Source organism: Apodemus sylvaticus, chromosome 4, assembly GCF_947179515.1.
Source record: "Apodemus sylvaticus chromosome 4, mApoSyl1.1, whole genome shotgun sequence".
In the NCBI taxonomy this organism is placed as follows: domain Eukaryota; kingdom Metazoa; phylum Chordata; class Mammalia; order Rodentia; family Muridae; genus Apodemus; species Apodemus sylvaticus.
In genome coordinates, this window is record NC_067475.1 from 103,879,790 (window position 1) to 103,940,744 (window position 60,955).

Here is a 60,955-nt window from a genome sequence, read left to right on the forward strand (position 1 = left end):
AGATTATAGATACAGAAACTGACAGCATAAGTTCTGTCTAGAAACTTGGTTAATGTTTGACATTTAGTCCTGGCTCTCAGGGAAGAGTAGACACTTAGCATCAAAGACAAAGATAGGGAAGAAGTAATTTCACTCCTACAAAGGAAAGAGTAAATGGGGCAACTTGACAAGCTAGTGAGGAGAACATCCACTTAAATGAAGTTAGCTTCCTAACTCTTTCTGGCAAGCTGATCAGCTTTCCATGATTAAATAGGATCCTTTGTGACATGTGGTACAATATTTTCTAGCTTTTGACACAGCTGAAATGAGATGTTATATGTATATTGGATCACATAATATTGACTACAAGAAAATCCTCAATAATATTTTAAATGTATTAAAAATTAGTGTTAAAAACAAAAAAAATTAAATTTATTCAAACTACTAAAAATTGGAGGACATGAAATGGAAATCAAGAAACAAGGTTCTTGCTTCCCAAATAGACAGGCTCTAATTTAAGATCCATCAGGCTGGATTATAGGATTTGTATACGTACACTCAAGGAGACTTCCTAGAGTGTGTGAATACTCAGAGATGGTATACACAGAGACATGTGCATAAACACACACACACACACACACACACACACACACACACAGAGAGAGAGAGAGAGAGAGAGAGAGAGAGAGAGAGAGAGAGAGAGTCCTGAAAATCAAACCTAAGTGTATCACAAGAAGTAAGCTGGACTAAACTATTAAAGAGAGACAAGAAGGGAAGAACATTTCAACTCAACTCATCATTGAGAAAAGGCAAATGTCTGCACATGCACTTTTATTCCCTGGCTTTCTTTGCTAATTTTCACATCATGGTAAGGTAGGCATTTACAAGGTACTACAATGTTTATATTGGTTCTGAATTTTACACAGCATTATTTTAAAATTACAAAAATAGAAGAGAAACAAAAGTTAGAACTGACATTTACTTTTTTTTTAAAGATTTATTTATTTATTATATGTAAGTACACTGTAGCTGTCTTCAGACACACCAGAAGAGGGTGTCAGATCTCATTTACGGATGGTTGTGAGCCACAATGTGGTTGCTGGGATTTGAACTCAGGCCCTTAGGAAGAACAGTCAGTGTCCTTAACCGCTGAGCCATCTCACCAGCCCCTGACATTTACTTTTTACATAGGTTTGTTAACTTGCAAGGTCCTGAGTAAGTCCTGAGATAAATGAATATTTTTAACATGACCAAGACCATGTTGAGGATGCCAAGACCTTGGACCCGTGGGACAATAGCCAAAGCAATTGCCAGGCTCCAAAGAAATGAGAACAATTTCTCAGGAGGCCATATATGTATATTTATGGAAAATTAATCTGTGTGTGCAGAGCCTGGCACCTGCAGCTTCCACCTTGCACATGCTTATAGCATGAGACAGTTCACTAAAAGAAATTTCTTATAAGACTAGATTCCCCCAAACCATGTTATAGCTAGTAATCATACTGCCACCCCAGGTTACAAGGTAGTGGTGGAGGACTAAACCTGACTTCAGCTTCACTGTATATACATGTATCTGTGTATCTACCTTTTCTTCCTTGTCTCACAAAGTGTTCCAAGATCCAGGTCATGAAGGACAACACATGCCAGCCAAACTTTTTATATTCAATACCCAACTGAAGAAATATGCTATTAATATTCAAACAAGAGGGAACCACAAAATTTCTCCTGATTACAGAGGTTCCTTAGAAAATGTACCATGATACATAAAGGATATGTATGAGGTAGTCAGTTACTTAATTGTACAGGGACAAAGCCCTTCCATTTATGTACCAGTTGTTACCTAAAATACTATATGTCAAAATTCTTCCTTTACTTTAAAAAATATTCTCCCAAAATTTCAGAGAACTTTTTTATTGGCTGAAATCTTTCCTATATTCATCTCATATAGACCCAAAAAAGCAAAGGAACAGGCAATGCTAAGTCAAGAGACAATGGCCATGTGTGGGCCAGCTGTGTCTCCAGGACCAAATACCATAAAGTCTCATTAAATCATTAACTTTCTTTTTACACACAGAGTAGTCACAGATTTTATGTTTAAAATTCTTTCTATAAATGTTGAAAATTAATACTAGAAGAAAGATTTTTTCTTTTTTTTCTTTTTTTATTCGATATATTTTTATTTACATTTCAAATGATTTCCCCTTTCTAGACCCCCACTCTCCGAAAGTCCCATCAGCCCCCTTCCCTCCCCCTGTTTTCCCACCCAACCTTTCCCATTTCCCTGTTCTGGTTTTGCCCTATACTGCTTCACTGAGTCTTTCCAGAACAAGAGGCCTCTCCTCTGTTCTTCTTGTACCTCATTTGATGTGTGGATTATGTTTTGGGTATTCCAGTTTTCTAGGTTAATATCCACTTATTAGTGAGTGCATACCATGATTCATCTTTTGAGTCTGGGTTACCCCACTTAGTATGATGTTCTTCAGCTCCATGCATTTGCATAAGAATTTCATGAATTCATTGTTTCTATTGGCTGAATAGTACTCCATTGTGTATATACACCACATTTTTTGCATCCACTCTTCCGTTCAGAGATACCTGGGTTCTTTCCAGCTTCTGGCAATTATAAATAGGGCTGCTATGAACATAGTGGAACATGTATCCTTATTACATGCTGGGGAATCTTCTGGGTATATGCCAAGGAGTGGTATAGCAGGATCTAGAAGGAACATTATTAACCTCTAGGGAAGTAGTAATTTATGTATATAAATGCAATCAAAGTCCAATCTTAACATTCATTATTTAAACTGAAAACTCTTGAAGGATAAAGAAATTATGCTTCTGATGGACATCAACATGTTTCAAACCAGCTTTTCATGGAGATCTTTCTCACACACAGTTTAAATGAGTGAAACAGTTGAAGAAAATAATAACAGAGTGCAGGTTGAATTAGTATGACTATCAGACCAATGTTATTCCTGTACAAAAACTCCCCTACATTGGATTTCTATCTGAAGAGGAGTATTTGGTTGAAGGTAGCCATGTCATAACATTGTTTCATTTAACATACACATTGAGGGAACATAAGCATGACTTTGAGATAGACTTTGAAGTATAGGGATAACTTTTTAGTAAAGGCAAATGCAGCTATGCTCTTTAACATAAATTTAATGCTGACACCCTGGACTGCAACAGAATTGGAGCCTGAAAAGTTGAAGCAATGGAGCAACTATGGGAATGGGTATTTGAGCCTTCTAGACTCAGAAATATTTTTGAATGCTTTGTGGCTGTGCATGACACACATGTTAGAAGTCACATCTTGAACACAGACAAGAAACCTGTTTCTCCTACAGTAAATATATACAACCCCTAAAGAAAAATTGGACAGGAAATATTGACCAGAATGTCTACCCTCAGGTTAGAAATTCCTTCTGAAGTATGGAGAAGAAGGTCCTGATCCTGGAAAGGATTGATCTAGCATTGGAGGGGAATATAAAGACAGAGTAAAAAAAAAGGAGGGAGGTAATAGGAGAATAGATGGAGAGAAGAAGGGTTATGGGACATATGGGGAGGGGGGATCCGGGAAAGGGGAAATCATTTGTAATGTAAACAAAGAATATAGAAAATAAAAATATCAATAAAAAAAAAGAAATTCCTTCTGAGCCTTAGATATGTATCATCTAGCAATTTCTGGTCATGTATTCCCCTGTAATGAAGATAAGGAATGCCATTACAGATCCAGCTATCAATTCATGTACTTTAAACTCACAGATGATCACTGATGTTTATCTCCATACATATTTTGTGTGTGGTGTTGGGACTTACTACCTATCATTCTTTTTAAATTCATGCTATTCAATAGAACATTTTATTGCATATTACCTTCTTCCCAGTAATTTTATTTTTTATTTATTTTTATTCTTACCATCGAAGTGATCAGTTTGGGATAAAAACTGCATCTGAAGACAGACAAAATGATTAATATACCAGAGATCCTAATATTATATGTGCAATAGCTCAAGCACTGCTAAAGGGTGAACTAGGAGTACACACGTACCATCTTCCAACATGTAAAAACACGAGAAAGTCCTTGAAAAGCTGTGGAAGGAACTGTCCATATTGTGTTGTCTTCAGAGCATTTAGAAGGAAGTCATTCCCTTGAATTCTGACAACACCCAAGCCTTTCTGTGTTCAGCTGCTTTATTCCTTAGCTTCTTTCACTGCCATTACTCATTTATTGCTTTAAAAACAATATATCCTTAGGAACACTAAACATTGGATTACAAATACTTTTAAAGAATTTCCTTTTGTACTTGATTAACTTGGCAATAGCGTACAGATCATTTGCATACATACTTTTTAAGGAAAGATCAGAAGCCTTTATTTCCAGCCCTCAGAAGTAGAAGGATCTCTGTGAGTTTGTATACTAAAACCCTGTCTTTAAATGAGAGAGAGAGAGAGAGAGAGAGAGAGAGAGAGAGAGAGAGAGAGAGAGAGAGAGAGAGAGAGAGAGAGAAGGAGAGAGAGGGGAGGGGAGGGGAGGGGAGGAGAGGGGAGGGGAGGGGAGGGGAGGAGAGGAGAGGAGAGGAGAGGAGAGGAGAGGAGAGGAGAGGAGAGGAGAGGAGAGGAGAGGAGAGAAGAGAAGAGAAGAGAAGAGAAGAGAAGAGAAGAGAAGAGAATAAAGGGAAAAGAAAAGAAGAGAAGGGAAAAGAAGAAAAGAGAAGAGAAGAGAAGAGAAGAGAAGAGAAGAGAAGAGAAGAGAAGAGAAGAGAAAAGAAAAGAAAAGAAAAGAAAAGAAAAGAAAAGAAAAGAGAGAGTGTTTAAAACAAGTCCGAGCCACAGAGTGAGTTCCTGGACAGCCAGGGCTACACAGAGAAACCTTGTCTTAAAAGACCAAATCAAACAAAAAAACAAAATATAAAGAGAAAAGCCAAAGTAATAAAAGAGTTTGATTGGCAATTGTTTCCTTGAGACATGTATGATGATCCCGGCTTTAGAATTTCCAGGTTATTTCAGGCCCTATACTCACATTTTAGTTCGCCTGCCATTCATCGCTGCCTTACTGTTTGCCACGTTAAAAACCTTTCTATTTACTTTCTATCTACTTCCTCTGTTATGGGTCTGAAAACATAAGTATAAATCAGCTCCATTGTATTAAGGCCAAAGTGCTAGCTGGGCTGTTTCCTAGAAGCTCTTAGGAGTCACTTCTTTGGCTTAACTTAGTGACTGGAACCCCACAACCTGACCAGTCCTGCTCATTTTTGTTTCCTCCTGTGAAGCAGCCCTCTCTGCTACTCCCTATAAAGACACCTGTGAAGATATCACTGGACCCTCAAAAATGATCACGGCACTGTTTCTCTACTGTCTTCCATCCCCAGCAGCTCTTACAATTTTTGTGCCTCATTGTCCACATACTTCCCAAGTCCCTAAGGAGAAGGATTTCATGGAAACATCCCACTTAGGACTGAGTGTTCCAAAGTCTCTCATTTTCTGCATATTGTCCAGTTGTGGGTCACTGACTGACTTCCCATGAACTTTCAGGAAGAATTAATCCATGGATGAGACATTAATCTATGGGTATAGTAGAGTCTCATTAACCAACCAGTACCCCCAGAGCTCTCAGGGACTAAACCACCAACCAAAAAGTACACATAGGCTCCAGGTACATATGTAGCAGAGGATGAGCTTGTTGGAGATCAAAGGGAGGAGAGGCTCTTGGTCCGGAAAAGGCTCGATGCCCTAGTATAGGGGAGTGCCAGGACAGGGACTTGGGAGTGGGTGGGTTGGTGAGCAGGGGAAGGGGGAATGGGATACAATGTTTTCAGAGGGGAAAAACAGGAAAGGGGATAACATTTGAAATGTAAATAAAGAAAATATCTAATAAAAAAAAAAGAAAGAAATCCTTTACACCTACTTTCCGTTAGCAAAATAGTTGATTTTTCCCCTATGTAGTCTCAGGTTCTTGACCACACAAGCAGTGTCAGGATTGGTCCCACTACACAAAATAAACACTAAATACCACCATAGAGAGCTTGATTGCTGTACTGGATAGGCCTGGTGCTGTTTGTATGTTGATGCTAATTCCGGTCTCCTTGCTCTCCTCAGAGGGGCTGCAGACAAGGAGTGAGTCCTACTCAGGTGACTTCTTGTGAACCACTCCCCTAAAGAATAAAGGGTGAGTAGGTGGGACTTCCGGTTTCAGTGGAGAATCTGCCAGGATTTGTTACCGGAGGATTTAGATATAATAAGGCTTACAAGATTAGGATTTTAGTTGCTGCACCCATCAATTGAATTACTATTGTTTCTGAACTAAGTTTGTGTTGTGTTTTCCTTCACATGGTGGCTCTTCCCAGTTCAAGAGAGAATGCCCCAGTGGCAAAGCATGGGTTTGCCTGAGGTGTACCACAAAGACCTTGGGGGATTTGAAGCATGGTGTTGGCATGGTAGCGACCAGCCAGTGGGAACTTAGTCAATTGGGTGGAGACATTTTGGGAGCTCCGAGCCAAAGAGCCTCCATGAGATAAGAATAGATTGGCCATTGTCCACCAGTGCATGGCTGGCCAAGCCCCACAGGGCAGAGAGGTTGCCAGTGCCTGGCAATAGTGAGGGAAACTTGAAGGGCATTTTTAAATGTTTCCTGCAACAGGTTACTCCCAAAATGTTTGGGACACTGTTGCACTAGAATATCATTCAGGTAGGTCACAATTGTAGATAGAAGTGTTTGTAACTGGATTGGTGTTTACCTTTTCCCCCTGGTTAGTGTGCAGAGTACATTCTAGTACCAGTAAGAATAAAGGCTCTAGTTAGGCGCCAGCCTGACTTTTTAGTATTCAATAAGATATGTATGACCTACATGACTTTCAGCCTTAGAGTGGGTACTGAATTTCTAGGAAAAGAATGACTTAGGCATTGGCATTTGAAACAAAGAAACAGAAATGGACTATAAGAGGAGGTGAGGGTGTCTTACAGAAAAGAGGAAAGATGATCCACTGCCAGATTAGCCAAAGGCTCCATTCACTCTACCATACCCTATTGTCCTGTTCTAGTTTGCTTCGTTATTGTAGTAGTAAACACTATGACAAAGAGCAAATGAAAGAAAAGGGTTTATTTGGCCTACATGTTACAGGTCATCACTGAGATAAGCCAATAGCAATATGAAGATACAGAATGAATCAGAGACCACAGGGAATGCACCTTACTGGCTTGCTCTCCCTGAATTGCTCAGCTACCTACCTTAATCATCCCACATGCCCCTGTATAAGGATGGCCTCTTCCATGGCGGGATTGGCTCTCCTATATTAACCATCAAGATATAGCCACAAGACAACCCGATGAAGGCAATTGCTCAGTTGAAATTCCCTCCTCTCAGGTGACTGTAATTTATGTCAAGTTAGCAAAACTAATCCAGGATACACACTGTCTGTGGTGACCATCATTCTTTTACTGTAAGTATTCCACTGAATGAATCTCCTCCCTTGCTTTTAAAAGAAAGAGTTTCTTTCACTGTAAGGTCTCATCATGATGTCTCAAGTATGACATTCACCCTGTGTACTGTTCTTTCCCCCTCAAGGCCTGTTTTGTCTCCCCATGACACAAGACCCACTGTCAATAAGGAAGTGTATTTCTAAAGGGCAAATTCATGTTACCTATATTTTGAAACAACCCAATGCCATATCCTCTTTTCTAGCAATGTCAATCCAGGCAAACAGTCATGTTCTACTGTCAAATCAAATGAAAAGCTGCCTCTAAAAGGAAGTACCATGGCGAAAAACAAAGCCTGAAAGAACATTGTTTTGCAGACTATGGAGTGACTTACATCAGAGGGAAACCTGATCTCAACATCTTCCTAAGCAAAAAGAGCACCCAGGAATCATGAAACTAATGCAATGTCGGTTTCCCTACTGATTCAGAGAGTTCTGCATAGGAAACAAGATGATGATTACTGTGTCCATGCATACACTGTCATGACACTAGCATTACTTGTCATTCAAACATTAGCTGGGATTCAAACTGTTCAAAAACCTGAAGAAAGATGTTGGGAAATATAATATGATAAGCTGTGGGTGGCCAAAGGCTATGATCCACTGTGAGTTCACCATGGTGAATATGGGGCCCTGTCTTCTCAAAATCCGCAACAGAGATTGCGAGCAGTATACATGGGTTATGTGGTTTCGCTAAATTGAAACAACCTTTGAATATTCTATATCTGTGTTGACAAGAGTATGGTAGGCTCAGGTGTTGTCCTTGCTTACAAGCAAGGACATGTCTGAACAGAATCTCTCCCTATTCCTAGAGGACAGCCAGACTATTGCCAGTGTCCTTAGAGATCTGCAAGGATGAAACACAGCAAGGGCCAATGGAAGAGCATACAGTCACATCTCAGACTCAGCAGGCTATGAGTGTTCACATAAAATTAAACACCATGGGTACTTGTATCAATATCCATATGGCATCATTTGCCTGAGTCAGGGATTCTGAAACCTAAGTTCAAAATACTTTGAGAGAAACAATCTCATCTTGATAGGCAGGAAAGCAAGTTTCCTACTGCTAACTCTTGCAGCATTCATGGTTGTATGGCATTGAGTTTGACTCTGGAAAATATGTACCCTCAGCCAGAGAATTTATGGCACTCAAGGTTAAAAAATGGTAGAGTTCTGGGATCATAAGAGAGGAAGTGAGAGCCAACTAGTGAACAGACTTGAGCTAGAATCTAAGCTCCCAGACTTCACTCGTGTCCTTTCTTTTTATGGAACTAAAAGAGGACATGGGCTGTTGTGTCCCTTTCCTGGCTTGCATTTAATATGAGAATATATATCTGCTCATTTATGAAAAGAAAGCCAAGAGTCACCTGAGGTGCTGTGCTTGGAAATGAGACATTGAACTCCCATAGGTATGCATTTCACAAGACCCCTTCTAGTGAAACTACGGACATGGCCTTTTGCTACCTTTGCTTCATCTTTGTTGACTTCTATGGCATATGAAGGATGCAATCACTGTGCCTCTGATAGAAACAGACCAGTATTCTGAGGGGTCCCAAACTGGATAACAAATGCTTCTGCATAAATCAGAAGCCTCCTCGATTTGCATCTAATTCATTATGTGAGAAAGACTAAGGCATGAGGATACCATTTTAAAGTATAAAATACTAGTTTTAAAATAACAATACAAATTAAAATAATATGTTACAATAATTTTATGGTCTCTATAACACCATTTCCTGCGAGGATTAGGACAAGTCACTGTGGGTGATAAACATAATTTGCCAAGAGGTATCCTTGGCAACCAAATAGTAATTATCTCAAACGAGCTGCCCTCTGGGAGGAAAGGGAAGCCTAGTTTGAGTGAAGCATCATTCCGAGGCTTTCTGGAAAGGCTGTGGACTAAGCTCAGAAGCTCAGTAGGGATTCTGATGCTATTAGCACTGAGGAGTGGTTCATAACCAGTGAGACATTTTATTAGATAAAGCCAAACTCTGGATAGCATGTGTGGAAAGAGCCCCGAGAATTATACTGTTCACTGAGACTGGTCAGCAACACCTTGAAAATATAAGGTAGATGATAAGAGGCACACACACTTTGGAAAATGAAGTGCAATGGCACTTGGTCAAGGCAGGAGGGTCACTGCAGGGTGACTTATGGAGGTGGAGCCACCCGTAGGGAAATGAGCTTGGGCTCTTAGTTCACCAGTGAGTTAGAAATAAGATCCTTTCTTTGGAGTCAGGGGAGATGGACAATGCTTAACCAACAGCTAAGGAATCATAATGAGGATGAGGTAGAAGTTGTCAATGTGCATCATAGCAAGATATAGCCAGGGTGACTGATGAAAAACATATGCACGTTGGGAGTTACAGTTACAAAAGTACGTGTGAAAGAATTGTTTTTAAAATGAGAAGGGATTTTTTTTCCATAGTCCTGGCTGTCCTGGAACTCACTATGTAGACCAGGCTGGCCTCAAACTCAGAAATCCACCTGCCTCTGCCTCCAAGGTGCTGGGATTAAAGGCATGTGCCACCACTGCCCTGCAAGAAGGGACTTCTTTTAGTAGTATATATTTATTCGTTATAGAAGTAGAAACCACGACTAGACTATAGCTGATTCCAAATTCCCTTTGTAGTGCTTTTAGTTTATTAAAAATTTTAATATTATAAGTAAAATTTATACAACAATGTTGTTTTAGATATCTACTACTTCCTTAAAATGTTCTTGGAAGCAAAACCATGTCATCAAATGTTCCACACATTTTCCATGATCCAGAAACTTGTGCCGAATTTTATTCTGGCTACATTCTATGAACTTCATTCTAAGGATGGGAAGGGGAATGTTTGAGAATGAGTCATGAGGGATGAGACTGGGAATCATGCTAGGTTAATTTGGAAATAAGAAATTTGTCTCTGAGGCCTAGCAAGCAAGGGACCAGAAATGGCTGCAGATGTGGCTTCATAGTGCAGTGCCCACCTGGAATGCACAAAGTTCTAGGAATATATAGGATTTTTCTAATGTAGTTTAGTCATTGTTTGGTTAATGTGGCACAGAAACTGTGTGACTGTCTTACCAATATACTAATAAAAATGGTAGAACACAGACTTCAGGTGAAGCTTTCTATTCCCATTCTTACAGTTTTTCATTCAGGTGTTTCTGTACCTGGAAGACAGAGCTTGGCCTGCTGTTGCTTCTTTTGATATTTTACAAGAAGCATGATACCTTTCCTCTTCTTTGGGTAAAGAAGACCACAGAGTTGACTGAAGCAATCCTTGATAAACCTGACAATGCCAAACAAGAGGGGACAGTTTCTGCAACTTAAAATAACTTTCAAACTGAATTCTGTGATTCTGTTGTCATTTATTGCTGCGAAGCATATGGCATATCCAGGTGTCTCTTCTCAGATGACTGCTCAGCTCCTATTCCAGATCCATAAATTGCAACTGATTGTGACATCTGTGTCTACAACGTGAAATTATTTAGCCAGAAGTAGAGAGCTGATCACTGGGTTAGGCACATACACACTCTAACTCTCCATCAAGGTGCTTCCTTAAAACCCGTGTCACTTCAACACCTTTTTTCCTCAAACTCACCATATTAAAATGGCTAGCAGAAACAAGTGCTTGATTCTGGGATTAACTGTATTTTTGTGGGTTGAGTTACACGCTCAATATGAAGACCAGAATGTGACATGCAGGTTGCTGCGCAAGTTTAATTTGACTGGCTATGTAGAAGCTGAAAACCATTCTATGGTTATTGGAGGACTATTTCCTATTCACACTAGAACAATCCCAACAAATAACTCAGACGAGGAACCAGTATCAGCCATGTGTGAGGGGTAAGTATTTGAGAAATCTTTTTTTTTCTTTTTTCACATTAATCTGGGTAGCCTGAAAAGAGTAGTTAGCATGGAGCCTGGATTCCAGTTCAAGTTCTTCAAATCTGGCTTTGTCTGAGTTTGTCAAAGTTTATAGAGGAAGAGGCTTTCTGTGGTTGGTTGTCAGAGAGTTTCTCCTAAGAGGGTTCTCTGTTGAGCACCAGTAGCTTAAGCTGTGTCTTGACGCTGAACATATAAAACCAGGGGTTGCACACCTCATCTGCAGAAGAGAATCTCCACGTGCAGAAGACCTCTGTGGGTGTGTGCGAGCACTGAGGTTTGAGAAGCACAGGTGCTGCACAGTGTGCTGCAGCTTTACACACTCAAGTTCAAGTGTGCAGTCTGGGAGCGCTGCTTTGTGTCTGAGGAGATGTTCCTGATAGGATGCTGACCTGCAGGAAAAGTTCTATCCATACTGCTGTCTCCTGCAAGACATCATATTAAAAATAATGGAATTTCTAATACTCAAATACAGCAATCTTTTGTGAGAAAAATAAAATTGGTATAGAATACATATCTGTTAATATATGTATTTTATATATACAGAGAGAGATGTGTAGGGAGTTTACATATGAAAAGAATGACAGAAATTAAAGGAAAACAAAACTATCACCCACAATTCAACTCCCATCACAAAGCATTCATTTTTATTTTTTATATCCCATTTTGGGTCTTTTGGAAATAAATTTATGACTGTGTATGTGGTATATAATAGTACTGTGGGAAACTTAATAAAAACCAATGAATGAAGAAAATTCTCCCCAATACTCACTTATTTACATTGAAATGTTTTCCTTAACAATCTTCAAGGAGCCCCCGTCTCTTCTATGCAGTTTTCATAATAGTAAGATGCCTACTGCCATTTCAGTGCCTGTTCTAGCCACACTATTGTACCATTTATCTGGCTAAAATATTGTAATAATAGAAAATATTCCCACACAGCTTATAATTCAGTTTGGGGCAGATAGCTTTTTCCTTTGAGAAGAACAAATTAATTCTTTGCCTATTTTAAATGTGGAGTTACAGGTTCAAAGCAGATGGGTATTTTTTTTCTAGCTCTTGAAATGAAATTTTATCTTACTTTAAAAGATACTGCTGCACAATTTACAAGTGTACAATGTCATCAGTGTGAACTTGGAAACTAAGTAACAGGATGGTAAAGCCTTTTGTGTTCTAGTCTCTTCTGTTATCGGCTTTTCCTTAATTGTGTTACCATCCACCATCTGTTGTCATAAATACTTATCTCTTCAGTCCTTGAACATTTCTCTAGTTGTAGGGACTTTCTCTAGCTGCGCTAACTTCCCATCAGCTGTCTGTCTGCAGCCCCATCCCAGTCTTTCTGTTATCCTGCAAGCCTGGGTGGAACTGTTATAGTCTAAGCTGCATGCTCTTTGAATTTCATTGCTCACACAGTGTTCCCATCACTGTCCTCTTTAAAATCACATTGCTTGATTGCTTTTCTTTTTCCTTACATAGATCAACATTTTTTGATAAGGAAATTGAAAACAAAGTCGGGCTGTGGTGGCGCATGCCTTTAATCCTAGAACTTGGGAGGCAGAGGCAGGCAGATTTCTGATTTGGAGGCCAGCCTGGTTCCAGGACAGTCAGGGCTACACAGAGAAATCCTGTCTAGAAAAAAAATTGAAAATGGGACCTGTTTTACTGTATGTATACTATATAACACCAGAGAAACTCAAAAGCTGCATATTAAATGAAATCAAAACTAAACCAAAGCAAAAAATTAAATAAACTGATCTGGTGAGATGGCTCACTTAGTAAAGATCTTGTCTTGCAAGAAAGAGACCTAAGTCAGAGGTCCTAGACCCACACAACAAAGTTCAGCGTGGTGGTAATCTGCTACCCAAGTGCTCAGTAAGCAGGATAGGAAGACCAACCAGTAGGACTTCCTGGCAGGCTGGGTGGGCTAGCCGAGTGCAGATCCAGGATCAATAGGGAACCCAGTCTCTAACAATAAGGTGGAGAGTGACTGAGGACTTGCCATTGACATTTCTACACACATAACAGAATGTGCACTCACACATACATGATGGAAAATTCCAAATTGTGAATAGAGATACTTACATTTAGGTCTTGGATGTAAAATACTTATTAAAAGGATGGTCTAAAATTAAATAGTACAGCTAGATACTGTTGATAACAAGAGAACACTTACTTAAATAACTGCTTTGCACAAATTTTGTTGAAGTATGGTCAGGATTCGGGAGGAAAAGAGGACTAGAACAGGAGGTTTGGGCGTTGTTTCATGTAGAGGGCCCTGAAAACAATATCATGATGGACTACAGAGGAAATATGTCCCTTTTTAATGGGTGCAGAAAAGATAAGAGGCTCACATTTACATTTTTACATGAGAATGGCAGGAAGAAAGCTTCAGTTAAAGGTCTCTCCACAGTAAGATGCATGCAGTAATTGAAGCACGGGATACAGAAATTTACATGCTGACTCTAATAGCATCTTCCATAAGTACTTGATGTATTAAAGTTCTTTTTATTGTCATAACAAATATTCAGTGGAAAATAAGAATGAGAGAAGAATAATATCCCTAAGGACCTCCAATGAAGTGAGAAAGCCAGTTCTAATCGATACTTAGGTGTGTTTGGTGAAGAGAATTGTGACTAGAAGAACAATTTTGGAAAGAAATGATCAGACATTTCAAAATATTTTAGCATACAAGAGACATATAGGTTAAGAAAATGTAAACCAGTCACTTATTTTTTTTTATTCGGTATATTTTTTATTTACATTTCAAATGATTTCCCCTTTCCTGGCTCCCCACTCCTGAAAGTCCCATAAGCCCTCTTCCCTCCCCCTGTTCTCCCATCCACCCCTTCCCACTTCCCTCTTCTGGTTTTGCTTTATACTGCTACACTGAGTCTTTCCAGAACCAGGGGCCTGGTTCCCCTCATTCTGGAAAAGCTTCCTCTTTTCCTAACCCCCTTGGTGGCCAATGGCTCACAAATGCTTTTCCTTTCCAGGTTTAATTTCCGGGGTTTCCGCTGGATGAAAACCATGATCCACACCATCAAGGAGATTAATGAGAGGAAGGATATTTTGCCCAACCATACTCTGGGCTATCAGATCTTCGACACCTGTTTCTCTGTCTCCAAAGCAATGGAGAATGCTTTAGCATTTCTTACAGGACAGGAAGAAACCAAGCCCAATTTTAGAAACAGCACTGGAAAATATCTAGTAGGAATTATTGGCTCAGGAGGCTCATCCTTGTCAGTTGCTGCTGCGAGAATTCTGGGGTTGTATTACATGCCTCAGGTAACTTGGAATAGTGTGCTATGTACTTAGAAAAATGTACAAACACTGTGCCAGGAGGGGTGGCACCGGCCTTTAGTTACTAAACTTTGGAGGTGGAGGCAGGTAAATCTCTGACTTCTAGGTCAGCCTGGTCTACAAAGAGAGTTCCAAGACAGTCGGGGCTGTTATACACAGAAACTCTGGAGTGGGGGGGGGGGTGCAGGAAGGGAGAGGGGGAGGGAAAGGGAGAGAGAAAGGAGGGAGGGAGGGAGGGAAGGACAGAAAGAACAGGAAAAAAAGGAGAGAGAAAAATGCAAACCGCATGTAGAAATTATTGCAAATAACAGTATGGTCCAGAGAGGATGAATTTACCTACAGAGACAACATGAAATGGGGCCAGCTTGTCCCAGTTGCTCTGTTCCACCAAACTCAAGTAGTGCACACAATGGCCTATTTACAGTGACTTGTGATCTCCTGGCACATTATGCTTTCATTGATTGACCGGTGGTGTAGTGATGAGGACATTAACATCCCACTAGCCACCGTGCTTCCTGCACTGTAGAGGTCATCCATAAATACCTGGTGATTGACTGGTGGCTGGAATAAGGCACAGGTTTTTCTCTGGGTCTCTGATGATACTTGTGAGTCATGAGCAAAATCATCACACTGACATGCTGAAATGGGCCTAGGAATTTCACATTAGCTAACTTAATAGGTTATTTTAAACCTAAAGGTAGTGCCATATTTCAATACAAGAATAAGTAATTGCAATACAAGAACTACAGGAAAATAAAGGGATCTCTAATTACTTCAAAGACAGTGTCATTAAAGGGTCAGGATGCATTGATACGAATGATGAAAAGGTTATTGGTAATACTGACGTCATGGCAGTATTTCACTCACAGCTCCTTCCTCTGTCCTCCTCTCTCTCCTCTTATTTTTCTTCCTTCTTTCATCTTTCATTCTTTCTTTCTCTCTTTCCCTTACTTTCTTTCCTTTTCTCTTGTGATACTCAAGATAAAATCCAGGAGCTTTAAAAAAAAAAAAAAAACTACTGCATTAATGACCCAAAACCCAGCCCAACATACTATTTAATTTAAAGGCAGGTGAGTTGGCATATATGTTAGTGATGGGCTCCATGTACCTCATCCAATCTGCACCTGCTATGAGTTCTATCTTCCCATGAACTCAAATGAACTGAAGCTCAACCTAGGACTTCTAGATACATTTTTCCATAGTTTTTAGTAAATATGGGAAAATTCTTAAATCTTCTATTTAATGCATTTATATTAAAATCAAAACACACAACTTATCATTATTTTTAATTTTCTTGTGGGGTAAACAAAAACTCAGAAGGTATAAGTAATAAGATTTTATATGATAAATAATTCGCCAAACCTCAGAAATCTGATATCATTTCTTCTTAAAGGGATTCCTTTCCTACACAATACATTCCATGGTTCTGCTGTTTGTGTGATTAGAAAGGAGAATAAAAACATTAGCCAGTGGAATAAGAACAGGAAAAGGGACAGAGGAAAAGACAACAGAGAAATAATGCAGTATTCATGAAGGACTAAGTTAGAGTTAAAGAGTTATAGACCATCACACTGGAAGCCATGCTTTAGTATGTGAGATTGGACTGGAAAGAGAGTAACATGTTTTGTGGTGGGGGATTCAAGTCAACAAATAGAGGGTACACTACAGCAAAGATACATGAAAGAATGCCACTAATACTCGCTTACCTGATCTCCATGCCTAGGACTCCCTAAATGCTAAGTACAAAGGAGGACTTCTAAGCAAGAGAGGAATACGTGCTTTTCATTTATCTGCCTATGTACTTTAAAAAGAAAGTTTCTGGTAGCCTTGTAGAAGAATAGTGCTTAGGCTTCTGGTTGTAGTAGTCCTTTCTATCATCTCTCTCTCTCAAGTCAAGTTTTAGGACACACATAGTCAGGAGTCCTAACAGTAGGAAACTAAAAGAGTGAAGGAAGAACAGAATGGGAGTAAGGGAGCAGAGGTGACACCAGTAGAACACATGGGAAACAGATTAGGGATACTGAACAGATTGAGACTTGGACTCAGTCTATCATCTCTGCATGAGATGCTAAAGCTGATGAAGAAACTGGATATCCTCATTCAGGAGAGTCAGCAATATCCAGGAGGATAAAGGAAAATGTAAGTTACCTTCCTGACACTGCTGTGGTGCTGTCTCACCCATGAAAAGTAGTGATATCCAGTGCAATCTTTACAATTGGCATCCCTGATCCAACAAGTAGAAACACCAGTAGAAAGTCATTGTCTACAGAAAGGGCAAAGAAAGGATTATCAACTCCCACCCTCTCAATATTCTAAAGATATCATTTATTGTTGGCTCCTGCTTCCTAGTAACTATAAATAATTTTTTATTTTAGGTGGGCTATATTTCTTCCTGTGCAATTCTTAGTGACAAGTTCCAGTTTCCATCTTTTTATCGCACAATACCTAGTGATAAGATCCAGTCTGAGGCCATGGTAAATCTTATCAAGCACTTTGGTTGGGTCTGGGTAGGTGCTATTGCAGCTGATGATGATTATGGAAAATATGGAGTAAAATCCTTTAGGGAAAAAATGGAGACTGCCAACCTCTGTGTTGCTTTCTCTGAAACCATTCCAAAAGTCTACTCCTATGAGAAAATGCAAAAAGCTATTAAAGCAATAAAGAGTTCTACTGCCAAAGTCATTGTGCTTTTTACAACTGACATTGACCTCAGCCCCTTTGTGCTGGAAGTGATTCATCATAACATAACTGACAGGACATGGATAGCCAGCGAAGCCTGGATTACCTCAGCTCTCATTGCAAAGCCTGAGTATTTTCCCTATTTTGGTGGAACTATTGGATTTGCAATACCTAGAAGTGTTATACCAGGATTAAAAGAATTTCTTTATGATGTACACCCTACTAAGAATCCAAATGATACCTTGATGATTGAATTCTGGCAAACTGCTTTTAACTGTACCTGGCCCAACAGCAGCGTGCCTTACAATGTGGACCACAGAGTGAATATGACTGGTAAAGAAGACAGGTTGTACGACATGTCTGATCAGCTCTGCACTGGAGAGGAGAAGCTGGAAGATCTGAAAAATACCTATCTGGATACATCTCAGCTAAGAATCACAAACAATGTCAAACAAGCTGTGTATCTTATGGCTTATGCCCTGGATCGTTTAAGTACTTGTGACTTATTGGAAGAATATAGGAATACCACAGCATGTTCACATATACCTGACTTTGAACCCAGGGAGGTACGTTATTTGACCCTATGGTATAGCATGAGGTAAAAAAGGTTGGCTGACAGGTATATACCATTGAAACTGGTGATTTGCTTCCTTATGATTTTATAACATCAAAGTTTGTCTGGATGACTTAATTGTTCATTTTACATCCTCATTTGTTACCAAATTACTAGGTTTTCTGTCAGTAATAACAAACCTGTCACAAACGGAAAAAAAAAAGATGCCTTTTACAAAATATGCTGTTTTTATCACAGAAATGAAACATAAAAGTATCTACGAGTTAAGCATGAGGTAGTAACTCTGGTTCCTTCCTTTGGTCTGTTCCCCATATACAATATGCAACTTGTTATCTAAGGTAACTATTTGGGTTTCAAATATATCATGTTCATTTTAGGAAAAGATCTGTATGTCCCTCCAGGTTAGGATAAGTTCTGTATATTATATACAATTTTCCTTACACTCCAGAACTTATTTCTTAACGATTGGTCATATCTATCTTGAAGGAAAGACTAGAGGATGATTTCTTCATACAATATAGTAGGAGCCACACAAAAGGATAGATGTCAAAGGGTAAAGATTATAGGGGTTATCTGGGACATTCACATCCACTGTGCCTGTCCTTAATCTGATATAAAATGATTCATGTTGGTACCCAGTAGCCTGAGTGGTCTCATCCACAATTTCCTGCTTGTTACTTTTCACACACCCCCTCTTATAAGAAATATAGAACTTAAAGCATCCCTGCTTTGGTCCTTTGATACCCCACAGGAGGTTCACTTAACATCGCTAATGTGTTACTTCTTCCTTGCCTATCATTATCCATTTCCTCTAATATAACAACCTGTCATACCGGAGGCCACATTGGCTGGGACACTTGCATTTTCACTTCACTTTCATATTCAGGTTGACCCATATAACATTCAGCGCTGGCTGTTCTTAGTAGCCAGACAACACTCTTCATTCTGTTACCCCACCCCCTTACGACACATTCTCTGACAATTCCTTTTCTCTTTTTACTGTCTTCTTATCCTTGATACTTTGTTTTAAAGTTTTATTTTATTTTATGTTACTTAATATGTATGAGAGTTTCCCTGTGTGCCTTTTTTGTATACCATAAGCATGACTATACTGACAGTGATCTGAAGAGGCAGCTCAGATCCCCTGGAACTAGCGATATAGATGGTTGGGAAGCAATACCTCGGGTGCTTAGATTCAAACCTGAATCCTCTGCAAGAGCAACAAATGTTCTTACTCAATGACCCACTCCTCCAGTATCATTAATACTTTTTTTTTCTTTTTTTTTCTTTTTTTCTTTTTTTTTCTTGATATATTTCTTTTAATTTTTTTTATTCGATATATTTTTATTTACATTTCCAATGGTTTCCCCTTTTCTAGCCCCCCACTCCCTGAAAGCCCCATAAGCCCCCTTCTCTTCCCCTGTTTTCCCACCCACCCCTTCCCACCTCCCCGTTCTGGTTTTGCCCTATACTGCTTCAGTGAGTCTTTCCAGAACAAGGGGCCACTCCTCCTTTCTTCTTGTACCTCATTTGATGTGTGGATTATGTTTTGGGTATTGCACTTTTCTAGGTTAATATCCACTTATTAGTGAGTGCATACCATGATTCATCTTTTGAGTCTGGGTTATCTCACTTAGTATGATGTTCTCCAGCTCCATCCATTTGCCTAAGAATTTCATGAATTCATTGTTTCTAATGGCTGAATAGTACTCCATTGTGTAGATATACCACATTTTTTGCATCCACTCTTCTGTTGAGGGATACCTGGATTCTTTCCAGCTTCTGGCAATTATAAATAGGGCTGCTATGAACATAGTGGAACATGTATCCTTATTACATGCTGGGGAATCTTTTGGATATATGCCCAGGAGTGGTATAGCAGGATCTTCTGGAAGTGAGGTGCCCAGTTTTCAGAGGAACCGCCAGACTGATTTCCAGAGTGGTTGTACCAATTTGCAACCCCACCAGCAGTGGAGGAGTGTTCCTCTTTCTCCACATCCTTGCCAACACCTACTGTCTCCTGAATTTTTAATCTTAGCCATTCTGACTGGTGGAAGGTGAAATCTCAGGGTTGTTTTGATTTGCATTTCCCTAATGACTAATGAAGTTGAGCATTTTTTAAGATGTTTCTCCGCCATCCGGAGTTCTTTAGGAGAGAATTCTTTGTTTAACTCTGTACCCCATTTTTGGGGGTTGTTTGGTTTTCTGGAGTCTAACTTCTTGAGTTCTTTATATATATTGGATATTAGCCCTCTATCTGATGTAGGATTGGTGAAGATCTTTTCCCAATTTGTTGGTTAGCGATTTGTCCTTTTGATGGTGTCCTTTGCCTTACAGAAACTTTGTAATTTTATGAGGTCCCATTTGTCAATTCTTGATCTTAGAGCATAAGCTATTGGTGTTCTGTTCAGAAACTTTCTCCCTGTACCGATGTCCTCAAGGGTCTTTCCCAGTTTCTTCTCTATTAGCTTCAGAGTGTCTGGCTTTATGTGGAGGTCCTTGATCCATTTGGATTTGAGCTTAATACAAGGAGACAAGGATGGATCAGTTCGCATTCGTCTGCATGCTGACCTCCAGTTGAACCAGCACCATTTGTTGAAAAGGCTATCCTTTTTCAATTGGATGTTTTCAGCCTCTTTGTCGAGGATCAAGTGGCCATAGGTGTGTGGGTTCATTTCTGGATCTTCAGTCCTGTTCCATTGATCTGCCTGCCTGTCACTGTACCAATACCATGCAGTTTTTAACACTATTGCTCTGTAGTATTGCTTGAGATCAGGGATACTGACTCCCCCAGAATTTCTTTTGTTGCTGAGAACAGTTTTAGCTATCCTGGGTTTTTTGTTATTCCAGATGAATTTGAGAATTGCTCTTTCTAACTCTGAGAAGAACTGAGTTGGGATTTTGATGGGTATTGCTTTGAATCTGTATATTGCTTTTGGCAAAATGGCCATTTTAACTATATTGATCCTGCCAATCCATGAGCATGGGAGGTTTTCCCATTTTTTGAGGTCTTCTTCCATTTCCTTCTTCAGAGTCTTGAAGTTCTTGTCATACAGATATTTCACATGTTTGGTAAGAGTCACCCCAAGGTACTTTATACTGTTTGTGGCTATTGTGAAGGGGGTCATTCCCCTAATTTCTTTCTCAGCCTGCTTATCCTTTGAGTATAGGAAGGCCACTGATTTGCTTGAGTTGATTTTATAACCTGCCACTTTGCTGAAGTTGTTTATCAGCTGTAGGAGTTCTCTACAGCTTCTCTAGAGGAGTTTTTTGGGTCACTTAAGTAGACTATCATGTCATCTGCAAATAATGATAGTTTGACTTCTTCCTTTCCAATTTGTATCCCTTTGACCTCCTTATGTTGTCGAATTGCCTGAGCTAGTACCTCAAGTACAATATTGAAAAGATAAGGAGAAAGGGGGCAGCCCTGTCTAATCCCTGATTTTAGTGGGATTGCTTCAAGTTTCTCTCCATTTAGTTTGATGATGGCTACCAGTTTGCTGTATATTGCTTTTACTATGTTTATGTATGGGCCTTGAATTCCTGTTCTTTCCAAGAATTTAAGCATAAAAGGATGCTGAATTTTGTCAAATGCTTTTTCAGCATCCAATGAAATGACCATGTGGTTTTTTTCTTTGAGTTTATTTATGTAGTGGATTGCATTGATGGATTTCTGTGTATTGAACCAACCCTGCATCCCTGGGATAAAGCCTACTTGATCATGGTGGATGATCGTTTTCATGTGTTCTTGGATTTGGTTGGCAAGAATTTTATTGAGTATTTTTGCATCGATGTTCATAAGGGAGATTGGTCTTCAGTTTTCTTTATTGTTGGATATTTGTGTGGTTTTGGTAGCAGCGTAATTGTGGCTTCATAGAAGGAATTGGGTAGTGTTCCTTCTGTTTCTATTTTGTAGAATTGTTTGAAGAGTATTGGTGTTAGTTCTTCTTTGAAGATCTGATAGATTTCTGCACTGAAACCATCAGGTCCTGTGCTGTGTTGGAAGACTTTCTATGACTCCTTCTATTTTTTTAGGGGTTATGGGACTGTTTAGATGATCTACTTGGTCCTGATTTAATTTTGGTATTTGGTATCTGTCAAGGAAATTGTCCATTTCCTCCAGATTCTCCAGTTGTATTGAGTATAGACTCTTGTAGTAGGATCTGATGATTTTTTGGATTTCCTCAGTTTCTGTTGTTATATCCCCCTTTTCATTTCTAAGTTTGTTAATTTGGATACTTTCTCTGTGCCCTTTGGTCAGTCTGGCTAAGGGTTTATCTGTCTTGTTGATTTTCTCAAAGAACCAGCTCCTGGATTCGTTGATTCTTTGTACGGTTCTCTTTGTTTCCAATTGATCGATTTCAGCCCTGAGTTTGATGATTTCCTGTCTTCTACTCCTCCTGGGTGAATTGGCTTCTTTTTGTTCCAGGACTTTCAGGTAGGTCGTTAAACTGCTAGTGTATGCTATCTCCATTTTCTTTTTGGAGGAACTCAGGGCTATGAGTTTTCCTCTTAGCACTGCTTTCATTGTGTCCCAAAGATTTGGGTATGTTGTGCCTTCATTTTCATTAAATTCTAAAAAGTCTCTGATTTCTTTATTTATTTCTTCTTTGGCCAAGGTGTCATTGAGTAGAGTATTGTTCAGCCTCTATGTTGTTGTGGGCTTTCTGTTGTTTTGTTGCTATTGAAAACCACTCTTACTCCATAGGGATCTGATAAGAGGCATGGGATTAGTTCAATCTTCTTATATTTGCTGAGGTCTGCCTTGTGTCCAATTATATGGTTGATTTTGGAGAAGGCACCATGAGGTGCTGAGAAAAAGGTATATTCTTTTGCTTTAGGGTGAAATGTTCTATAAATATCAGTCAAATCCAATTGGTCCAAAGCTTCAATTAGTTTTACTGTGTCCCTGTTTAGTTTCTGTTTTCCTGATCGGTCCATTGAGGAGAGTGGAGTGTTGAAGTCCCCCACAATTATTGTGTTAGGTGCAATGTGTGCTTTGAGCTTTAGTAAAATTTCTTTTACGAATGAGGGTGCCCTTGCATTTGCCACATAGATGTTCAGAATTGAAAGTTCTTCTTGGTGGATTTTTCCTTCAACCAGCAAGAAGTGTCCTTCTGTGTCTCTTTTGATAACTTTAGGTTGAAAGTTAATTTTATTTGATATTAGAATGGCTACTCCTGCTCATTTCCCGTGACCATTGACTTGTAAGATTGTCTTCCAGCCTTTTACTCTAAGGTAGTATTTATTTTTGACACTGAGGTGTGTCTCCTGTATGCAGCAAATTGTAGGATCCATTTTCCTTATCCAGTCTGTTAGTCTATGTCTTTTTATTGGGGAATTGAGACCATTGATGTTAAGAGATATTAAGGAATAGTTATTATTACTTCCTGTCATTTTTGATGTTCTTTTTATATTTGAGTGGTTATCTTCTTTTGGGTTTGATGAAGGAAAGTAACTATCTTGCTTTTTCCAGGGTGTAGTTTACCTCCTTGTATTGGAGTTTTCCTCCTATTATTCTTTGCAGAGCTGGGTTTGTGGAAAGATATTGTGTAAATTTGGTTTTGTCATGGAATATCTTGGTTTCTCCATCTATGGTGAATGAGAGTTTTGCTGGGTATAGTAGTCTTGGCTGACATTTGTGTTCTCTTAGAGTCTGCATGAGATCTGCCCAGGATCTTCTAGCTTTCATGGTCTCTGGTGAGAAGTCTGATGTGATTCTGATAGGTCTTCCTTTATATGTTACTTGGCCTTTTTCTCTTACTGCCTTTAATATTCTTTCTTTGTTTAGTGCATTTGGGGTTTTGAATATTATGTGACGGGAGGTATTTCTGCTCAGGTCCAGTGTGTTTGGAGTTCTGTAGGCTTCTTGTATATTCATAGGCATCTCTCTCTTTTAGTTGGGAAAGTTTTCTTCCATAATTTTGTTGAAGATATTTGCTGGCCCTTTCCATTGTAAATCTTCACTCTCATCTATACCTATAATCCTTAGGTTTGGTCTTCTCATTGTATCCTCGATTTCCTGGATGTTCTGGGATACAAGCTTTTTGCATTTTGCATTTTCTTTGAATGTTGAGTCAATTGTTTCTATGGTGTCTTCAGCATCTGAGATTCTTTCTTCCATCTCTTGTATTCTGTTGTTTATATTTGCATCTATGGCCCCTGATTTATTCTCAAGGTTTTCTATCTCCAAAGTTGTCTCCCTTTGTGATTTCTTAGTTGTTTCTACTTCTGTTTTTAGATCCGGGATGGTTTTGCTCAGTTCCATCATTTGTTTGTTTGTGTTTTCCTGTAATTCTTTAAGAGATTTTTGTGTTTCGTCTTTCATGACTTCTGCCTGTTGACGCAAGTTCTCCTGCATTTCTTTAAGTTTTTTTGCCTTTCTTCTTTATTGGCTTCTATCTCTTGGGCCTTATTCTCCTGCATTTTTTTAAGTGATTTTTGTGTTTCCATTATACGGGTTTCTAGCTTATTCATGTTCCCCTATATTTCTTTAAGAGATTCATTTATGTCCTTTTTGTGTTCTTTTAGCAGCATCATGACCAGTGATTTTAAATCCATATCTTGTTTCTCTGGTGTATTGGCATAACCAGTACTTGCTGATGTTGGAGAGTTTGGTTCAGATGCTGCCATATTGCCTAGATTTCTGCTAGTAGAGTTCCTGCGTTTGCACTTTGCCATCTTGTTCTCTGGAGCTAGTTGGTCTTGTCTCTGGCTGGTGTTTCAGCCTCCTGAGAGGCTCTAGGGCTGTTTCTGCAATACTGGATGGCAGGGTTTCCCCTGTTGCAGATTGCTGATGTGCTGTCCTCCTCTTGGGTGCCCTTGCAGCCCTAGTGTGCTTTGCCCCAGATTGTGTCTGTGAACCAAATGGTGCCTGTTTGCTCCTTCGTGCCTGTTTGCTCCTTCAGGGAGTGCTGAGGGGTGTATGCTGTGGGAACCTTTCCTGTGTGTTGATCACTCTGCTGGCCAGCGGAACTCCCAACCAGGTTGGTGCCCACAAAGCTAGCCTCGCTGTTCAGGCCCTGAGTCTAGGCAAAAGCCTGGCAGGCCAAAGTCCGAGCAAAGTTCCCCTCAGCTGTGAGTGTTAATTGGGTCTGTCAGGTGGCCAGGATGGCAGGGTGCGTGCGCTCCCTGAGAGTGCTGGGAGAGTCTGCTGGGCTAACAACCTCCTGGCCAGGTCGGCACACAGATGGCCCACCGAGCAGCCCAGGGCCTGGGGGCAGTCCAGGGCCTGACCATCTTAGACCCCAGCCATGTCAGCCTCGGGCTAGCCTGTTAGCCGGTTTTGCCTGCTAGGACTCTCTGTAGGCAGAATGGCAGCGGCGCCCGCACACACGCGCAAGCGCTGGCCCAGGCAAACAACCTCCTGGCTGGATTTGCACACCGGTGGCCCCCTGACCAGCCCAGGGACTGGGTGCAGGCCAATGCCCGTCGGGCTTAGACCCCCTCAATGTTGGTCTCGGGTTGTATTTGCGTACCTCAGTCTGTCTGATCTCTCTGGCGTTCGAGAACCAAAATGGAGGCCAGTCTCTTGTAACTGACTGGTGGGAGGCAGAGTTCTGATGTGGCTTCTGCGTGGTGAAAGGCGCCGTAAACCCTCCGCTGCTTGCAGCCCGGCTGGCCAGCGATGGCCAGTGGTCGTGGGCACAGGGTCTGCCTGGACCCTGTCAGCTTGGTTCCACTGCTGATGGCCCTTCCTCTGGACCAGCCGCTGCTGCCTACTCTCCTTAATACTTTTAATCAGCACTGGTCAGGTATTTTTAGACTAATTTTGAATTTAGGTTTGTCTAATTTTTATTATGATAATAATAATTATACATTATTTGCTGATGATATTGTATCTGTTCCTAGATTTATTTTCTTTTATGCATATAAATGTTTTGTCTACAAGTACTTATTTGGGTCATATGCATGCCTGGTACCTATGGAGATCAGAAAGGGGCATTAAATCCTCTGAAAGTAGTTATAGGTAATTATGAATTTCCATGTTGGTCCTGGGTATCAAATCTTATCATCTATAAAATCAGGAAGTGATATATATATAGGATAGATGTCAAAGGGTAAAGATTATAGGGGTTATCTGGGACATTCACATCCACTGTGTAGATGTGAGGATATATATATCCTCAGAAAGTCTCATCTCATATTTTCTCATCAGAAAGTATTATGTTTCCCTACAGAACTAATAATTATCCTGTAATAGTCACTCATGTCTTCTATCCACTCTTTGCCACCACTCATGTGACTCATGACTTCTTCCTAGCTGAGACATTATTGCTGTGGATTCAAAGCTGATTTCAACTACATTGTGAGTTCCAGGCCCACCAGAGATACAGGGTAAAGCCTTCTCTCAAAACTCAAAACAAAATGAGAACATTAATTATCCTTCTAGACAATATTGTGCAGCTGTAAAACCATCTTGCTTTCATTAGACTTTGCCCTCCAATTTTAGCAACCACTGAAAATTAATCTTATGCTAAAATACATATGATACCTTTGCTGCTTGAAAAAATATTCGTTTACAATTTTCTCATTCTATTCACATGTTATCTGGACTTCTACTTTTCCTCTACCAATTCTGGATATCAAAATAGAATCCAGCAATTTTTTTCTTCTATGGATGTTAATCTATAGTTTATTTATTTATTTTGCTTCCAAACCCTCCCAAAGTGTTCCGAGCCACTTTGAGTAGGCACTAGTTCCCTTTACTGACATTCTCTCTGTTATTTCTAAGGACTATCTATTTTTGAAACCTCTGAACATTATAGCTTCATTCTGTACTTTCTCTGGTCCAGATTTAAAGTCATCTATTTCTGTAAAATATGCTGTTTGCAGTAACTAACATGGAACTTAGAAATGATGCAGGTTCTGAATGCTAAGGGTGCTGATTAGGGTTTAATTAGCAACTTTATCCAACCTTGAATCACCTGAAAAGAGGAAATCTCAATTGAAGCATTTCCTAGATCATATTGCTTATGTCTGTCAGAGCTTGCCTCCATTTCTGATTGATGTGGAAGGGCTCAGTCCACTGTTTGCAGCACCTTCTCTAGGCTGATGTGACTGGACTTTGTAAAAAGATAGCTCATCAGACATGCCAGAGATTAAGCCAATAAGCAGCATTCCTCTGTGGTGATGCCTGTAGATTCTTAACCTGATTTCCATCAATGATGGACTGTGACCTGGAAATGTAAACCAAATAACTCTTTCTTCCCCCAGAATGCTTTTGGTCACAGAATTTTTCACAGAAACAGAACAGAACTAGAACAGATATGTTCGCTTGTACTAAAAATGTTCTAACACATATACAATGACACCAAAGACCAGCTCAGTGGACCAATGGATTTTATTGGGGTAACTTAATGGAAAATGAGTGAGGAGTTAGGTACAGGAGCAGAAATTACTCTAAGACAGATGCAACACCAAAGCCCACTTCAGCTGGGTGACATCTCACAAAAACTGGGAACTTGGAAGATGGCCTTCAGGCATCTCTAAGTAGTATCCTTCCTAAGTTGATATAAATAACTTCCAGGCAGCTCAGCTAATTTCTGTTTCTCCCCAGCAGAAGGACAGGTCTCAAGGGTCTTCTTTGCACCTTGTCTTTTTGGAGTCTTTGCACTTTAAACACAGGCTGAGGACTCTCACCTTTCCTTGCTTACTCTGGCAAGGTGCTGTCTATTGAATCTGCTCAGTTTTGTGGACTTCCTAGAGCTATTTTGAGATATTTACCTTACTACTTAAAGAGCTTCCCTGAAATGATGAAATGTTTGAATATGAGAGGAAACTGTTACACAACAGCAACTTTTAGCATCTCTCTACTAGACTGAGGTCTTCACAAAAGGGAATAGTTGTGGACATTTGTATCCTTATACAGGGAAAGTGGGTACTGGAAAAATAAATATTATAAACATCTTCTGTCTCTTGATAAGGAGTTATTCTACTACTAAACCTTAGTATAAACTTATACTATGCTAACAAAAACATACAATTTGAGTATACATCAAAGGTCAATTAATGTCCCAAATTTCCTGGATGTTTTGTGTTAGAAACTTTTTAGCTTTAGCATTTTCTTTGATCGATGTATCAATTTCTTTTACAGTATCTTCTACACCTGAGACTCTCCCTTCCATCTCTTGTGTTCAGTTGACAATACCGATGTCTACTTCCTGCTCTCATTCCTAGGTTTTCAATCTCCAGGATTGTCTCAAATTGTACTTTCTTAATTGTTTCTATTTCCATTGTCAGATCTTGAACAGTTTTATTCATTTTTCCCTTGTTTGATTGTATTCTTTGTACTTCTTTATATTTAAAGAAGGAGGTCCCAACCTGAAGTGGCTACTTCCTTTTTTGTTATTGTAGTTGTTGTTGTTGTTGTTGTTGTTGTTGTTGTTGTTGGATTTGGTTTTTTTCAAGACAGGGTTTCTCTGTATAGCCCTGGCTGTCCTGGAGCTCACTCTGTAGACCAGGCTGACCTTGAACTCAGAAATCCGCCTGCCTCTGCCTCCCAGAGTTCTGGGATTACAGGTGTGTGCCATCACCGCTCAGCTAAGTGGCTACTTCCTATAGTCAGGCAGGATTCACAGTACGGGGATAAGAACAGCAACCTACCCACAAAACTTTTCACCTAAAATGTGTTCTGCCTACAAGAAGTGCAGGAAAAAGATGGAGCAGAAACTGAGGGAATGATCAACCAATGACTGGCTCAAATTGAAGCCCATCCCATGGGCAAGAACCTGATACTATTAATACTCTGTTACTCTTTTAGACAGGATCCTACCATTACTTTCCTCTGAAAGACTTCACCTAGCAACTAATAGAAACAGACTCAGAGACCCCACAGCCAAACCATAGATGGAGTTTCAGGAGTCTTGTGGAAAAGTTGGGAGATGGATTGAGGGATCAAAAAGGAATGAAACTCCACAGGAAGACCATGAGTCAACTACCTAGAACCTTGGGAGCTCCTAGGGACTTAACCACCAAGCAAAGAGCAAGCATGGGCTAGATCTAGCCCCTCCCAATACCCACACATATGTATCAGATGTATAGCTTAGTCTCCATGCTGGTACCCCAACAACTGGAAAGGGGGTATTCCATTCATGCTGTCTCTAAATCTGTTACCTGTCTATGGGTCCCATTCCCATAACTGGGCTCCCTTGTCTGGCCTCAGTGAGAGAGGTTACACAGTAAATTCATGTGCAAAGATGCTGTGATTTCCAAGGGGGCTGGGGACTCCCTCTTCTCAGAGGAGAAGGGGAGGGTGAGTGGTGGAGGAGCTGTGTTAAGGGGGAGCTGGAAGTAGACAGGGACTGATATTGGGGTATAAGTGAATAAATAAATAAATAAATAAATAAATAGGGGGAAAGGTAAATTGAAATTGTCCACTGAAAATAGGTAAACTTAGATTCACATATTTAACCCAGTATGTCTTTAATACTATTTACTATGTTGTCATAATTTAATATTTTGTCATGACATTAAAATAATGTGATATTATTAATGAGATCATTTCTTTTACTTTTTTCTTCCTTTTCTTTATTAGCTAATGCCTTACTTTAGGAAATTAAAAATTACTACCCATGATGGAACAGAACTAGAACTTGATAACAATGGAGATGTAGAAAATGGATATTATGATATCCTCAATTGGCACATGGGTAAGGCTGGAGAAATCACCTTTGTCAAGGTTGGAGAATACAAGTTTACATCGTCAAAATATGAACTTATTCTTCCAAAGAATTCATCACTGTTTTGGAACACTGAATCTTCAAGGGTTAGTTGGTCTAGCATATTTTGTTTACATATAGAGAAAAAAACTATTTTTTTCAGGCACTAAATGAATGCAAAACACCTAACAATTTTGCCATATTCCAAATGAATTTCCTTAGTGTAGCATACGTTTTTCATGTTGTTCTTTGTCTAATTAGAATTTAAAGAATCCATATTGTACTAAAATATATGAAAATTTTAATATTCTTTAATATATTAAAGTATATTTAGTAGTGTATTGATATTTTGAGACTGTTTCAATGAGAATTAGGAATTTTATTTTTATCTTCTGTATTAAAATTATGATTATGTATTTTTCATGATTTTTACCCTTTAATATTTTAATATGAATTTACTTAGCCTATTGGTTTTCTTTTTTTATGATTTATTTTACAACCCAACTGCAGTTTCCCCTCCATCCTATCCCTACCCCACTCCCCACCTGTTTCTGTACCACTACCACTACTACCACCCCTATTTTCTCTTCCTTTATTTCTATTCAGAAAAGGGCAGGCCTTCCAAGGATATCAACTAAACATAGCATATCAATTTGCAGTACAACTAGGCACATCCCCCTTGTATTAAGGCTGGACAAGGCAACCCAGTATGAGGGAAAAGGTCCCAAAAGGCAATAAAAGAGTCAGAGATAGCCCCTGAATCTGCTGTTAAGAGTCCCACAAGAAAACCAAGCCACACAACTGTAACAAATATGCAGAGGGCCTAGGTCAGTACCAGGCAAGCTCACCGATTGTCAGTTTAGTCTCTCTGAGCTTCTAAGAGCCCAGGTTAGTCAATTCTGTGGGTTTTCTTGTGTTGGTCTCTCCCCCTCTGGTTCTTACAATCCCTCCTCTCCCCCTTTGGCAGGATTCTCTGAGCTTCTCCTAATATTTGGCTGTGGGTGTCTACATGTGTTTCCATCAGTTGCTGGATGAAGCCTCTCTAATGACAATTGGGCTAGTTATCAATCTGAGTATAGCAGAATACCATAGGCACCATTTCATTGACTTTTTTGCCAATCTTTATCAAGTGTGAGCTTCCTTTTGTAGCGTGGGTCTAAGGTTGAACCAGTCACTGGTTGGCCATAATTTCTGTGCAGCTTTTAACCCAGAGCATTTTGTTTGCAGGACAAATTTTGTAGGTCAAAGATTATGTAGCTGGTTTGGTATCTAATCCCTTTCCCTCCAATTGCCTGGTTAAAGGAAATAGCCAGTTAAGGCTTCACATACTCCATTGCTCAGAGCCTTAGCTAGAGTCATCCTCTTTGATTCCTGGAAGTTTCCATTACACTGAGTTACTAGTTTGTCTCCTAGATGGCCTCCAATTCCAGTTAGCTGTCTCAGTATTCTCTCTCTCCATCCTCCCTTCATCTGATCCCTCCCGTTCCCATCCTCCCATCATCTTCCACTTATGATGCCTATGATGACTATTCTATTTCTCCTTCCCAAAGAGATCCATGCATCCCTCCTTGAGCTCTCCTTGTTACTTAGCCGCTCAGGGTCTGTGGATAGTAGCATGGCTATCATTTACTTTAGACCTAATGTCCACTCATAACTGAATACATACAATTGTTTGGCTTCTGGGTCAGGGTTACCACTTAGGAAGATTTTATTTCCTAGTTCCATCTATTTGCCTGAAATTTATATAATGTCATTGTTTTTAACAGCTGAGTAATACAATATGTAAATGTGTCACATTTTCTTTATCCATTATTTAGTAGAGGGACATTTAGGTCACTACCAGTTTCATGCTATTATGAATATGCTACTATGAACATAACTGAGCGAGTGTCCTTGTGGTATAGTGGAGTGTCCTTTGGATATATGACCAGGAGTAGTATAGCTGGGTCTTCAGGTAGGTTTTTTCCAACTTTCTGCCATATTGATTTCCAAAGTGGCTATATAAATTTTCACTCCTACCAGCAATGGAGGAGCATTCCCCTTGTTCCACATCCTTATCAGCATGAGCTGTCACTAGTGGTTTTGACTTTATCTATTCTTAAAGTGTAACATGTATAATAATGGTAGGCATAAAAGAATTCCTAAGTTGATTGGAAGTAGAATTTTAACGATTTTCTGATAAAGTTGAAGGTTTACATGGAAAATAATTCTGATAAAATTGAAGAAATATATAGAAAAATATGTTAAAATTGAAGATTATAATGGAAAATACACAGAAAAAATGGTAAGCATAAAAATAATTCTAAGCTGGGCGGTGGTGGCGCACACCTGTAATCCCAGCACTCTGGGAGGCAGAGGCAGGCAGATTTCTGAATTCAAGGCCAGCCTGGTCTACAGAGTGAGTTCCAGGACAGCCAGGGCTATACAGAGAAACCCTGTCTGGAAAAAAAACAAAATCCAAAAAATAAATAAATAAATAAATAAATAATTAAATAAAAAAATAAAAAAATAAAAAATTCTAAGTTGATTTAAAGTGGAATTATCAACATCTTTGGGTAAAATTGAAGATTTACATGGAAAATATTTCTGATAAAATTCAAGAAATATATAGACAAACACTTTAAAATTGACTATTTCATGGAAGAATATACAGATAAAATGGTACACATAAACTTTCTAAATTAATTGAAGGTGGAATTATAAACATTTTGTGAGAAAATCAGAGATTTACATGGAGAACCTGTCTGATAAAATCGAAGAAGTATATAGAAAAACATGGTAAAATTGAAGATTGTCATGAAAATTATGCAGATAAAATGGTAGACATAAAAAATTATTAAATTAATTGAAAGGAATTTCAAACATTTTTTGATAAAATTGAAGATTTACATAAAAAATATGTTTTAATCTATTTTTTTAATTGGGGAATTGAGTTCATTAATGTTAAGAGATATTAAGAAATAGTGATTGTTGCTTCCTGTTATTTTTATCTTTGTGTGAGTATCTTCTTTTGGGTTTGTTGGAAGAAGATTATTTTCTTGCTTTTTCTAGGGTGTAGTTTCACTCCTTGTGTTGGCATTTTCCATCTATTATCCTTTGTAGGGCTGGATTTGTGGACAAATATTGTGTAAATTTGATTTTATCATGGAATATCTTGTTTTCTCTGTCTATTGTAATTGAGAGTTTTGCTGGGTATAGTAGTCTGGGCTGGCATTTGTGTTCTCTTAGGGTCTGTATGAGATCTCCCCAGGAGTTTCTAGCTTTCATTGTCTCTGATGAGAAGTCTTGTGTAATACTGATAGGTCTGCCTTTATATGTTACTTGCTCTTTTTCCTTTACTGCCTTTAATATTCTTTCTTTGTTTAGTGCATTTGGTGTTTTGATTATTATGTGCTGGGAGGTCTTATTATATTCTGGTCTGGTCCAGTCTATTTGGAGTTCTGAAGACTTCTTGTATGTTCATGGGCATCTCTTTCTTTCATGTCCTAGATTTTCTGGATGTTTTGTGTTAGAAGCTTTATGCATTTTTCATTTTCTTAGACTGTTGAGTCCATTTTTTCTATGGTATCTTCAGCACCTGAGGTTCTTCCTTCTGTCTCTTGTATTCTGTTGTTGATGTTTGCATCTGTGACTCCTGATTTCTTTCTGAGTTTTTCTATCTCCAGAGATGTCTCACTTTGTGATTTCTTTATTGTTTCTACTTCCACTTTTAGATCCTTGATGGTTTTGTTCAGTACCTTCACTTGATTGTTTGTGTTTTCCTGTAATTCTTTAAGGGATTTTTGTGTTTCCTCTTTAAGGGCTTCTGCCTGTTGGTCGATGTTCTCCTGTATATCTTTTCTTTTTCTTTTTCTTTTTCTTTTTTTTTTTTTTACTTTTTTCTCCTGTATTTCTATAAGGGAGTTATTTAAGTCCTTCTTGAAGCCATCTATCAGCATCATGTGATACAATTTTAAATCCAACTCTTGCTTTTCTGGTGTGTTTGGGGTATCCTGGGCTTTCTGGGGTGGGAGAACTGGATGCTGATGTTGCCAAGTACCCTTGGTTTCTACTGGTAGGGTTCTTGTGCTTGTCTTTTGCCATCTGATTATCTCTGGTGCTAGTTGGTCTTGCTGTCTCTGGCTGGAGCTTGTCCCTCCTGTGGGCCTGTAAGCCTGTGTCCATACTCCTGGGAGACCAACTCTCTTCTGGCAGGGTTTGTGCACAGAAGACTATGGAGCCTCTTGGCTCCCTGGTACAAATGGCAGCCTGAAGACCTCTGTCCCAACTGCTCCACTGATTATATGCCCTGTGTGCTCCTAGCTGTTCCCCTTCAGAGAGGAGGTAGAGATCTCACCTCTGCACCTGGAAGTGAAAGTGCTGCCGGGAGATCACTCCTGGTGGTTTGAGCACAGAAGGCTGTGGAGTCATCCATCTCCCTGGTACAAATGGTGGTTGGAAGACTTCCAGGAAGCTTTGAAATTTTATGAGGTCACATTTGTCAGTTCTTGATCTTAGAGTATAAGCCATTTGTGTTCTGTTCGGGAACTTTTTCCCTGTGTCCTTGTGTCCAAGGCTTTTCCCCACTTTCTCTTCTATTAGATTCAGTGTACCTGGTTTTAGGTGGAGGTTCTTAATCCACTCGGACTTGAGCTTTGTACAGGGAAATAAGAATGGATCAATTTGCATTCTTCTACATGTTGACTGCCAGTTGAACCAGCACCATTTGTTGAAAATGCTGTCTTTTTTTCCACTGGATGGTTTTAGCTCCTTTGTCAAAGATCAAGTGACCACTGTACCAATAACATGAAGTTTTTATCACTATTGCTCTGTAGTACAGCTTGAGGTCAGGGATGCTGATTCACCCAGAAGTTTTCTTATTGTTGAAAATAGTTTTTGCTATTCTGAGATTTTTGTTATTCCAAAAGAATTTGAGAATTGCTCTTTCTACTATGAAGAATTGCATTGGAATTTTGATAGGGGTTGCATTGAATCTTTAGATTTCTTTCCGCATTTGGGCCAGGAATTCTAGGAACTCTTTAATTGTTTGGGTTTTTTTTATTTCTGCCTTTACACAGTGATAGTTCAATAGAAAGCTGTTTAGTTTCCATGCATTTGTAGGCTTTCTGTTGTCACTAGTTCTGTTGAAATCCAGTTTTAACCTATGATTGTCTGATAAGATACATGAGGATTATTTTGTATCTTTTCAGTCTTGTCAAAGTGTGTGGTAAGTTTTGGAGATTGTTCCATGGGGTTCTGAGACAAATATATATTCTTTTGTGTTTGGGTGAAATGTTCTACAGATATCTGTTAAGTCCATTTGAGTCATAATATCTGTTAGCTTCATTATTTCTCTGTTTAGTTTTCCTTTGGATGCCCTGTCCATTGGTGAGAGTGGGAAGTTTAAGTCTCCCAACATTAATTTGTGTGTTTCATGTGTAATTTAAGCTTTAGTAATGTTTCTTGTACAAATGTATGTGCCCTTGCATGTGGAAAAATAGATGTTTAGAACTGAGGTGTCTTCCTGGTAGATTTTTCCACTGATGAGTATGAAGTATCCTTTACCATCTCTTTTGATTAATTTTGATTTATTTTGTTAGATATTAGAATCACTATACCAGCTTTCTTTTTGGGTCTGTTTACTTAGAAAATCTTTTCTCAACACTTTACAATGAAGTAGTGTCTATTGTTGATGATGGAGTGTGTTTCTTGTGTACAGCAGAAGGACAGATCCTGTTTTTACATCTGTTCTCTTAACCTGCATCTTTTTATTGGGTAATTGAGTCCATTGATATTGAGAGACATTAATGGCAAATGACTGTTAATTCCTGTTATTTTGGTGGTGGTAGTGATTGTGTGGATATGAGTGTACATGTATGTGTATGTGTGTTGTGTGTATGTAGTGTATGTGTTTCTCTTCTTTTGATTTTGTTACTTATTTCCTGTGTTTTAATGGGTACATTTAACCTCCTTCAGTTGGAGTTTTCCTTCTAGCACCTTCTGTAGGGCTCAATTTAAAGACAGATACTGTTTTCTCCATCTATGGTGAATGAAAGTTTTGCTGAGTATAGTAGTCTATGCATTTGTGGGCTCTTAGAACCCATAAAACATATATCCAGAACCTTTTGCCTTTTAAAGTCACCACTGAAAAGTTGGGTGAAATTCTAATCAGTCTGACTTTATATGTTACTTGGCCTTTTTCCCTTGCAGTTTTTTATATTTTCTTTGTTCTGTACATATAGTGTTTGCTTTTATTATAATTATATACATTATATTATATTATATATAATTATAATATAAATGTTCATGATTTTGTAGGCTTAACTTTTCTAGGTTTTTGTTTGGGTTTGATTTATTATTTGCTTGTTGGTTGTATTTTTATTTGTGAGCTGAGGTCTTACTATGTATTTCAAGCTGTCACTATGCCTGGCTAGGAATACACACTTTTATCTGTCCTATAAATAATTATCTCCACAATTAATATATAAATGCTGGGTTTACTCTATATATCAAGGTACATATCCATGCAGAGTATAAAAATACAAAGAGCTCTGAAATTGCTACTAAAATTTCTAAAAGTAAATAGCAAGATAACTTTCCAAGTTATGCCTTCTCTACATTATCTTTTGACCTTCATAGCTTACATGGAAAGAACATTCATTTTTCTTCCTTTCTACCAGCCACTTATGATTATGATCAATGTCTAACTATCACAAAAAATATTTTTGGATGCTTTTGCTGAAAAGAGATATCTTATAGGAGCTGAAGAGAATTACTACGGTCACAGGTCAAACTAGGCAGACTGATCTATCCACAGTATCTAATATGAATCAGTTTGGTCTTGTTCACCAAGATGGCAAAGAACTATCCCTAGAGTTAATTCAGAATTTCCAGAGTCAATCACAAGATTGTTCTTTAGCAAAAGTTCATGATAAGCTCCTCATACTGCCACACTTTTTCTGCTATCTTTGCTTAGTATATATGCTGTCTTTGTCTTTATTAGCTTCCAGATTCTGTCTGCACAAAACTGTGTGCTCCAGGGACCCGAAAGGGGATTCGACAGGGACAACCTATATGCTGTTTTGATTGTATCCCATGTGCTGATGGATATGTGTCAGAGAAACCAGGTAATGATGGGGATTTTTGCATTGGCAGTAATTAACCAGGGTATGTCAGAGAACTTCTTATACTATAAGTCTTTATAAAAAGATATAAGCATCCTGTAACAAAACTCAAGAAACCAATACAATTAATTACTGTGCAGTTTGACCAAAGGAAAATATTAGTTTTCACTTCTGATATAAGACAATATTGTGGTATAAATCTACCACAATAAAGTTTATAAAGAAACACCAAGAGATGGAGAGATGGCTCCGTGGTTAGGAGCACTAACCACTCTTCCAAAGGTCCTGAGTTCAATTTCCAGCCACTACATGGTGACTTTCAACCATCTGTAATGAGATCTGACACCCTATTCTGGTATGTCTGAAGACAGCTACAGTGTACTTACATATAAATAAATAAATAAATAAATAAATAATCACCAAACAAAATAAATAAAATGTGAAATATATATATATAAATTCATTAAATGTTCACATTACTTGCTTTTAAGTAGACTCAAAACTGAACTGTAGTTGGAGAAAAGTCACCCATTTGTCTTAAGTGTCTAAGCACTGAAAGCACAGGCTTTACACAGTCGATGCAGAATGAACTGCTACAACAGCCTACTCAGTTGCTGATTTCTGGAGGTGATTTAGGCAAGCTTGGTTTTGTGTACTGTGTTGGACCAGATTTATTTATATTTCAATTTGGCTTTTGGTTGAAGAAACAAAAATGCATTTGTCTTTTGTCGCAGAGACCTCAGGGTAATTGTGTAAAAAAAAAAAAAAAAAAAATTGATAAAATGGTCTGTGATGAAAAACAACCACACTGTAACCTACACAACTCCCTGGCAACAATTCCTCCAGGCTCTGCACAGAATTCTATTAAGAGATGCCAAGACCAGGAGTCAGAGTGGCTGAAAGCAAACACTACTCTTTAAAATTAATACCCATTCCATCATCTACCATAACCTCATCTCAACAAGCTTTCCCTTGTTCACCAATGCTTCTTCTTAGAGCCTCCTGCCAGACTTAGTCTTATTAGTTTCAGGGACCATGATTGGTGGTTTTATTTTTCTTCCCATCATCCTCATAACTCATTAGAATGAGCATCTAGAGGTGGGAATGTGCAAGATTCTCCTCCGTGAGGAGACATTGGATGAGAAACTGAAAACACAAGGGGTTTGACTAGCTATGTCCCAGTCATTTTGATCGTTTTCCTCAGAAGCTGTGACTTTCTCATTCCTGGACTGTTCTGGAGTTGATAAAGAAACACACCTCTTTCTTCAATAGAAGTTAAAGGAGAAAAATACAGCTCATCCCTGGAAAAGACCAATTCAAGATAAGCTCGAATTGAAAAGAAATGCTCAAATTCTGAACTTGTAAACAACCCTCAATCTGTCATTGCATTTATAAACTCAAAAATATTTTCCCACTCTATTGAATATAAGATATTATATCTATTTTATAACAGATTTCCAGTAAACATTGTTCCAGTCTTTAACTTCCCTAGACTGTTCACAATTAAAAGTGACAACTGGGTTCCATTAAAGTCAGTTCTCTCTTTTTTTCTCAATAGGCCAAAGGGAATGTGATCCATGCAGTGAAGATGATTGGTCCAATGCAGAGAAGAGCAAGTGTGTGCCAAAGTTTGTGGAATTCCTTGCTTATGAGGAAGCCCTGGGGTTCACCCTTGTCATCCTGTCCATATTTGGGGCTCTTGTGGTCTTGGCAGTCACTGTTGTATATGTAATTCACAGACATACCCCATTGGTGAAAGCCAATGACCGGGAGCTGAGCTTTTTCATTCAGATGTCTCTGGTTATCACGGTGTTGTCATCCATGCTGTTCATAGGCAAGCCATGCAACTGGTCCTGTATGGCCCGCCAGGTCACTCTGGCCCTGGGCTTTTGCCTTTGTCTGTCTTCCATTCTGGGAAAGACTATTTCACTCTTTTTTGCCTACAGGATTTCTGTATCCAAAACCCGCCTTATATCTATGCACCCAGTTTTTAGAAAATTAATAGTACTGTTTTGTGTTGTAGGGGAGATTGGTGTATGTATAGCATACTTGGTGTTGGACCCTCCGAGCATGTTCAAGAACATTGAAATTCAGAATATAAAGATCATCTTTGAATGCAATGAAGGTTCTATAGAGTTTCTTTGCTCCATATTTGGGTTTGATGTCCTTCTGGCTCTGCTGTGCTTTCTTACAACTTTTGTGGCTCGCCAGCTGCCAGATAACTATTATGAGGGGAAATGCATCACTTTTGGGATGCTGGTCTTTTTCATTGTCTGGATCTCTTTTGTCCCTGCTTACTTGAGCACCAAAGGCAAATTCAAAGTGGCTGTGGAAATATTTGCCATTTTGGCATCCAGCTATGGGTTGTTAGGCTGTCTATTTCTTCCCAAGTGCTTCATTATCTTGCTGAGGCCGAAGAGGAACACTGAAGAAACTGTTGGTGGAAGAGTCCCCACTGTTGACAGGAGCATCCAGCTGACCTCAGCTTCTGTTAGCAGTGAGCTTAACAGCACCACAGTGTCCACCGTTCTGGATGAGTAGAGCTGTGAATGCCATGTGACATGCAAGGATGTCACCTTGGATGACAACCTGGCTCAACCTTCCCTTTTATATTTCATCTGAAGCAGCTGTTGATGTTGTAAAATAATATTGGTTGTGGCTGTTTTAGTGTAAGATTAATTGGTAAATGATATTTTGTTCTGTGACATGCCATTTGGCATGTATTAGAATGTCACTTATGATTTAAATTAGAAACCATATCATTGGGACTTTAAAGTAGAGGGTATAAATAAACATGATTCATCATAATGTTTCAGTTTTCCTTTCACTTCTGAGATAATCATTGTACTTATGGTTTATGAAAAAAGTATTCCAGAAATCTATTAGTTTAATATCAAGACTCCCTTACCTCCTCATACTACAATGCAGTAAACCTGTCTTGTCTGACACATGTTCTTCACACTTCTATTTTGATTAACAATGAACTCTACAACAAAATGTCAATTATATTCCAACATGTAATCGAGTTGTTTTCTTGTGCAACTTTATAGTTTCACAATATTATTTTATCTAAATTTTTAGTTACCTCGTGTTGATTAAGTTCATATGCTTTGTTATAAAAGAGGCTTATTACTGCTAAATAATATCTTCTGATATCCTAATTTATAGTGATATAATATGTCTCGAGCCACAGGGCACTCAACAGGGTCCCCAAACCACCTAGGAGAAGGCGAGAGAAAAGAGATGTGAGAGATGGACAGCAAGACTGTATTCTGATCAAGCTGTCAAATTTTATTTTTAACACAAGGCAATTTAAAGGGAAACAAGCAAGGTGTAGGGAGGGGTAAAGGGGGAAAGTCATTGTATTCGGGGAACAATCTCAGGGGGTAGTATCATTTCTCAGGAACAGTTTCTCAGAATTGTCTCTCAGAATCTCAGGAAAAGCTGGCGATTGCTGCAGGAACTTGGCATAATAAACTTATCATGAGGAGGAAAGTGAAAAGGAGTTGCTATGGTAACCTAACCACAGGTGAGCTTTGTTTGTTCTAGCCTACTCAGGTGAGCTCTGCATGTACTGACCATCTAGCTTACTTGGCTAATCTTTAAGCTAGTACATTTCCTACTAAAAGCAGGCTAGAGAAAGCAGGCTAGAAATGGCTGAGAGGAGGGGGTTTTGAGATCTATGTGATAATGACTTCTGGCAATAATAATCACTAATAGACTAATAGACAAAGTTCTGATAGACTAATTTATAGTAATATCTAAATGGTAGCCTAATTTATAGTGTTATTTTATTCTTTACAATCAGTGGTTTATCAAATGTTAAATAAGTCTTGAATTATTAAAAGATCATTTTCTCTTTGGCAAAACATTCTACCTAAACAATTTCTCATAAAAGAATCTCAGAATTTGGGGGTGAGATTTCTTGCTATGAATGAGCACTTGGATATTGCATTGGGGAATACTTTAGTATTAATTTCACCATGTTGCATCAAAATTATGTGGTTCTTGTATGAGAAGCAGTGGGAATATTAATAATATGACAAAACACAAAATATGTTTGTTAGAGCTGACCAAATATATGTAGGATAGAGTTTTTGCTTTATGTTTTGTTTTTTGAGTCAATTTTGTGTTCAAGTTGGTAAAAAGCTCAGGACTTGGTCCCAGGAGTGCCGACAAGCCTTGAGCACAGATAGGACCACCCCTGTGCTCAGAGAAACCCACCCAGAACCCTCATGATACGGGAACCCAAGAGCGGCCTAGGACTAGAGCCTTCTGGTTTCTGTCTGCAGCTGGAGACCATCCACTGCCAAAGGTCTCCATATCCAAATAGCACAAGGACAGAGCAAGCCTGTCTTAGGACTGTGAGTGCAGGTAGGACTGACACTGCTGCTCAGAGGAACCTCCCCAGAACCCTCAGGACACAGGAACCAAGGGGATGCCTGGGAAAGTAGTTTTCCAATATCTGTCTGCAGCCAGAGCTGATCCTGGGCCACAGAGCTACATACACAAATACTGCCAGGAGAGAGCTGGTCTCCCAGGAATGCCTACATACATGTGAGCACAGGCAAAACCACCAGTTCTCTTCATCCTGGACCAAGGGGGAAATCTCTCAGAGCTATCAGGAAACAGGAACCAAGGATTAGCTGCAGACAGGATCCTTCTGGCTTATGTCTGCATCCCAGAGCTGGCCCAGTACCATAGCTCTCCATACCTAAATTCCTCCCAGATAGAACTGATCTCCCAGGAGTACTGACACACAGGCTTGCATGGCAGAAAACCCACAGTCAGAGACAGCAAGACCAGCTAACACTAGAGATAGCCAGATGGCAAAAGGCAGGTACAATTACATAAGCAATAGAAACCAAGGCTACTTGGCATCATTACAACCCAGTTCTCCCACAACAGCAAGCCCTGGTTACCCCAACACACCTGAAAAGCATGACTCTGATTTAAAATCACATCTCATAATGATAATAGAGGACTTTTAGTAGAATATAAATAAGTCCTTAAAGAAATAAAAAGAATACAGGTAAACAGGGAGAAGACCTAAATGAGGAAACACAAGGGGAACAGCTACGAGTGCACAGGGCATATGAAGAGTGGAACAACTGGGATGGATTCCTACCACCATGTGCACCAGGGAGCCAGGCAGCTCCACAGCCTTCTGTGCACAGCCTGCCAGGAGAGAGTAATCTCCCAGCAGCATTTTCACTTCTGAGTGCAGATCTCCACCTTCTCTCTGGAGGGGAACAGCTAGGAGCACACAGGGCATACAATCAGTGGAGCAGATGGGATGGAAGTCTTCCCACCACCATTTGCACTGGGGAGATGGGCAGCTCCACAACCTTCTGTGCACAGACCCTGGCAGAAGAGAGTTGGTCTCCCAGAAGTATTGACACAGGCTTACAGGCCAACAGGAGGGACAAGCTCCAGCCAGAGACAGCAAGACCAACTAGTACCAGAGATAACCAGATGGCAAAAGGCAAGCACAAGAACCCTACTGGTAGAAACCAAGGGTACTTGGCAACATCAGAATCCAGTTCTCCCACCACAGCAAGTTCCAGACACCCCCAACACACTGGAAAAGCAAGAGTTGGATTTAAAATCATATCTCATGATACTGATAGAGGACTTCAAGAAGGACTTAAATAACTCCCTTAAAGAAATACAGGAGAACATGAGTCAACAGGTAAAAGTCCTTAAAAAGGAAAGACAAAAATCCCCTAAAGAAATACAGGAACATGGGTCAACAGGCAGAAGCTCTTAAAGAGGAAACACGAAAATCCCTTAAAGAATTAGAGGCAGGTAGATCAATGGAATAGAACTGAAGACCCAGAAATGAACCCAAGCACCTAGGGTCACTTGATCTTTGACAAAGAAGCTAAAACCATACAGTGGAAAAACGCCTTTTCAACAAATGGTCCTGGTTCAGCTGGAGGTCAGCATGCAGAAGAATGCAAATGGATCCATTCTTATCTCCTTATACTAAGCTCAACTCCAAGTTGATCAAGGACCGCCACATAAAACCAGACACTCTGAAGCTAATAGAAAAGAAACTGGGGAAGGGCCTTGAGCACATGGACACAGGGGAAATTTTCCTGAACAGAACACCAATAGCTTATACTCTAAGATCAAAATTAACAAATGGGACCTCATAAAATTACAAAGTTTCTGTAAGACAAAGGACACTGTCAAAAGGACAAAACGGCAACCAACAAATAGGGAAAAGATTTTAATCAACCCTATATCTGATAGAGGGCTAATATCCAATATATACAAAGAACTTAAGATGTTAGACTCCAGAGAAACAAATAATCCTATTTAAAAATGGGGTACTGGGGCTGGAGAGATGGCTCAGTGGCCAAGAGCACTGACTGCTTTTCCAGAGATCCTGAGTTCAATTCCCAGCAACCACATGGTAGTTCACAACCATCTGTAATAGGATCTGATGCCTTCATCTGATATGTCTAAAGAGAGAAACATTGTACTCATATACATAAAATAAATAAATCTTTAAAATAAATGGGATACCGAGCTAAACAAAGAATTCTCAACTGAAGAATACCGAATGGCTGAGAAACACCTAAAGAATTGTTCAACATCCTTAGTCATCAGGGAAATGCAAATCAAAACAACCCTGAGATTTTACTTCATACCAGTCAGAATGGCTAAGATAAAAAACTCGGGGAAACAGCAAGTGCTGGCAAGGATGCAGAGAAAGAGGAACACTCCTCCATTGCTGGTAGGATTGTAAGCTGGCACAACCACTCTGGAAATCAGTCTGGCAGTTCCTTTGAAAATTGATCATAGTAATACTAGAGGACCCAGCTATACCATTCCTGGGCATATGCCCAGAAGATTCTCTAGCATGTAATAAGGACACATGCTCCACCGTGTTCATAGCTGCCTTATTTATAATAGCCAGGAGCTGGAAAGATCCCAGATGTCCCTCAACGGAGGAATGGATACAGAAAATGTGATACATATACACAATGGATACTACTCAGCTATTAAAAACAATGCATTCATTGAGCAAATGGATGGAACTAAAAAATATCATCCTGAGTGAGGTAACCCAATCACAAAAGAACACACATGGTATGTACTCACTGATGAGTGAATATTAGCCCAGAAGATCAGAATACCCAAGATACAACTCATAGACCAAATGAAACTCAAGAAGAAGGAAGACCAAAGTATGGATACTTTGGTCCTTCTTACAAGGGGGAACAAAATACCCAAGGGAGGAGATTCAGATACAAAGTGTGGAGCAGAGACTGAAGGAAAGACCATCCAGAGACTGCTCCCCCCCAACTCCCCGCCGTGGATGGATCCATTTCATATTCAGTCACCAAACCCATATACTATTGTGGATGCCAACAAGTGCTTGCTGACAGGAGTCAGATATAGCTGTCTCCTGAGAGGCTCTGCAAGTACCTGACAAATACAGAGGTGGATGCTCTCAGCTAAACATTGGACTGAGCAGTAGGTCCCCAATGGAGGAGCTAGAGAAAGGTCCCAAGGAGCTGAAGGAGCTTGCAGCCCCATAGGAGGAACAACAGTATGAACCACCCAGTATTCCCAGAGCTTCCAGGGATTAAACCACCAACCAAAGAGTACACATGGAGGAATCCATGGCCCCAGCTGCATATGTAGCAGAGGATGGCCTGGTTGGATATCAAAGAGAGGAGAGGCTCTTGGTCCTGAGAAGGCTTGATGGGGAATGCCAGGACAAGGAAGCAGGAGCAGGTGGGTTGGTGAACAGGGGGAGCGGATATGGGATATGGTATTTTCAGAGGGGAAATCAGGAAATGTAAATAAAGCAAATATCTAATAAAAAAGAAAGAAAGAAAGCTCAGGACTTGAAGTCACAATAATCTGCACTCTGGAAATCTCTGTTCTGAAAAGCTCTGCCTGCTAAGAAATGCTATGTAAGTACTGCCCTTTATCCAATTTCCTGCTGTTCACTCCAGGGAGTAGGGGACATCCATCCCTGGATTTGTCTCTCCATTTCCTGTACCCTCCAATAAATCTCTTCCATGTGATGTTCTGCCTGGTGTGACTCTCTCATCCGAACAAGAAAAGAAGTAATGAAGAGGAGGAGCAAAGCAAGAGTGTGGCTGAGGTTCCTCAGCTCCTCAGCTCAGCTGGGGATATCTTCCTTGGGAGCTGCAATGTCTCCGCTGAGGAGATTGCCTCTCAGAGCTCTGTGCTTCCTGAGCTCCTGTGTCTCAGAATGCTCCTACCTGTGTCTTGCCTCAGAGCTGTGTGCTTCCTGAGCACCTGTGTCTCAGGATGACCTTCCCTATGGACACTGACCTACTTCAGAGCTGTGTGGTTCCTAGGCTCCTGTGTCGTAGGATGCCCTTTCACTAGGATAACTTTTCCTTCAGAGATATATGATTCCTGGGCTTTTGAGTCCCAGGACACTCTTCCACTTGAGCAAACACACACACACATTAGGGGTTTTAATTAGGATATTGGAATTTCTTACTTTCTTGAAGTCAGAAATTTTATTAATATAAATTAATTAGTTGCACATATTAACAATATTGATGAGCAGGGAATTAATCTTTCGGTGAGTGAATCTACCTATGCTGTAAACATTTATTTTTACTAAAAGAGCCCATACATGTCACAAAATGTTGTCTTTTTTATTAATATTATATTTTTTATTCATATATTTTTATTTACATTTCAAATGATTTCCCCTTTTCTGTCTCCCCACTCCCCAAAAGTCCCATAAGCCCTCTTCCCTCCCCCATTTCCCCATCCACTCCTTTCTACTTTCCTACTTCCCTGTTCTGGTATTCCCCTATACTGCTGCACTGAGTCTTTCCAGAGCCAGGGGCCACTCCTCGTTCCTCTTGGACATGATTTAAGATGTGGATTATGTCTTGTGTATTCCACGTTTCTAGGCTAATATCCACTTATCAGTAAGTGCATACCATGATTGACCTTTTGAGACTGGGTTGTCTCACTTAGTATGATGTTCTCCAGCTCCATCCATTTGTCTAAGAATTTCATGAATTCATTGTTTCTGATGGCTGAATAGTACTCCATTGTGTAAATATACCACATTTTCTGTATCCATTCCTCCGTTGAGGGATACCTGGGTTATTTCCAGCTTCTGGCTATTACAAATAGGGCTGCTATGAACAGAGTGGAGCATGTGTCCTTATTGCATGCCGGGGAATCCTCTGGGTATATGCCCAGGAGTGGTATAGCAGGGTTCTCTCCAGAAGTGTCATGCCCAGATTTCTAAGGAACTGCCAGACTGATTTTCAAAGTGGTTGTACCAATTTGCTATCCCACCAGCAGTGAAAGAGTGTTCTTCTTTCTCCACATCCTCGCCAACACCTGCTGTCTCCTAAGTTTTTAAACTTAGCCATTCTGACTGGTGTGAGGTGAAATCTCAGGGTTGTTTTGATTTGCATTTCCCTGATGACTAATGATGTTGAACATTTCTTAAGGTGTTTCTCAGCCATCTGAAGTTCTTCATCAAATCATTTGTTTAGCTCCATACCCCATGTTTTACTAGGGTTATTTGGTTCTCTGGGGTCTACCTTCTTGAGTTCTTTGTAAATATTAGATGTTAGCCCTCTGTCGAATTTAGGGTTGGTGAAGATCCTTTCCCAATCTGTTGGTTGACGTTTTGTCCTTTTGACAGTGTCCTTTGCCTTACAGAAACTTTGTAATTTTATGAGGTCCCATTTGTCAATTCTTGATCTTAGAGCGTAAGCTATTAGTGTTCTGTTCAGGAAATTTTCCCCTGTGCCCATGTCCTCAAGGGTCTTCCTCAGTTTCTTTTCTACTAGTTTCAGTGTGTACGGTTTGGTTTTTTTTTTAATATTTTATTTGATATTTTTTATTTACATTTCAAATGATTTCCCCTTTTCTGGTCCCCCACTCCCCGAAAGTCACATAAACCCCCTTCCCTCCCCCTGTTCTCCCACCCACCCCTTCCCACTTCCCTGTTCTGGTTTTGCCTTATACTGCTACACTGAGTCTTTCCAGAACCAGGGGCCACGCCTCCATTCTTCTTGTACCTCATTTGATGTGTGGATTATGTTTTGGGTATTCCAGTTTTCCAGGCTAATACCCACTTATTAGTGAGTGCATACCATGATTGATATTTTGAGAATGGGTTATCTCACTTAGTATGATGTTCTCCAGCTCCATCCATTTGCCTAAGAATTTCATGAATTCATTGTTTCTAAGGGCTGAATAGTACTCCATTGTGTATATATACCACATTTTTTTGCATCCATTTTTCTGTGTCTGGTTTTATGTGGATGCCCTTGATCCACTTGGAGTTGAGCTTAGCACAAGGAGATAAGAATGGATCAAATCTTTCAAGACAACATTTTGTTGTGTTGTGACTTAAAACAAAATGTTGTCTTGAAGGATTTGTTACTTCTGACAACAACAACCTCATTATTGTGATACAACTTGAGATTATTCAGGCCTCTCCCTAAGGCCCATCATAAGCAACAAGCAAATATTCACATACAGTGAGTAACATCACTACCAAATTCTTGTTAAAATTTTCTTACAAAACAACATGCGTGGGTGGCCAAATATTTCAGTCTTACTAGAAATAAACTTTAACATAAAATATTTTATTAATTCTTTGAGAATTTTATACATGCATAAAATGTACTTCAATCACATCCTCCATTCCTTCCTCTAATCCTCCCAGACCAATAACCCATTCCTTTACCCCCTCCCAACTTCATGGTAATTTTTTTATAACCCGAGGATCTACTTTGCCCTGGGTTAATAGGTGTGGGACCATCCTCTGGAGTATAACCAACCTATTATGAAACTTTCTTCCTCTTCCAGAATCCATCAACTGTCAATAGCTCTTCAGCTATGAATGGAGAATTGTGAGTTGCTAGGGACCAACCCCAGAAGACAGGCAGTTTCCAGCAGAGGAAATAAAGATCAGGCAGAGCTGGGTAAAGTGTGAATAAATCAGAGATCACAGCTAGTCTTTAATCTTTAATTGAAAAGAAATCATAAGTTTGCCTCTTCTGTGAAATCTGCATACATAAAGAAACCTCATGATTGGTGATGTTTCTTTAATCTCTGATGAGAATCTTTAATATCTGACTGACTAGATATTTATTGTTTTCTTTTTTCACTATTTTGTAGGTTCTTCTTCTATCTGTCATTAACAATGTCTTCTAGGACTCAGTTCAGCTCCTCCTAGCTCAACAGTCTTTTCAATTTCAACTGTCTCTTATTTTTACTCTGATCAATCTCCTCTCCTCCCCTCTTCTCTCCTCTCCTGTTCTTATCTCTTCTCTCCTCTTCTCTCCTTTCCTCTATCCCTTTTCAGTCTTCTTTCTTCTTGCATCAACTGCCTTCTCTGACCCCACTCTTCTGTATCCTAGACTTAAGTCTGCCTAACCCCAATCCTGCTATTCTCTCTCCTACTACTACTACTTTCTCGCAGCTCTCAGTCTCTGATGACTTTTTAGATCTTCTCTTGTTCCCAGAAGTCCAAGACCCAAGTCACGCTGTAAAGCATAGGGCCATTAAAAGGGCCAGGAATATAAAATATTTCATAACACAGACACATAATCATAATGTTTCTTTATGTATGCAGATTCCACAGAAGAGGCAAACATAATTTCAAAAGAAATACAGATAGCATTTTTCCCTGGAAAAGTACAGAGAAAATTGGTATTATCCTTCTCAAATCATTTTAGACTATGTGAGCATTAAGTAAAACTTTAAAAAGTTAGAAAAATATCTGGGTCATTCTGGTTATGTTCCCAAGCCTTGAATACTACATAGTGTTTGAAGTCTAGCTTGTGAGTTAGCCTAGCTTAAAAGTTTGAAAGCTCCCCCATGCTGCCGGCTGGCTAGTTCTATTCATTTGCTTTCTCTTGGTTTTTAGTTAAAAGTCCTCACTGTAATTTAATGTGAGCCACCCTTATGATTGGAAAAATTTTATATTTCTTTTATATTAATTTCAGGTCACCTGTATGAATTATTAAAGGTTATTTTAGGCAAACTAACTTTGTTACTAAAATTTTATTTTCATTGGACAATGTCTTATAAACTATTTGTAGGAGGAAGCCTGTAATCTGATCTGTTGGCAAATCTATTGTTTCTGAGTTTACTTCAGGGCAGTTGTACCAAGAGAACTCTGGGACTACCAAACTTTTTTGTTCTTTTAACAATGAAGACTACTGACTGGCACCAGGTAAGGTTACTTCTTTTAGAGCAGAAATAATTTTCTTGGGAAAGACATGAATGAATCATAATGCAAAAGGCGACCACAAATGTGACACATATAGATTGGAAACCCAAAGTGAAAGACAGCACAATGGCAAAGACAGCATCTGGATCAGTATCCAAATTAACAAAATCAGAAATGAAAGGGGAGATAAAAACAACAGAAACTGAGGAAATTCAAAAAATCATAAGATCTAATACAAAAGCCTACACTCAGCACAACTAGAAAATCTGGAGGAAATGGACAATTTTCTAGACAGACACCAAATACCAAAGTTAAATCAAGATCAGATAGATTATCTAAACAGTCCCCATAACCCCTAAAGAAAAAGAAGCAGTTATTGAAAGTCTTCCAACCAAAAAAAAAAAAAAAAAAAAAAAAAACCACAGGACCACTTAGATGGTTTTAGTGCAGGATTCTATCAGACCTTCAAAGAAAATCTAACACCAATACTTTTCTTTTTTTCTTTTTTTTTAGTAATTTATTTATTTTTTCTATATTCTTTGTTTACATTCCAAAAGCTTTCCCCTTTCCCAGTCCCCCCCATATGTCCCATAAGTCCTCTTCTCTCCATTCATTCTCCTATATTTCCCCCTCCCTTTTCTCTGTCCTGGTACTCCCCTACAATGCTGGATCAAGCCTTTCTAGGATTAGGGCCCTCTTCTTCCTTCTTTATGGGAATCATTTGATATGCTAATTGTATCTTCAGTATTTAGAGCTTCGGGGCTGATTAATATCCACTATCAATGATTGCATTCCATGTGTATTCTTTTGTGATTGCGTTACCTCACTTAGGATAATATTTTCCAGTTCCAACCATTTGCCTAAAAAATTCATGAATTCATTGTTTTTAATTGTTGAATAGTACTCCATAGTGTATATATACCACATTTTCTGTATCCATTCCTCCACTGAGGGATATCTGGGTTTTTTCCAGCTTCTGGCTATTATAAATAAGACTGCTATGAACATAGTGGAGCATATGTCTTTATTGCATGTTGGGGAAACCTCTGGGTATATGCCCAGGAGAGGTATAGCAGGGTCCTCCAAAAGTGTCATGTCCAGTTTTCTTAGGAACCACCAGACTGATTTCCATAGTGGTTGTACCATCTTATAATCCCACCAGCAGTGAAGGAGTGTTTCTCTTTCTCCACATCCTTGCCAACACCTGCTGTCTCCTGAGTTTTTAACCTTAGCCATTCTGACTGGTGTGAAAAGCAATTCTCAAATTTATCTGGAATAACAAAAAACCCAGGATAGCTAAAACTATTCTCAACAGTAAAAGAAATTCTGTGGGAATCAGTATCCCTGACCTCAAGCAATACTACAGAGCAATAGTGTTAAAAACTGCATGGTATTGGTACAGTGACACGCAGGCAGATCAATGGAACAGGATTGAAGATCCAGAAATGAACCCACATACCTATGGCCACTTGATCTTTGACAAAGGAGCTGAAAACATCCAGTGGAAAAAAGGTAGCCTTTTCAACAAATGATGCTGGTTCAACTGGAGGTCAGCATGCAGGAGAATGCGAATTGATCCATTCTTATCTCCTTGTACTAAGCTCAACTCCAAGTGGATCAAGGACCTCCACATAAAGCCAGACACACTGAAACTAATAGAAAAGAAACTGGGGGAAACCCTTAAGGACATGGGCACAGGAGAAAAGTTCCTGAACAGAACACCAATAGCTTGTGCTCTAAGATCAAGAATTGACAAATGGGATCTCATAAAATTACAAAGTTTCTGTAAGGCAAAGGACACTGTCAAAAGGACAAAATAGCAATCAACAAATTGGGAAAAGATCTTCACCAACCCTACATCCGATAGAGTGCTAATATCCAATATATACAAAGAACTCAAGAAGTTAGACCCTAGGGAACCAAATAACCCTATTAAAAAATGGGGTACAGAGCAGACTCTCCCGGCGCTTTCAGGGAGCGCGGGTGCGCACGCCCACCATCCTAGTCACCTGGCAGACCCAATTAACAGTCATAGCCCTAGGGGAACTTTGCTCAGACCTTGGCCTCCCAGGCTTTTGCCTGGACTCAGGGACTGGGCGGCCAGACTAACCTTGTGTGCGCCAGACCTGTTGGCAGATCGGCTGCCCAGCGGAGTGAGCGGAACACAGGGGAGGTCACAGCAGCATACACCTTCGGCACTCCCTGGGGGTGCACACAGGCTCCATCTGGTCCACAGACACAATCTGGGGCAAGGCCTCAGGCAGAAGCCATCAGCTCTACTCTCTCCGCTTCCGGATCCAGATCAGCCTGGGCAGCAGCACCACATCTCCAAGTCCTGCAAGAGGCTAGCTGGGCTTCCGGGCGGCCAGCTGGGAGAAGTCACTGTGCTCCAGTGAATCCAGCGGGCCCCAGCGGGAGCCTTTGGGTGCCTGCTTTGGGATCTGAACAGCCTGGGCAGCAGCACCCTGTCTACAAGCAGTGCAGGAGGTAAGCTGTGCACCAGAGGCCAACTGGGAAGGGGCACCTTGCACTGGTGAGTCCAGCACTGACAAGACCAACTAACACCAGTGAGAACTAGATGGCAAAAGGCAAATGCAGGAATGTCACTAACAGAAATCAAGGCAATATGGCAACATCTGAACCCAATTCTCCTCTACCAACATGTCCTGGATACCCCATCACACCAGTAAAACAAGATTTGGATTTAAAATCACTGGTCATGATGCTGGTACAGGAACACATGAAGGACATACTTAAAGAAATTCAGGAGAAAATGGATCAAAAGTTAGAAGCCCTTGCAAGGGAAACACAAAAATCATTGAAAGAAATCCAGGAGAATACAAAAGCCAATAATGAGGAAACACAAAAAACACTTAAAGAAATACAGGAGAACTTTGGTCAACAGGCTGAGGTCATGAAAGACGAAACACAAAAATCTCTTAAAGAAATACAGGAGAACTTTGGTCAACAGGCTGAGGTCATGAAAGAGGAAACACAAAAATCTCTTAAAGAATTACAGGAAAGCACAAACAAGCAAGTGAAGGAGCTAAGCAAAACCATCCAGGATCTAAAATCAGAAGTAGAAACAACTAAGAAAACTCAAAGGGAGACAACTTTGGAGATAGAAAGCCTTGGGAAGAAATCAGGGGACAGAGATGCAAATATCAACAACAGAATACAAGAGATAGAAGAAAGAATCTCAGATGCTGAAGATTCCATAGAAACCATGGACTCAACAGTTAAAGAAAATGCAAAATGCAAAAAGCTTGTAACCCAAAATATCCAGGAAATCCAGGACACAATGAGAAGACCAAACCTAAGGATTATAGGCATAGATGAGAGTGAAGATTTACAACTTAAAGGGCCAGCAAATATCTTCAATAAAATTATGGAAGAAAGCTTCCCTAACATAAAGAGAGAGATGCCCATGAATATACAAGAAGCCTACAGAACTCCAAACAGACTGGACCAGAACAGAAATACTTCCTGTCACATAATAATCAAAACACCAAATGTTCTAAACAAAGAAAGAATACTAAAGGCAGTAAGAGAAAAAGGCCAAGTAACATATAAAGGAAGACCTATCAGAATCACAGCAGACTTTTCACCGGAGACTATGAAGGCTAGAAGGTCCTGGGCAGATCTCATGCAGACTCTAAGAGAACACAAATGCCAACCAAAACTACTATATCCAGCAAAACTCTCAATCACCATAGATGGAGAAACTAAGATATTTCATGACAAAACCAAGTTTACCCAATATCTATCCACAAACCCAGGCCTAAAAAGGATAATAGGAGGACAACACCAATACAAGGAGGGAAACTTCACCCTGGAAAAAGCAACATAGTAACCTTTCATCAATCCTAAAAGAAGTTAAGCATTCAAATTTAAAAAATAACGTCAAAAATGATAGGAAGTAACAATCACTATTCCTTAATATCTCTTAACATCAATGGACTTAATGCCCCAATAAAAAGACACAGACTAACTGAATGGATACGTAAACAGGACCCTACATTTTGCTGCTTACAGGAAACACACCTCAGGGTCAAAGACAAACACTACCTTAGAGTAAAAGGCTGGAAGACAATTTTACAAGCAAATGGTCTCAGGAAACAAGCTGGAGTAGCCATTTTAATATCAGATAAAATTGACTTTCAACCCAAAGTCATCAAAAGGGACCCTGAGGGACACTTCTTGCTGGTCAAAGGAAAAATACAAAAAGAAGAACTGTCAATCCTGAACATCTATGCCCCAAATGCAAGGGCACCCTCTTTCGTAAAAGAAACTTTATTAAAACTGAAAGCACACATTGCACCTAACACAATAATTGTGGGTGACTTCAACACTGCACTTTCCTCAATGGACCGATCAGGAAAACAGAAACTAAACAGGGACACAATGAAACTAATTGAAGCTTTGGACCACTTAGATTTAACAGATATATATAGAACATTCTATCCTAAAACAAAAGAATATACCTTTTTCTCAGCACCTCATGGTACCTTCTCCAAAATCGACCATATAATTGGTCACAAGACAGACCTCAACAAATATAAGAAGATCGAACTAATCCCATGCCTCCTATCTGATCACTATGGAGTAAAAGTGGTCTTCAATAGCAACAGAAACAACAGAAAACCCACATACACGTGGAAACTGAACAATACTCTACTCAATGATACCTTGGTCAAGGAAGAAATAAAGAAAGAAATTAAAGACTTTTTAGAACACAATGAAAATGAAAACACAACATACCCAAATCTATGGGACACAATGAAAGCAGTGCTAAGAGGAAAACCCATAGCCCTGAGTGCCTCCAAAAAGAAAATGGAGAGAGCATACATTACCAGCTTAATGACACACCTGAAAGCCCTAGAACAAAAAGAAGCTATTTCGCCCAGGAGGAGTAGAAGGCAGGAAATCATCAAACTCAGGGCCGAAATCAATCAAGTAGAAACAAAGAGAACCATACAAAAAATCAACAAAACCAGGAGCTGGTTCTTTGAGAAAATCAACAAGATACATAAACCCTTAGCCAGACTGACCAAAGGGCACAGAGATAGTATCCAAATTAACAAACTTAGAAATGAAAAGGGAGATATAACAACGGAAACTGAGGAAATCCAAAAAATCATCAGATCCTACTACAAGAGCCTGTACTCAACACAACTGGAGAATCTGGAGGAAATGGACAATTTCCTTGACAGATACCAAATACCAAAATTAAATCAGGACCATCTAGACCATCTAAACAGTCCCATAATGCCTAAAGAAATAGAAGGAGTCATAGAAAGTCTTCCAACCAAAAAAAGCACAGGACCAGATGGCTTCAGCGCAGAATTCTACCAGACCTTCAAAGAAGAGTTAACACCAATACTCTTCAAACTATTCCACAAAATAGAAACAGAAGGAACACTACCCAATTCCTTCTACGAAGCCACAATTACGCTGATACCAAAGCCACAAAAAGATCCAACAAAGAAAGAGAACTTCAGACCAATTTCCCTTATGAACATCGATGCAAAAATACTCAATAAAATTCTTGCCAACCGAATCCAAGAACACATCAAAACGATCATCCACCATGATCAAGTAGGCTTTATCCCGGGAATGCAGGGTTGGTTCAATATACGGAAATCCATCAATACAATCCACTACATAAACAAACTCAAAGAACAAAACCACATGGTCATTTCATTGGATGCTGAAAAAGCATTTGACAAAATTCAGCATCCTTTCATGCTTAAAGTCTTGGAGAGAACAGGAATTCAAGGCCCATACCTAAACATAGTAAAAGCAATATACAGCAAACCGGTAGCCAGCATCAAACTAAATTGAGAGAAACTTGAAGCAATCCCACTGAAATCAGGGACCAGACAAGGCTGCCCCCTTTCTCCTTATCTTTTCAATATTGTACTTGAAGTACTAGCTCGGGCAATTCGACAATAAGGAGGTCAAAGGGATACAAATTGGAAAGGAAGAAGTCAAACTATCATTATTTGCAGACGACATGATCGTCTACCTAAGTGACCCAAAGAACTCCACTAGAGAGCTCCTACAGCTGATAAACAATTCAGCAAAGTGGCAGGTTATAAAATCAACTCAAGCAAATCAGTGGCCTTCCTATACTCAAAGGATAAGCAGGCTGAGAAAGAAATTAGGGAAATGACCCCCTTCACAATAGCCACAAACAGTATAAAGTATCTTGGGGTGACTCTTACCAAACATGTGAAAGATCTGTATGACAAGAACTTCAAGACTCTGAAGAAGGAAATGGAAGAAGACCTCAAAAAATGGGAAAACCTCCCATGCTCATGGATCGGTAGAATCAATATAGTTAAAATGGCCATTTTGCCTAAAGCACTATACAGATTCAATGCAATACCCATCAAAATCCCAACTCAATTCTTCACAGAGTTAGAAAGAGCAATTATCAAATTCATCTGGAACAACAAAAAACCCAGGATAGCTAAAACTATTCTCAGCAACAAAAAAAATCTGGGGGAATCAGTATCCCTGACCTCAAGCTATACTACAGAGCAATAGTGTTAAAAACTGCATGGTATTGGTACAGTGACAGGCAGGAGGATCAATGGAACAGGATTGAAGATCCAGAAATGAACCCACACACCTATGGCCACTTGATCCTCGACAAAGAGGCTGAAAACATCCAATGGAAAAAAGATAGCCTTTTCAACAAATGGTGCTGGTTCAACTGGAGGTCAGCATGCAGAAGAATGCGAATTGATCCATCCTTGTCTCCTTGTACTAAGCTCAACTCCAAATGGATCAAGGACCTCCACATAAAGCCAGACACTCTGAAGCTACTAGAAAAGAAACTGGGGAAGACCCTTGAGGACATCGGTACAGGGAGAAAGTTTCTGAACAGAACACCAATAGCGTATGCTCTAAGAGCAAGAATTGACAAATGGGACCTCATAAAATTACAAAGTTTCTGTAAGGCAAAGGACACCATCAAGAGGACAAATCGGCAACCAACAAATTGGGAAAAGATCTTCACCAATCCTACATCAGATAGAGGGCTAATATCCAATATATATAAAGAACTCAAGAAGTTAGACTCCAGAAAACCAAACAACCCTATTAAAAAATGGGGTACAGAGTGAAACAAAGAATTCTCACCTGAAGAACTTCGGATGGCGGAGAAGCATCTTAAAAAATGCTCAACTTCATTAGTCATTAGGGAAATGCAAATCAAATCAACCCTAAGATTTCATCTTACACCAGTCAGAATGGCTAAGATTAAAAATTCAGGAGACAGCAGGTGTTGGAGAGGGTGTGGAGAAAGAGGAACACTCCTCCACTGCTGGTGGGGTTGCAAATTGGTACAACCACTCTGGAAAGCAGTCTGGCGGTTCCTCCGAAAACTGGGCACCTCACTTCCAGAAGATCCTGCTATACCACTCCTGGGCATATACCCAGAAGACTCCCCACCATGTAATAAGGATACATGTTCTACTATGTTCATAGCAACCCTATTTATAATTGCCAGATGCTGGAAAGAACCCAGGTATCCCTCAACAGAAGAGTGGATGCAAAAAATGTGGTATATCTACACAATGGAGTACTATTCAGCCATTAGAAACAATGAATTCATGAAATTCTTAGGCAAATGGATGGAGCTAGAGAATATCATACTAAGTGAGGTAACCCAGACTCAAAAGGTGAATCATGGTATGCACTCACTAATAAGTGGATATTAACCTAGAAAACTGGAATACCCAAAACATAATCCACACATCAAATGAGGTACAAGAAGAAAGAGGAGTGACCCCTGGTTCTGGAAAGACTCAGTGAAACAGTATTCGGCAAAACCAGAACGGGGAAGTGGGAAGGGGTGGGTGGGAGGACAGGGGAAGAGAAGGGGGCTTACGGGACTTTCGGGGAGTGGGGGGGCTAGAAAAGGGAAATCATTTGAAATGTAAATAAATTATATCGAATAAAAAAATGGGGTACAGATCTAAACAAAGAATTTTCACCTGAAGAAATTCGGATGGCCGAGAAGCACCTTAAGAAATGCTCAACATCATTAGTCATTAGGGAAATGCAAATACTTTGCAAACTATTCCACAAAATAGAAACAGAAGGAACACTGCCCAACTCATTCTATGAAGGCACAATTACACTGATACCAAAACCACACAAAGATCCAACAAAGAAAGAGAACTTCAGACCAATTTCTCTTATGAATATAGATGAAAAATACGCAATAAAATTCTTGCCAACCGAGTCCAAGAATACATCAAAACGATCATTCACCATGATCAAGTAGGCTTTATTCCAGGCATTCAGGGATGGTTCAATATATGGAAATCCATAAATGTAATTCACTACATAAACAAACTCAAAGAAAAAAACACATGGTCATTTCATTAAATGCCAAAAAGCATTTGACAAAATTCAGCACCCTTTCATGTCAAAAGTCTTGGAAAAATCAGGAATGCAAGGCCCATACCTAAACATAGTGAAAGCAATATACAGTAAACCAGTAGCCAACATCAAACTAAATGGAGAGAAACGTAAAGCAATCCCACTAAAAGCAGGGACTAGACAAGGCTGCCCTCTCTTTTCATATCTATTTAATATAGTACTTGAAGTTCTAGCTAGAGCAATTAGACAACAAAAAGAGGTCAAAGGGATACAAATTGGAAAGGAAGAAGTCAAACTATCACTATATTAGGAAGATATGATAGTATATTTAAGTGATCCCAAAAACTCCACCAGAGAATTCCTACAGCTGATAAACAACTTCATCAAAGTGGCTGGATATAAAATTAACTCAAACAAATCAGTAGCCTTCCTATACTCAAAGTATAAACAAGTTGAGAAAGAAATTAAGGAAATGACATACTTCAAAATAGTCACAAACAATATAAAATATCTTGGTGTGACTCTAACCAAACAAGTGAAAGAACTGTATGACAAGAACTTGAAGTCTCTGAAGAAACAAATCAAAGAAGCCCTCAGAAGATGGAAAGATCTCCCATGCTCATGGATTGTCAGGATTAACATAGTAAAAATGGCCATCTTGCTGAAAGCAATCTACAGATTCAGTGGAATCCCATCAAAATTCCAACTCAATTCTTCATAGAGTTAGAATGAGCAATCTCAAATTCATCTGAAATAACTAAAAACCCAAGATAACTAAAACTATTCTCAAAAATAAAAGAACTGGGGAAATAGGTGTTCTCGACCTCAAGCAGTACTACAGAGCAATAGTGATAAAAAACTGTATGGTATTAGGACAGTGACAGGCAGGTTGATCAATGGAACAGAACTGAAGACCCAGAAATGAACCCATACACCTATGGTCACATGATTTTTGACAAAGGAGCAAAAACTAACCAGTAGGGGAAAAATAGCCATTTCAACAAATGGTACAAGTTCAACTAGGAGTTAGTATGCAGAAGAATAAAAATCAATCCATTCTTATCCCATTGTACAAAGCTCAAGTCCAAGTGGATCAAGGACCTACACATAAAACCAGATACACTGAAACTACTAGAAAGAAAGTGGGGAAGAGCCTTGAGCACATGGGCAGAGGGGAAAATTTCCTGAACAGAACACCCATAGCTTATGCTCTAAGATCAAGAATTGACAAATGGGGCCTCATAAAATTACAAAGTTTCTGTAAGGTAAAGGACACTGTCAATAGCACAAAATGGCAACCAACAAATTGTGAAAAGATCTTTACCAACCTACATCCAACAAAGGGCTATTATCCAAAATATACAAAGAACTCAAGAATTTAGACTCCAAAGAACCAAATAATCCTATTTAAAAAATGGGCTACAGAGCTAAACAAAGAATTCTCAGCTGAGGAATATCGAATAGCTGAGAAGCACCTAAAGAAATGTTCAACGTTCATGTAGTCATTGGGGAAATGCAAATCAAAACAACCCTGAGATTTCACCTTACACCTGTCAGAATGGCAAGGATTAAAAATTCAGGAGACAGCAGGTGCTGGTGAGGATGTGGAGAAAAAGTAACATTCCTCCACTGCTGGTGGGATTGCAAGATGGTACAACCACTCTGGAAATCAGCTTGGTGGGTCCTCAGAAAACTGGGCATAGTACCACTAGAGGACCCTGCTATACCACTACTGGGAATATACCCAGAGGATTCTCTAGCATGTGATAAGGACACATGCTCCCCTATGTTCATAGAAGTCTTATTTATAATAGCCAGAGCTGGAAAGATCCCAGATGTCCTTCAGCAGAGGAATGGATACAGAAAATGGGTTACATTTAAACCATGGAATACTAGCTATTAAAACTAATGAATTCATAAAATTCTTAAGCAAATGGATGGAACTAGAAAATATCATCCTGAGTGAGATAACCCAATCACAAAAGAACACACATGGTATGTACTCACTGATAAGCCCAGAATATTGAAATACCCAAGATACAATTCACAAACCAGATGAAGCTCAACAAGAAGGAAAAACAAAGTATGGATACTCTGGTCCTTCTTAGGAGGCAGAACAAAATACCCACAGGAGGAGATACAGAGACAAAATGTAGATCAGAGACTGAGGGAAAGACCACCCAGAGACTGCCCCTTCTAGGGGTCCAGCCCACATACTGTTACAAAACCCAGACACTATTGTGGATGCCAACAAGTGGTTGCTGGCAAAAGCCAGATATAGCTGTCACCTGGGAGGCTCTGCCAGTGCATGACAAATACAGAGAGGGACACTATCAGCCAACCATTGAACTGAGCTCAGTGTCCCCAATGGAGGAGCTAGAGAAAGGACCCAAGGTGTTAAAGGGGTTTGCAGTAGCATAGGAGGAACAACAATGTGAACCACCCAGTACCCCCAGAGCTCCCAGGGACTAAACCACCAACCAAAGAGTACACATGAAGGGACCCATGGCTCCAGATGCATATGCAGCAGAGGATGGTCTTGTTGGACATCAAAGGGAGGAGAGGCCCTTGGTCCTGAGAAGGCTCAGTGCCCCAGTATACGGGAATGCCAGGACAGTGAAGCAGGAGTGGGTGAATTGGTGAGCATGGGGAGGGATATGGGTTAGGGGAAATTTTTTTTGGGGGGGACCAGGAAATGGGACTACATTTGAAATGTAAATAAAGAATATATCTAAGAAAAAAAGGAGAAAAAATACATATATATGACATTTTTATGTAAAGAGACTTAAAACATCTATAACATTTACATATGGGAAGTAAAATTACAGTAACTCTATAGTCACAGAGCAGTTATCTGTCATTGTATGTCATTAAAAAATATTTTTAAGAAGTCTTGCATACTGGGGCTAGACAGATGGCTCAGCAGTTAAGAGCACTGACTGCTCTTCCAGGGGTCCTGAGTTCAATTCTCAGCAACCACATGGGGGCTCACCACCATCTGTAATGAGATCCTATGCTCTCTTCTGGTGTGTCTGAAGACAGTGGCAGTGTACTCACATGTATAAAATAAAGAAAATCTTTAAGAAACTAGTCTTGCATTCTAACCTTGGTCTAGGTAAATGTTTGCCATAGATCTTTACCATATAATTTAATTCCATATAATTATGCAGTTGGCTGGCATCACAGCTCCCTTTGTACTTTTTTCTCAGAGGAATGATTTGAAACTCAGACACTTGAGCACACATTCTCTCCCAGAGAAGCCTGGAGCAGGATCAGACCTTGCTTCAGAGAGGCTTCTCTATCATCATAATCATCATTAAGAGGAAGCTGAATTCTGTCAGTATTTCAAACCCTTCGGTCTCGTGTCTGAAAGCACAGATTATCTTCTAAGAACTCTTTAAAACTTTCACCCCAGGGAAAGCTTCAGAATAGTAATTTTTCACTTCTTTTATTTTACAAGTACTATTGTTCTGCCTGTGATCCATTATTGTGAACCATGTGCATGCCTAGCACCCAGAAGAGGAACTTAATGTCCCCTGGAACTATTTGCACACAATTGTGAGCCAACATGTAGGATGGAGAAAATTAACCTGGATCTGCTAGAAAAGCTGCCAGGTCTCTTAACAACTCAGCCATTTCCTCAGGCTTCGGAGACATAATTTTAAAAAACAGAACTATTTCAGAGAGGTATCTA

General features: G+C 39.6%; 1 protein-coding gene across 2 annotated transcripts; it reads left to right on the forward strand.

Moving 5' to 3' along the window:
* The first annotated feature begins 11,056 nt into the window (after positions 1-11,056).
* Positions 11,057-39,188, forward strand: LOC127682335 (vomeronasal type-2 receptor 1-like). Of its 2 annotated transcripts, XM_052178702.1 has the most exons (7): positions 11,057-11,292; positions 14,325-14,616; positions 17,007-17,840; positions 23,877-23,912; positions 29,421-29,651; positions 36,527-36,650; positions 38,206-39,188. In XM_052178702.1, exons 1-7 carry the CDS (start codon positions 11,057-11,059, stop codon positions 39,186-39,188), a joined length of 2,736 nt encoding a protein of 911 aa, XP_052034662.1. The 2 variants fall into 2 exon arrangements, with proteins under 2 accessions (XP_052034662.1, XP_052034661.1); XM_052178701.1 differs by lacking the exon at positions 23,877-23,912 and having other exon boundaries at positions 17,007-17,876.
* Positions 39,189-60,955: the final 21,767 nt, after the last annotated feature.

What these genes read in the sequence shown, in the direction of transcription:
- LOC127682335 (XM_052178701.1), top strand. Translation starts at nt 11,057, where the DNA reads ATGGCTAGCAGAAACAAGTGCTTGATTCTGGGATTAACTGTATTTTTG. An exon ending in CTGACTTTGAACCCAGGGAG is followed by an intron (nt 17,877 to 29,420) that starts GTACGTTATTTG and finishes TTTCTTTATTAG; the next exon opens with CTAATGCCTTACTTTAGGAA. An exon ending in GGAACACTGAATCTTCAAGG is followed by an intron (nt 29,652 to 36,526) that starts GTTAGTTGGTCT and finishes TGTCTTTATTAG; the next exon opens with CTTCCAGATTCTGTCTGCAC.